General features: G+C 37.4%; 2 pseudogenes across 1 annotated transcript; one reads left to right on the top strand and one right to left on the bottom strand.

Moving 5' to 3' along the window:
- Nucleotides 1-6,934: 6,934 nt before the first annotated feature.
- Nucleotides 6,935-12,916, bottom strand: LOC143548435 (cyclin-dependent kinase C-2 C-like; annotated as a pseudogene). The gene is made up of 8 exons (XR_013137951.1): nucleotides 12,548-12,916; nucleotides 11,519-11,802; nucleotides 10,544-10,861; nucleotides 9,459-9,686; nucleotides 8,469-8,566; nucleotides 8,131-8,392; nucleotides 7,242-7,362; nucleotides 6,935-7,151 (listed from the first exon to the last, which is right to left on the bottom strand). The product of XR_013137951.1 is annotated as a cyclin-dependent kinase C-2 C-like (transcript).
- A 23,770-nt stretch (nucleotides 12,917-36,686) lies between these two features.
- Nucleotides 36,687-36,787, top strand: LOC143548437 (small nucleolar RNA R71; annotated as a pseudogene).
- The last annotated feature ends 35,302 nt before the right edge of the window (nucleotides 36,788-72,089 follow it).

Here is a 72,089-nt window from a genome sequence, read left to right on the forward strand (position 1 = left end):
ATAACCAAAGCAACGCTTCAAATGACAATCCGATAAAGACACTTGTATATAGGATGTACCAGTGGCGTATCCATCATGTCCATATCATCTCATCATTCATACCGTTACCCCAGCTACCGTAGGTTCTAATCATGACACACAATGGTACGTGTTATGATTTCCATGCGAGGACTCGGATAATTATGTTCTGTACCATAATTACTCTTAGCGTCGGATGGTCCGCATAACTTGTTTTCATCATGTGGGTTATAAAACATTTAAAATCATCATTTTGAAAGAAAACAAACGTTTTGATAACTTTAAATATAAATTCAAGAGATACTTATTAAATGTTCAAATTTGATTAAAAAAACCAGATGATTTCTATTATATCTTTTGATTAGGAAAGTTACAAATTTTGGAGATTGGAATGGATTTCTTGAAGCAGACATTTGAAATGAATTATGATGATCGAGAACAAGCTAAGAGTAGAATATGAAATTAACCGTGATAGATAAAGGAACTTGATTCATGAGATGATATACGCAAAAGTTTAACTCATAACAATTCTTAAGATCGAGAGTATAAATTTAAACGAAGATTTTGGTGAGTCGAGTTTAGTTAGTTGAGAACTTATGAGATTTAAAGAGAAGTTAATGTAAAGTTTATATCCCTTCAAATTGTGAATTTGAGATGAGATTAATTCGATTAGGATATTCTAAAATATTATAAAAATTAGTAATTAATAATTTAATAATTAAAAATAAGAAAATATACGTATTTGAATTAATCGTTAATAGATTAAATTGAGAAGCGGATATTCCCGAATCACCAAGATAGTCCTATTCCAATTAAATCTTTAAAATTAGATAAATTATAAGGTAGGTAATTGAAGATATTAAATTAGATTAAATTTGGGAATTCGTGGATTTTTTTCCTTTTTCACAAAATCGTTATAATTATTAGGAAATATGTAAATTTAATTATCGATAATGAAAATTTATGTAAATAACAAAATTTTAAATTAATTGTGATAACAAAAATAAGACGTAAAACATTTAACAAAAATAAGATAAATGCGAGGCTAGAAATGCATAAACCACCATGACTATTCTAACAACTACGAATTTATAATATTGTTCAAATCTTTCAAGGTGTATCAAAAATCAAAGTGGGGAGTTGAAATGTTTACGAACCAATGTTTAATTTCAGATAACGAACTTAATCACTAAATAAAATGAGTGATGGGTTTTAATGGAGATTAAATCTAAAAGTCAATTTTAATAAAAAAAAATAATTAATGGAAGTTTTAATTTAATAAAGAAAATTAAATTTAGAGGATAAAAATTTAGTTTAATAATAATAAATTTTACCATAATTGAATTTTAATAATAAAGATTTATAAAATGGAAAGTAAGTTGTGAAAACGAATATGAGGTTGAGGAAAGACAAGAAATAGTGAAATATTTATAGTTTAAAGTTGAGAGTAAGGATTGAAATATACTTGTTAATTTATAGTTTAAGGAAATAAATGAGAGTAGCTAATTTAAATAACATTATAACAGATATAGTTTGTATAAGATTTATTGTTCGGTGTATTTTAGTTTTGTCGAGATTGGCGGTCGTTTGGTTAACGAAATACAGCAACAACTCCTTGTCAATTCTAGTGGTCGAATGGCAATCACGGGAAACAGGTCAACGACGTTGATTTTCGATGATTGATTCTTAGGAAAGACATTCTACGAGGATTAACAATGAAAATATGTAAGATGACATGTGAGTTGTGGGAATGAGTCGATGTGAAATAATAGGGATGCGTATGTATATGTATATGTATGTATATGAATTAGTGCTAGTGAAGACTCGAGGACGAGTCGGAATTTAAAATAATATGTATAAGTTTGAAGCATTTAAGTAAATGAACAATGTTTATAAAATTTTTCCAAGAATAAAATAACCAAGCATATCAAACGAGTTGACCTCCCATGAGCTTTCCATGGCAATTTGAATGGCCCAACTAATTAAAGCAACGTAAAGTTTGTGAATTGGCCTCCCATGAGCGTTCCATGGCAATTTGTTGGCCCAATTCAAATAACGAGTAATCAACAATTGAGATGGTCAGCCCATGAGCGTGTACATGGCATTTAACTGACCCAACTAATTAACGAATTATCGAATCAATGGAGTTGTACGGACCATGAGCGTTACATGGCATTTAACCGACCCAACTAAATATCAAATCAACAAATCAAATATAAGTAGTTGGTGTATCTCAGGAACCACCCCGCATGATACGTTCCAAACCAAAAATCAAATCGAAAATGGTTTAAGAAATGGATAGTTGGAGTGCCCATGGATTTCCATGGATTTTTCACCCAACTAAGCATTTAAAATAATTTAAAAACACAATTTGGAAGTATAACCGTTTAGCCGGTTATGTTTACCACACAACCGTTTAGCCGATTACGGGTACCACTTGAAATCATGGTTATACGACATTTGTCATACCCCCACGTTTCAAGGTGAAGGAATAAAACAAAACACGGGAATTCTTAAGGAACTTCCCACAATAAAAGGCAATCTACTAAAATAAAAGATTTAGAAAATATTTTGAATGTGAGGCATAGCCTCGGAAGTTTTGTGTGTGCAATAAATAAATAAGATAAATACAATTTAAATAATTAATCTAAGCAAGCTGTAAACAATTTATTAAATAGCACATAAGGCAGTTTAGGTAAGCACGTATAGGGTTCTTAACATATGTCTAGGACCATTTCTAACGACCTATCTTATAGCCTTCAGCTCTGATACCAATTTGTCACACCCCAACCTAAGGTGGAATGTCGGGGCGTGATTCGATTGCTCACAACTCGAAGATACTATCATATATAAAATGTGACAATATCTAATTAATTATTTTTATTCAAATAATACATACATTATCCAAATATAACAAAATATTTACAAATATGAATATAAGCTCAAATAATGTTTATCTTGATTATATCCTAAGGTCTTGTCTACATGTCTAACTTCAATCTTCAATATAAAGCATCCTACATATGCGCAGAAAATGGAGTTTGTCAACATAAAGTTGAGTGAGAATATCACCAGTTTTGACACAACAATATAAATAAGCATAATGTGATAACTGCGGTAAATATAATCAAACCATAAACAAGTATGTAGACCGTTGCCAAGCGAATCGGCCGACGGTCACTAGCAAGAACACCCGCTATATGAATGAATGAATAGTAATCCCAATATACGGATGAAAGAATAGTAAAAAACAAGTAAGCAAGTAGCACATATGTTTGATTAAGTCACTCACAATTACACGTCTGCATTTGTTTGAATATATATAGTATGAAATACGGATAGGTACGCATATGTCCCCAAAACGTTTAGAAAATTGAATAAAATAGGGGAATGATAAACTCAACTGATCGATTAAGCCAAATGAGAATGATTACGACAAGAAAGTGAAAATCACACTCTTCGAGAATTACTGATAAGAATCTTAATTAAATAATATCATGAGTGAATTATAACTGATACGATACGTATAACGAATTTAGGATTTTGATATGGTTTGAGTTATATTTATGATTGGGTATGTTATGGATTGAACGATTGATCTCTACGGATTATTGTTATCATTTAATTATAAAAATCATTGTTTATCGTATAATCGAACTTACAAATAATTAGTTTGAATAAATATGAGTTGAGATATTCTATAATGATAAACGCTTAATTATATAATTATCATAAAATTTATATCTTGGAATCTTTAACGAAATCCGATGTAAAAAAAAATATAATTAATACGTCTAACACGTTTAATACATTTATTTTAGTTTTGTATAAAAAGAATAATACACACACACACACAAATATATATATATATATATATATATATATATATATATATTTATATATATATATATATATATTTATATATATATATAAACTTGTGACGAGATTAATTAACTAGAAACGACAACTCAATGATGTCGGTTTAAATAAACAATGTTTATTTGATATTTAATATTAATTACAAGATTTTATAAATCATTTAAAAGAATTTAAACATCAAAAACATAAAAATACAAAAATTTTGCTGCTGCAGACTCGAAACCGGGCCATTGGCCGTTTCACAGGTTTAACACACACACCCTAGCCAACTGTGTTAGGGTGTCAGTTGGTTAAAGTTCGTAAACGAATTAATATGTACAGAAACTAATTAACCCAAATTGATCATGAACCCTTGATTATGAAATTGAGTAACCTGTTAAACGTTTGATGAATTAATGTTAGGGCTTTTATAAATAATTTCCAAACGAACTTATACATATAAATTATTACCTAATTCAATGTGTAAACACAGATCAAACTGGAGTTAACAGAACCGATGAAGAGGATGACGAACAGGATATACGAAGACGTCGATAATCCAATTAACCATGGGGGTTCAGGTGGCGCTGGTCTTAGAGATGTGCAGACGCGAACAATTGAGTTATAATCAATCCTAGAATATATAATCGGTTTTAGGTCGAGTCGGTTTAACTAATGAATCAATACGCATCCCTTTTGATCTAGTTTCCTAATTGGTTTAGTTAGTTAGGCCGCTAATGGCAATAGAAATCACAAACATGATTCAATTCCTAATTTAGAACAACAATTGTGGCTCAATCTAGCTAAACGGGTCATGGTTACAGGTAAACGGATCTTGGATCATGGGTTATGGGTTCATGGATCAAAGGGTTATAAAATATTATACAGAAATTGTAATTTAGTCCTTATAGATTGAAGGTGGAAACATTAGAGAATTAAAGTTTATTTTTGGGTTAAAAGTGTACGTTTTCCAAAGTTAAATATATATTAAATAAACATAATAAACAAATATAAATTGTATAATCATTACTCGATAAACGCGATACTTTTCATTGTTAAAATTTCCCGAACATAAAACGGGTTGGGTAACAGGTATAAATTGGTGCATGGAAAAACTGAGTTGTTACATATATATATATATATATATATATATATATATATACTTATAAATATTTGTGATGCGTGCTTGAGTGAAAATATATTATGAACTTAACCAAACCAAAGCCGCCATGGGTAACTGTACATTAAAATCTAAAATAAGTAAAACTTATTTAAAAACTAAAGTGATAGTGTGAACAGTTAACTTGGAAGAGCAACTTAAAGTTATTATTGGAAATATATTATTAAAAATGTGCACTAAATGAATAGAACACGAGAAGGAAACAAAAATCGACGATTAACAAACAAGGTGAGTTTATTAGAAATCCCCACTATTTTTCAATATTTTTAAATGATTTATAAATGTTTTGGGGGAAAACACGTTTGTGTCAAAACCCATTTTATTTGACAAATTATGGTATTGTAATGACGTTAAATTTGACTCACGTTAACTAACGTGGTGGGGCTGGCGCGAAGATATGCAGTCTTTATCATCATTAACTGTTGGACAGACATAGAAATGTTGGTAGATCTATCGGGGTGACGCCCTATCATCACCTGTCGCGCCGGTGGGTAAAATGATAAATATTTTGAATTATTTTACACTTTGATTATAGGTTTAATAGTCTTACATTTGTTATATTCCTAGTTAGTCTATAATTATCACAATCTGTTTATAATAAAATGCCATATATTGGACACTTTCGTTAGTAAATGAAAGGGGTCCAAGGGGTCCGTCGTAGTAAACGAGGACCAAAATTGTTTATAATATAAAATTTTACCTTGGTCTAGAACATGCAAGGTATGGTATTGACTTTGGTCCAGTATGGGCAAAGTAATACGATTATTGGTTCTTTTTAAATTACTGAGAACTTACCAACCAATGTGTTGATGTGTATTTTAAACGCGTTTTCAGGTAAAGGAAAAACGGGGGCTTCGTGAAGAGGAATCTGGGGGAAAAGACGGGAGTTTCTGAATCCCGACAGTTGGACATAATACAATAAATAATATGCACTCTGATAACTTGGATTTGGTTTTTAATTAATAAATGCCCAACTTGTATATTTAATTGTGTGTATGTTTAAATATTGCGTGGCTAATCGGCGTCTGTCACCACCTGAAACGTCTTAATTAAGACTTCCGCTGCTAAGTTAAATTTTTGGGGTGTGACAGATACCACTGTGGGTTCCAATGGTGACCAGTCAAAAATGTTATTATTAAACTCGGTTCAATAATGTGTCAAATAATTAATTAATCCAACTAATCAATATGTATGCGCGACGGAATAAAACGAGCAATCAACACTTTAACGAACCCGATAGGATCTGGTTACAAAACCATATGAGCGTAGTTATAATAACAACTAAATTAAATATAAATCAAACCGACAATATTTAATTTTACCTCGGTTAATAAATAACCGGTTGAGACACCGAGGGATAACGAACATCGCTAGGTGACCAAACGAGACCCGGTGGTGGCGGTGCACGATGGCAGCCGGTAGTAGCGGTGATGGGACGGTAGCTGGATAGCGGCGGCGGCGCAAAGGCAGCGGCGGCTACGGTGGTTTCGGCGTGCGGGAGGCAGCAACAGCGGCACTTGGTGGCGGCGACTACTACTGTTCACCGGCGGGCAGGGGTGGCCGTCGGTGATGGTGGGATGGGTGAATTGATAAAGAAATTTGGTGGCTAGGGTTTAAAGTTTTGTTCACATTTTTTTAATTTATGATTAGGTTAACTAGTTATAATAAACTAGTTAAGCCAAACCGGGCCACCAAGCCCATTTCTACTTCCAAAGGCCAGTCCATAAAATATCTCATTAATATATGTAAAACCCGGTTAACTAACTTTAGCGGGTTTTATGCTCGTTACCCAAGGTATAGCTATCACGGGTCATAACTCGATCAGCCAAGTTGAAACTTTGAGCTCAAGCTCAACGAACTGGAACATCTTTTTATATAAAATTGATACAAAGAAAGAAAAATACATATGATAAACAAATCAGGGCTCGAAAGAAAGGGGTATATTTGAGATTTACACAAAATTTGAACTCACATATTTCAACTTTACATTTAACCATCTACCCAACCCTCAATCCTGTATATTTTCATGTATTTTGCCTTCAATTGAAATGTCTCTTCTACCCTTATCTTCTTGCCCTCCTCTTTGCATGGGCTGCTGCATATTTACACACGAAAATGAATCAAGATTCTATCATCATTTTATTTTTCTTAGAACAATAAAAAAAAACAAGATTCTTGTAACTACCTTTAGAAGAATGTGATCGATGAACACCCGCACGAATGTAATACTCAAGTTGCCTCACATCGGCACTACCCAATTGATCTAACATTATCGTGTGTCCGGAAATATCTCGTTCTTGATGGTCCTGTCATATATTCAGAACAATATATCATCTCACCCAAGTATACATTGATCATAACGAACAGTGAGTCAGTCAGTTTGGCTGGTTTGAGATTTATACGGTTCCGTTTTGGTAGTTTGAAACTTGGAACTGGCCCTTAAATGATGAAATTAATAATATATTTTTCGTTTTTGGAATATGCAATTATGTGTTATATACAAATACTTAACGCATGGATAGTCCCTGTGGTTCGCTCATATTACGGTTTTGATCCCTAACTTGAGAAAGTACATTTTTAGACTCTTAGTTTGACAAAACGCAAGACGTTTAGCCCGTGAAATGGATGGACGTTAACTTTTACTGTTAAATCGACTCTCTGTCTTTAATTAAAAGTTGAAATAATAGTTTTGGTCATATTACAGTTTTGGCTCCTAATTTTGAGAAAGTACATATTTAGACCATTAGGTTGAAAAAATGTAACACGTTTGGTCCCTGAATTAGATGGACATTAACTTTGCTGTTAAATGGGCTATTCGTCTTTAAATTATAGTGGACAACAGTTTTGGTCATATAATGGTTTTAATCCCTAATTATTTTTATTCTATTCAAGAATTAAATACATGGATAGTCCTTTGGTTTATTCATATTACAGTTATTGTTCCTAATTATTGTTTTTTTTCTACGAAAGTGTAAATGCATGGACAGTTCTTGTGGTTTGCTCATACTACGGTTTCGGTCCCTAATTATTGATTTTTCCTATTAGAGTAGACATAACATAAAATGATGGCTTACATATGATAAAACCTTGGGCTTGTATACATGACTAGAATTCAAATAATCTGGTTGCATGAGACGTTAATGTTTTTGCAAATGCTCTTGCCTTCTTTTCTCCCACATAAACCTACTATATGATGCCCTAGCTGGTGGAGTCACTATTTCTGAGTTGACGGTGTCTCTGGATCCAAGAAAATACGAGTTCATATCCTCCACAACCGGCTTATAATTATTCACTTTTCTCGTGTTCCTTGAACCTCCACATGCCCGACCTGGTTTTCTGAAACCACTTATCCAAAACAAAATATTATGATTATCTTTTTTATAAAGTTTTAATTAAAATAAAACATGCGGACCTCCGTGTCGCCTCACGGAACTTTGCATCGATCTCTTTGTTGGGCGGGTACGTAGGCATGCTCGAGGGATCACATTGATACGGTTTTGTATAAAAGTACTGATAATAAAAATATCACATATAATACATTAGTCAGAGTTTATTATATATATTTCTTTCAAAATTAGTTGATATTATTTGATTTCTTTCCTTTGTAATTAATAATTATTGTGTTGTATCTTTACATAAATATTAATAATACATAAGGGTTAGGGGAAATCAAGTATGAACATAAGGGGAATGGTATAAAAAGAATAACACATTTGTTTACTTTCTCTCTCCACATGCAAGGCACATGCCAAATTCCCCCATCATTTTAAAACGTGTATAACTTTTTTTTACTACGTTTTTATTGAAAAACAAATTACCATAATAACGGATGTCTTTTTATCTTTAATATGAGTACCATATTGTAATATAAAAATTAAAAAAAATTAGTGGGTTTTTTACAAATTGTGTTTTACAAAATTGTGTTATACAATAGTATTTTTCATTGTGTTTTTTTTTCATTGTGTTTTTTACATTGTGTCATACAATTGTGTTTTTATCATTGGGTGTTTTTTTCATAGTGTTTTTTTCCATTGTGTTTTTTATATTGTGTTTTTCATAGTGTTTTCCATTGTGTTTTTTCGGATTTTTCCGGCGAGGTGGTGGCGGTGGGTGACGGGTGTAGTGGCGGTGGGCGGTGAAGTGGTGGTGGATGTAGGAGATGAGTAAAGATGTAAGAGGGTTTTATGTAAGTGGGTTTTTGAAATTAATGTAAGTGGATTTTGAGATTAAAGTAAGTGGGTTTTGATATAAAAGTGTTAAGACAAAAATACCTTTCTTTCTAACCTTCTAAGGAAAATCAAACTTCTTATTTGAACCTAACATAACCCTAATACATAATATCTAGATTGTTATCATTATTCTATAAAAAAAACACACACACACAATTTATATTATTGGGTACCTCGGCTTGAAGTGCTGATCAGGCAGTGAGACGGTTCTCGGGTTCTACAGAAAGAAGTGCATTGACTAGGTCAACCACGGTTTTGGGAAGCTCTTCAAATCTTTGTCTTAAACTGCTTTCATAACAACACTGTGATTTAAACATTGGTGCTAGAGGAAGCTTTGAGTTCTTCCAGTACGCGTCCGGTGGGGACCCACATAACTTGAATATCTTGTGCATTTGTTCCACCTAAATCTAAGGGTGTAAGTTTTAAGATCGATATGAAATAATCAGGTTTTTTGGTTGTCATATCAAACACGTTTAATAAAGAATCGTGCTTGAGATGATCTATTTAAACCGTTTAATCGTTTATTAAACGGGTCGGGTCGACCTGTCAACCCACTTAAGTAAACACTGCTTGCCCTTTTACGTTTAACCTGTTTATTGCAAGCCTCCAACCTATTTATATAAACTGGCCGGGTTTGGAGTGGCACGATTTTAAGGGTGACCAAATTAGGGTTGATGTCTTTGATAGGAATAAATATATGGGTCGTGCTCGGGTTCAACAATCCAACATCCCAACATGATATGATTGACACCCTCGTGCATGGGTCGGTTTTGGGCTCAAACCGATCCAAAAACAAGTTTGGTTTTTGGGTTTTGAAACTTATTTGGTTTCATTTTTTTTTGGGTTTCCATAATTCCTCTGGCTTGGTTTTGGTTTGCCATTTAGGCTTTCACTTGTTGAACCAAAATAATGAACTTGAGCTTAAAACCTTGGATCCCAAATTTTTTGTTAATTATTTATTAGATGATTATTTCATATTTGCACCAAAAATATTTTAGCTACACCATTTACTAATTTCTTACTAATTATTTAACACTGACAATAAAATATATAAGTCATAGTTCAATAACAAAACTCGATTTTTTCCTAGTTTTTACAGTTGTATAGTTTTTTTTTTAGGTTTTCGGTACATGCAAAACCGAAACAGAACCAAAAATTCAGTTTTGAAAAAACATATAGCCATATTGTTATGTCAGTTATTACGGAATCTTGCTTTGTGCTTGTTTAAAGTAAATCAAACGTGTTTAAATATTGTCACCTCTGTCCTCCCCTTTAAAATCGGTCTGCCATTAAAAAGCTCAGCAAAAACACAGCCCACACTCCACATATCAACATATGACCCGTAACTTGTAGCCCCCAACAGAAGTTCGGGTGGACGATACCATAATGTCACCACTCGGTTCGTTAGTGGCTGCTTGTTTCTGTAATCACAGAAGTTCGCAAGGCCAAAATCCGCAATCTTTAAAACACCTTCATTATTTATCAAAATGTTGGAAGATTTAATGTCCCGATGTAAAACGCCTCGCGAATGGCAGTATTCCATTCCTTTTAATAACTGCCACATATAGCATTTAATCTGAAAAAAAGAAAAAGGTTAACGTAAACCGTTGTATATGTTTTATCTCTAACGGGGTCTTCTAGAAAAGTTATGGGTCAAATGGGTTACAAGTAAATAAAAAATGTGTTTGTGGGTCAATCCGCCCCCCTTATGACCACTACGGGAGTGATCTTGACATGACACGAAAGCACGAAATGAAACGAACCGAACCTAACATGAATTTCGCAGGTTTGGATTTATATAAAAGGTTCAGATCGGTTTTGTGTAAAACCCACGACCCCTTTAGGTAAACGGGCCATGTTTTTGGTAACTCAACGCGTTGACCTGTATTTAATTGTGGTTTAACCCGTTTATTTTTTTTAATTGTGTTATTATGTCATAAATTAATTTGGTTTGGTAATTTATCTCAAAGTTTAAAAATTAAAAATAAAATAGACAACACTTTATAACAAAAATGTAGCTATTTTATACACACTATTTCCTGTTGTAAAATTGTAATTTTAAAACATTAATATGTGAGGGGCTCATATGTCTAATATGAAGTTTTTGGGTTCATGACAGGCTGGACCTGGCAACCGTGAACATGACCCGTATAACAACTGTACGACCAACACCAAGAGCAGAACCCATTATGACCTGTAACCTAACAAGCCCCACTAATGACAAGTAACAAACCTGTGAGTCAGTAAACTTGATATTGGGACAAGATATGAGTCCAGAGAGATCATGCTCCATATACTCGAAAACCAAATAAATGGTACATGACAGCTTGATGTAATTATGCCCTCCAGTTTCATGACATTTGGGTGGTCGAGCGCTCGAAGGATTTTTATTTCTCGGGCCATAAACCTTATGCTTTCGGGATTCAAATTGTCGAATAGCACCTTTTTAAGTGCCATTATTCTACCGGTTTGAAGATCACAAGCACGGTACACATTGTTGTATGTACCTTATCCGATCTACACTTATAGAAGCAGCCCAAAACAACCATGTGAAAATGATATTTATAAATCAAAAGGTTCTAAGAAATTTGTTAAAGTTAGTTTATAAAAAGGATGATATTTGAAACTTATGAGACACATTTGCTAGTTGTAAATATAGTTTATTTGGTTGTTCATGAGCAACTAGGCTTGTTCTCAGCTTGTTTGATATTATTTAAAAGAGCTTGTGAATGTTTTTCAACTCGAACGCTTGATCGTGGATTATTTGTTACTTAATTCTTTTTACATCTATAACGATTTTTTACATGTATTTTCGGAGCATTTATTATATATAACACAATACTTATTATTTAAATATTTTTATTACATTTTTGTATATAATAATAATAATAGTTATTTTTGAACACATATACAGATGAACATATCTAGTATAGCTTGATAACTAAAGCTTAAAGTCGGGCTCATTTGGTTTATTAAACAAATTTATTTTTAGGTTTGAGTTTATTTAAGCTCAACTTGATTCAAGCTTTTAGCAAGCCGATATTAAATAGCTCATGAGCAGCTTGTCTCTACCTTATAGACCTAAATAGTAAATACCGAGCTAAATACGAGTTCGATTTACACCTCAGTTGAAAATACCGAGTTAGCCAACTCGACTTAACTCGACTCATCTTACTTCTAGTGTGTAATTTTTTATTTTTTATTTGTAGTTTTAGGTAAAAATGTAAATTTTGAATTTTCACCAAAGCCATTAAAAGCGTACCTTTTCCAACCTCTCATAGTTGTCGGATTTCAAAGGCAACCACCCATCAACGGCTTCAGCTGCGGCGGCGCTAAGCCACGCTGGCCACCCATCCGTGGCAACCTGTTCGCATTGACTTCCATTTTTCTTCAAATGCTTATTAACCGAACGCGGATTACTCGAGGATTCCACAACAATTTTCCGAATATTATTATTGTCACCTTCTATTTCCTCTTTAGTCTTCTTCTCCAATGGCTCTAAACCATTACCATTATTATTACGTCTACGACGATCCTTAAGTTTATGCAACTTTAACGACGAATCCGAAGGATATCGAATAGGGGCATTTTTATAATTTGTAACAACATTCTTGGAACTAACGCAGCCCATTAGGATTGAGCCCCCCAAAATCCGTCAATCGAATTGACTGACAGATTTCGGGGAGACCCTGGAAGCAAGGGTAGAAGAATCAGAAGGAAGATGTCACGAAATCTTCATCGAATTGAGACGATACCAAACTGTTTTGGTAACAATAAGATGAAATTGTGGTTGTGGTTTCTCCCTTTTTTGAAGGTGAATTTGAAAATGTGTGACTTGGGTAAGGAGAGAGATGCTAAAAGGGTGCGATAATTGTGGGTTGGAATTGAGCATCTTGATCTTCATATTATTGGTGTAAAGATGGTGAATTTGAGATTCAATGAGTGTATGATTGATTATGGTGTTTTGGTTGCTTCAGATTCACGGTGGTTGTTGGTAAGTTGGTTGCATGCTCTAATTAACTAACTTTTCAAAAATAATAAACCACATTTTTGTAAGAAAATCAATAATTGTTAAAAAGCTGTATGCTAAATATAGTCACAATCATATCATAGAAGTAGCCTCTAAATGAAAACGTCTGTAGTGCAGTAGTGAGCTCTGCGGCGCAAAAACCCAACGGCAACTAGACAATTAGGTATTGTGTAATTAGAGAAGAACTATAGAATAAACTTGTCACGAATCTTTTACTAATTTCAGTACTTAGTAAGATTAAATGGGATGGGACTTAGGCTAAATCCGTCTTTGTTAACAGTCTTGGAACAACATGTCATGTGGACAGAATAGGTAAGTACAGATAATCTCTTTAACTGATAATAAGAAAATGATTAGCAATTCTAGATTCTCAAAACCAATATTTAGTCCCATGGATGCAACCAGAGCTTTAAATTAAGAACTCACCAACCTTTGTGTTGACAAAATTATTTTAAACGTGTTTTCAGGTAAATGAAAACCGCAGGCTTTGTGAAGATGATGCGGGAAAAACAAGTGGGTAACACTTGAGCGTTGGACTTCTATTTTAAATAAAACGTGTACTCTGACACGTGTATTCATGACATTTTGTAATGAATAAAAGTCCAACGTGTATGTTAATATGTTGTGCTTAAATACTGATGGCTAAACGGTGTCTGTTACCGCCCAAATTAGTTGACTAAGTATTCCGCTGTTAAATTAAGATTTTTGGGGTGTGACAGAAGTTGGTATCAAAGCCATTGGTTATAGGGAACTAGAATCCGAAGAAAATTTCTAGACTATAACCCAGTATTTGAAACAAACATTTTCCCACTTCACGAAGCTGAAAAATTTTAGAAACAAATTTTATAAGAAATGCAAAAGAAAATATTGCATTCAATTTGTTTATGTATTATGTGAAATTTTATTGATAAATTTTACATGTTATTTATATTTTATTATATTAGGATTACCTAGTACGGATTACATCACAAACGCCTGATTCTCACACTATTAACGATGTACACAGCACTAACAATGAGTCGGGGGACCGCTCCCACCAACCTCTATTATGTTGGCAATCGTGTACGCACTTCTATAACCTACTCCCCTACTAGCTTTTGGCTACATGTCGTCTTTCTACACAGATCAATTTGCATTTGTTACTGTTGGCCATCCTATGGCTAGTTCAAGTAATAAGTGGATTGAGGATGACAATGTGACCCTACCTCTAGAGTCATGAGGTTGTGTAACTCAGTTGTAGGCGCCAGTACTGTTTTGGTTAAGGTATTATAACCATTGATGGAGTACTTGGACTTCCAACAATTTTCTCTTGTTGATCTAGATAGGCATCGCATGCTTTGGATATTTTAGTATGGAAAATATAGAAACTTGTGATTGGTGTTGATGCGTATTCACACCTATTATAGTAGTTATTTATTAACTTCTAAACAAGTATTCTAATTTTCCAAGTTAAAATGTCACGATGATCTTGGCCGATTTATTGGTTATTGTGTGAATGTGATTATTTCCTATAATTAGTCACACACATTAAATAACTAATAATGAATATTATTTTATCTATGTCATCCGAAAATAACATAAATGATAAAATGCCACAAAAAAACAAGACAAAATTTTGCTAGTAGATGATATGATTACCGATCTACTCTAAAGGATTAGCTCAACTAACCTCTCAACACGTTAACACTATTTTAGAACAGTGAAATATTAGCCAATGGTACCATGACTTGGATATTAAGAACACCTAATATTTGAGTGTAAATATTCCAACTGTGAAGGGAAAACTTGGTCAACTTTAGTGTGGCGGTTACACAAATTAAGTCCTTATATGGATTCTAAAAATGAATGGGTGGAATATGTGATTAGTATATAATACATGTATCTTTGTGCAAACTTGTGCTACATACATTATGGCCTATAATGGGAGAATACTAGAATGATCCTGTAAGGTAAATTGACAATTACACTTGATATCACGTAATTGTGAATTTACAGGTACGAGAGAATTCTGGGAAATCCTATTGTGACGACCTATGAGTATAATATGATAGTTAATTACTAATGGGTACCCGATAGTAATCAGTAAGTCATCCATCAATTCGTAAAAATTTGTTCCTTAAAACTTTGATTCGTTAATAAGGAATTCGTTGCGATTACACTCTGGTTTAAAATATTAAAGAATCCTTTCATTTGATTCCAGCGATCATTATATCACCTTTGGACTTAGTCAGGTGTACTTTGCGGTGATCCTTGCACCATTATTACATTTTGATGTCTTCATTATATTGATCTCTTGATGGCATACGTGCCAGTTCTTATATCTAAACAAGTTTTGCTCCATATCTTAAATCTTAATGATTATATTATATGGGTAAATATTGTTTAAATTCCTTTGCGGATTTAGGATATTACAGTTGACTCTGGTAGATGCATCAAAAGATTTTGAGAATGAAGCACATATATCGTATCTTTATTAAGTAAATCGTCTCCTTTGGAATTTAGGCATGAGTAGGATATTCCTATTTGCCAAACTCGAGTATGACACTACGCATAAATGCGTCAGTTCTTTGAGAAATCCTAATGACTGCTCCGTTTAATATTCTTATTTGACACTTCTTTATACATCCCTCGTATCATAATTGGCATCGTGTTTGTTCATGTGCAACAACCAAATATTGTGTATAGACTAAATCAGAGACAAGCAGGCATCGTATCTCTTGTCAAAAGTCTAATACATACATTCTAAGCACGCGACATGAAGTGCTTTGATGTTACACTAATCGTGTAATTTCTTAATAATCACTCAGCCGCATTTAAGACTAGATGCACTTTGCAGATTCTAAGTAGTCTGATTAATTATGTCTCCCATATTTATGACTACCCAATAAGCCTAAGATTGTCAAGTCTGCGTAACTTTCTTTTGTTTGACCCCACGTGTTTCAAATTCCCTTCTATTGGACAAGAGATAAGTTATCGCCAACCAATCATTTGCTCATAAAGATTAAATAGCGATCATGCTATTCTCACCAAATTGAATATATTATCGGCTTCAAAAATATTTTTGCTGAAATCAAGTTAAGTGGGATTTTCTCAAATCAGTAGGCCCCTCACTACTGATAATGACGATGATTATAATCACATACTTAATAATTAAAACTCTAGAAGCTGTTAGTGCGCAGATTGGTGTCCGCAGCTGTTCGAATAGAGTATGCGTAGTTTAGTCTTTACACTTAATGCAAAATGACTCATTCGCTAAGCATGTTTAGCTAATGAGGTCCATTCATTAAGGACTAGGGCTATTCGTTAATTTAGGAACCCATTCGTTACTACGGTGCAACGAATGAAGACTCATTCGTTAAAGTATACCCATTCGCTAAGGGTGTTTAGCGAATAGGCTATGGAAAGACCTCATTCGTTAGTACAGTTTGTTAATACAGTTCTAACGAATGTGGAATGCCTGTATATAGGCCTTCCATAGTGAAATGCATAGAGATCCGTGCCATATTTACGACTAAAGTAAAGTTACCATGCCGGATTCTCTCTAGACCTCCATTAACGTATTCCTTCATCATGTAATGCATTGATAATCAATAAAGTATTCCTTTAATGTATTGATTGACACGATCTTAACGTATCGGTATTGCGACTGGTTCCTAGGCTCAAATAGAGTTTTACAGAACCTAAGACCAAAATCATGAGTTCTCATAATGAAACGTCGACCCTAATTCGATGTAAAATAATGATTTTGTGAGATTAAGTCTTCAAGAAAGATGTATCCATACTCGACTTTCGTTAAAAAGGAGTTTTGATGCATTGATACCATTAAGGCTAAATAAAAAGTTACTAGGTTTACAGAACCTAGTTACTTGAATGATGCATATTTTAAAAAGCCTACGATAACAATCTTGTAAGATCACTATTATATTATGTTTCCTACTACCTGACTTTAGAATGACACGTGGTCATTTGACAAATCTTTGGTAGTAATATATATTTCAAACTCTTGCTCACCCTATACTTCTAGACTTTACCCACAAGCTGAAATTTAAATCGATCTATCAATTGCCCAGAGCAATAAATATATGATCTTTCGTCTGGAATTAATCACCTATGATTTCGTTATTTTCTTCCTTTAGTAATGATAACTAACACGTATTTAGTACTAATATCGTTACTTGGTAGCAAGATTTCATAACATAGAATTATAATTAACACTTCTCTTCATTAATTCGAACCGAACCTCCTTGGTGCTCACAACACTCGAGTTTCTCGGTAGGATTGAATAATGTGATCCTACACAGTTATCTCAAATCTATCCTAACTTCAAATTCGATCATTAGTTACGTGACATGCATCATGCGCACTCGTACTAATGCTCAGTATATCTGTATGGTACACTAACTCTATATTGCTTAAAGAATGTAACCCCTCGTCAACTTTTTATCCTTTAATGAAAAGGCTGGTCTAATGTACATGGACCCCACCCTTGTTACTATTAGGCCCCATTGAAACCCCTATTTCAGTTGCATTACGTATTTACACCAATTTTGTCATTCCCTCATATAATGTCATATTGTTGCCCTTCAGCGTCTTATTTTGTTTGTACTTCCTTGCAATTAAAAATAAGTTTAGCCTCGTAAGAGTTAGGCTCGATCACAAAATAAGTGTGATTTACTAACGTTCTATGCTAGGTCGATCTATTCCTTAGCAAGAGAAACGTTAAGTAATCTGGCACGAATGTGTTATCAATACAATGCTCAGAGTATATTGTGACTTCTACTTATTAGGAAGTTACGTAATCGAAGAATCAGACATCGGATTATTTTGTATTAGCAGATATTCATTGTGAAAATTTAAGCATTTTAATGAAAAAGTGTGCTTGGTGTGCTTAGATGAAATTATTATATTTGTATACGCACACCCAATCATATGTTAAAAGGTATTATATAATACTTTTAACACTAAAGATTAAATCTTAATTGGATGCTTGATTTGTGAAGTCTTATTAAGTTACACCCCAGTATTTATGCTATAACCAAGTGTGATGGTAGTTCACACGCAACTCCTTGTAATCAGAAGATCACATATACCATTCGCAAGTAGAGTATATGTATGAACCATGTTCTTAAACACAGTCATGCCAAACTATATATAGTCGCGCCGAATTGTATATAGTGATGTCGAATTGTGTATAGGACTTACATTCCCTAATCGATTCCGATTGCATTATTGAAAAACAGTAATGAATTGATATCTCCTTATCGATTAAAGAAAGTAGTAAGGTGCTATCCTTTGTATATTTTTCAACTCCATGGCTCTTCGAATACTGTGCAGCGTTTGCAACCACAAATTCTAAGATCTTTAAATATCTTTGTAGCTTCGTCTACAAATTTAGTGATCCCGTTGTGAATTCATTGTTGTCATTCTATTTGATTCAAGCCTATGCCATATACCCACCTTTCATGGTAAAGAAATATTAAATTCTTAGGTCCTCCTGTATAATGAAATTTAGCATTTATGTCATACTGAATGAATGTTTGTGCCTAAAGTGTAAAAGATCCCTTAGACTCTAAGAGATAATCTTAGGACAATATTCCTTACGACTCGTCATAAAAAGAAGCAAGATAAAGAGTAGGCGTTAGCATAATCTCTTTTAAAGAAGGGAAATAAACAAAACTGTAGTAGTCCGTCTAAAGACCGACTAGTATCGCTTCATGAAAGACTAGCTTAGAAGTATGGCAAATATGAATGCAGGCATCGGCAAGATAAATTCCTCTTCATGTTAGAAACAAGATTAACCACATAGAACCAGTGTTTAAACTAGAGGCAAGGTCTGGTAGTTTACTTTGATAGACTTATCAAAGTCTGGGTGTGTGCTTAGATAATGAAGTAGAGTATGTGTTGGCGCAACACAGTGGCACTCATAAAGATAACTACTTAACTTATGACCTAGAGTTAATCTAGGATCTTGATAGAAAAACTGATACTATGATAAGTAGCTAACGCTATCGTCTCAAGGAAGATTACCTGGCGATCATGGAAAGATGTTGTTAATATCGACTAAAGATTTTATTCAGATTAGAAACGTGCACCTCGTGACGGTAAAGAATCTGAAAATTTTATGAAGGTAAGCTACTAACAATCTAGAAAGTTATAGCAAAACATTAGGATGTTACCCCTACACCCAGTCGAATCTCGAGGACGAGATTCTAATAAGGTGGGAAGAATGTGACACCTGGTAAAATAAAAAGTATTATTATATTCTTTAATCGAGATTAAGACATGTTTAGACCGGGTTAAGTGAGAAATTAAGACCATAAGTTAAGATATTATTTTATCCTAAGAATGAAGATAATATATATAAAGGAATGCACATGAGAAGTCAGACCGAATAAGGAAATTTTGGTGATAAGATTGAAGAAACGAACGTTTTCGGTGAAACGTGCGAATATTCAACCCGATGTTCAAGAAAATATCTATGGGTGGATTCAATTGAATATTGTAGAGTATTGAAAACCAAGAACGAAGGCGAAAACGTGACTCAATTCTGAGTTATAACGAAGCGGGAAAATGCAAATTAGTATTTTCGAACACGGTCGTTAGAGCACCAGTACTGATAAGTTTGCAAAGGTTAATACCGTCGAAATATTTTGAGGTTTATTATGTGGATAAAGTAATTCTAAAGACACCATAAGCTTGGATGGGTTGTTTTTGGGAAAAACAACTACACTAGTTTTATTAAGTTTGGAGTAACACGAAACCGACACTAGAAAACGATCGATAATAACTTATTATTGGAAATAATAAGTTAACAAGACAAATTTAAGTTGGGAACAGAATAAATATTTTGATGAAATGTATTTGGAAATTACAACGCCACTTGAAATAACGGGATCGTGAAAGCGAGAGACCGAAACGCGATCGTAAAACTTGTTTAAAACCGCGCCTATATAAGTGGGCTACCCCCACTTTTTCATTCATTATACAACATAAAATCTGCATTTTAGAGAGAGAGAGAGAGAGGTAGAGAGAGGTTAGAGGATTCTGGCAAGGTGGCCGGAGGCCGGCGGCGGTCCGGCGGTGGTGGTTTGTGGCTGGTGGTGGTCCGGCGCGGTGGTCCGGTGGCGGCCGAAGCCCGTCTTCTACACGGAACCATTTTTCGACATCCCGAACGCGATGGTAAGCTCCGATCGTCTCTAATTTTGAGCTAAAGTTTGTTAAAGACGCATTTTAAAATCTGGACAGATTGTATAAGTTTTGCACGTCTGTAAAGATCACTCCATAACCGAAGATCTGATGTTCTGATCATCTTGATTTTTACAGAGGGTTCATAACCCATAGATAATCAATTTGAACGGTGGAGATGAGGATCGGAGAAGTTTAAGTTGGGTTTATAGGCTCGTTTTCGGACTCAGTTCGCTGGGCGAATTTTGAAAACGCAGCTTTAAAGAAAGCAGATTCCCGGAGATCCGACCGTCAGATTGAGCTGAAATTTTCGGTGAGCCTTCCTAACACATAGATCTTTGACTCCACCAATAGGATCGTTGATCAGATGTCTGGATGGTGAGTTATATGCTTCGTAAGTTACTGGTCAGATTTTAGAACGAAAATAGTTTATTAAAACGAGTTGCATGTAGGTTTTGAGGTGTTGTATGGATGATCCGAAACCGGAGAAACGTTCGTGATGCAAAAAAGAACGCGTTGGTATGTCCGGATCGCATTGCAAGTGGGTTTCGAGCAGATTTTTAGAATCGAACCTTACGCGAGGAGGTATATATATTTTATATCTTTAAGTGTTGAAAACGAGAGATTAGTATATACATCGTTATCGGAAATAACTTGGACAATGAAAAGGTTGTTAATAATTAATTAGAAAACCGCAAGTTAATATCGAGTGTTAAAAACGGTACAATCGAGACTTGGACGATTTCGTGTAAATTTATGATACGCACACACACACACACACACACACACACACACACATATATATATATATATGTAGGATATTTGGACAGAATAAATTATTCAGATAACCGATTAATAAAAGGTTATTATAATTTTACAATAAATATATATATACTTTTTATTAAATAACATCTGATTCGGTTACGATTTTCTAATACGATAGAACCTCGTAATTTAATCATTACAATTATGATAAATAATACACGTGAGGATAAACGAGTTAAGTTAGGATACGTTCCTACTTGTGTATGTGTCATGTGTTTATATATTTTGTATTAAACATAGGAAATCTAGTTATCATTGGATGACTGTTGTTAAGATCTTGCATCAACTGGTTGTGTATCATCTCTGTAAGGCCCCGAACCCGGTAGCCCTACTTTAGCGTTGGATTTACTCATAAACGCAGTTCTAAATATCAGAGTTAATTAAAACATTCGCGGAATATAAAAGCTTTCATAAAACATTTCGTAACAAAACACGTCTTGTCTTAAAACATCATTTTGTCTTTCAAAATTAACGAACATTAACTTAAACGTCTTGAGTCTTCCGATGCCAGCCTCTTACTCAGTGCCACGTGTCTCCTCAAGCGAGCTGCCTCATCCTACTCACCTGCGTGCATACTAAAAGTCAGCTACGCCGAGTGAGTTCTAGTTAATCGTACGCCATACAATACAACACATACATACATATCCGAAGATACATATCCATACTTCACTAGTTACCCTTCTGTTCTACATACATACTTGCTACCATACATACATACATATCTACAATCACTAACCTCAGTCTACCGAGAGTACGTTCATAGTCCGCCGTCTATACCTGTACTCACGATCGTGAACACGTAAAAGGTCCGCAGTCCTTACCTATGTTCACCATTCATGGTACGTACAAGGTCCGCGATCCTTCCCTATACCATCATACATCCACAACACGTACAAGGTCCACGATCCTTCCCTATGTTGCAACCTAATTCATAGCACGTACGAGGTCCGCAGTCCTCCCCCATGCTAAAGCACGTATAAGGTCCAAAGGTCCACAGTCCTTTCCTGTGCTGACGCCTATCTACATTACGTATAAGGTCCGCAGTCCTTATCTACGTTACGTATAAGGTCCGCCGTCCTTATCTACGTTGGCGTCTATCTCCTATAACACGTATAAGGCCTACCGTCTCTATCTACGTTTATATCTATCATCTACATCACGTATAAGGCTCGCAGTCCTTAACTACGCCATCACCAGCCGAGTCTATGTCCGACAGAAGCTATAGGCAATTGCCATCCTAACTTACTATGTCGAACGTAGAACTCACATACCATTCGTGTACCTGTATACACATACTTCACATATACAATAATTACATTATAGCATAAAAACATTCTAGGCGTTCTTTACATCCTTCATTTAACAACCATACCCCTTGTCGTTACGTGTAATATCCGAAGATCGTTCACGCCCCGACAAGTATTCATTTGTAATATTCATACATCTTCGATATATAATATTCGTACCTTTATTTTTAACCTGACAGTACGCGCAATATCCGAAGATCGTTCGCGTACCGACAAGCAATCATTCATATCCATCACATATATCACATATGGCATACACTTATCACTTAGGATAAATGTATTAACAACACATCGAGTATACACACAGCCTCGAAAACATAACAAGGAATGGGGCTAGATACTCACCTGAACTCTGCTTCTTCCTCTGATAGTTGTAAATCCCTTCTTTAACTGTGCTCGGCTGACTGTATAAGTTACACGTATCAATACTCGCCTGATCTAATCTGGTGGCCTAGTATTAGCTTACTTTTACTTATCGTTTTAATCTATTCTCTAATCGAACTTGACTTTAGGCGAAGTTAAACCTTAGGCGAACTTAGCTTTTGGCGAAGTTAAACCTTAGGCGAACTTAGCTTTAGGCGAAGTTGACATCAGGCGAACTTGGCTTTAGGCGAAGTTGTCATCAGGCGAACTTGGCTTTAGGCGAAGTTGTCATCAGGCGAACTTGGCTTTAGGCGAAGTTGTCATCAGGCGAACTTAGCTTGCAGACGAAGTTGTCATCAGGCGAACTTGGCTTTAGGCGAAGTTGTCATCAGGCGAACTTGGCTTTAGGCGAAGTTGTCATCAGGCGAACTTGGCTTTAGGCGAAGTTGTCATCAGGCGAACTTGGCTTGCAGGCGAAGTTCATCAGGCGAACTTAGCTTGCAGGCGAAGTTGTCGTCTGCAGCTACTGTTCGTTCTTAAATCCCTTAATCACCTTCGTTTCTTAACCAAATAACTCGATTTAGGTACCCACGGGATCGTCTGACCAGCGCCTACAAACCCCAACCATCAAATCGACCTAACATCGATGTTTAAAGGGTGCGATTTAGGCATATAGGTTACGGGTTCTTTTTATCAATCGATTAACCCATCAAATCATAACCATTTTCAGTAAGATTAGCTTTGTTGGATTCGTTTTTACCATACAAACTCAGATCTATCATTTCTCAAATCAACCCGAACCTACACGAATGATTTCTAACTATAAACGCACCTTGAACGAGTCGAACTACGAACACGGTTAAGCCTTGATGTTGTTTTGGTCCGTCACGACGTTCCAGCACCAACAAGCTCGGGTTTTCGCCTTCGGATCTTGGTTCGGGTCGTGTGTGTTTTGGGTGTGTGTGTATGGAATATGTGAGAATGAGGATTAAAGGGTGATTAATGGTATTTATATTTAGGGATCATGGGCTTAAGCCCATGGACTCTCCTTCCTTCTTTCATAACCCAAGTCCATAACCCATATCCATTACCCAACACTAGCCCGACCCATACCAACTCCTACTCTATTTATTTATTTCCCGATAACCCGAGTAAACTTTCCCTCTATTATTAAGTAATATAATTAATATCATTTTGGAAATTTCGGGATGTTACAAGTCTTCCCCCCTTAAAGAGGTTTCGTCCCCGAAACCAAACTTATTCCCTATAAAAGGAAAACTTCTTATATTTACACACTTTATCGAATCACCTTTGCCTTCTGGGTTATCCTCCTTACTCCTGACTTTGCAGCCATCGAATGGTGGTCATGTGTTTTAGCTATTTAAGGTAGCTCGTCCATGAGACCCTCGATGTACCAAGACTCATCTTATCCTTCCAAGGCTTCGATTAGTATTTTAACACTATTGTCTAAAACAACCTTTCATCATAGCATAATAATCATTCATAACCAAACTCAATATATTACACGTCAGTGATAAACATAAGTTTTAAACCTTAACACAAAACAAGTCCTTAAGCAAAAGTAACTTAATAAAACCATTGCATGAGCAATTATTCCTTCATCAAGTGTTCCTCTCTGCAGTTTCCCCAAGTCTTTATCCTTTCGCACCTCCCGCCCCTGATTCCTTGCAATCCCTAGCCATGTGGTCAGCTTTTCCGCATTTGAAGCACTTTGGACGATCAGGGCATTCTCGAGAATAATGCCCACTCTTTCCACACCGATAGCACCTGTCTGTCCCAGTCTTGCATTCTCCCCGATGCACTCGCCCACACGTCTTACATGCATCCTTGTTCCCAACCTTGGCCTTCCTCTCATCAGTTGTTGTCACCATCTCGCCAGATGCTTAAATCTCTCGAACTTATGCTCTGATACCAACTTGTAAGGCCCCGAACCCGGTAGCCCTACTTTAGCGTTGGATTTACTCATAAACGCAGTTCTAAATATCAGAGTTAATTAAAACATTCGCGGAATATAAAAGCTTTCATAAAACATTTCGTAACAAAACACGTCTTCTCTTAAAACTTCATTTTGTCTTTCAAAATTAACGAACATTAACTTAAACGTCTTGAGTCTTCCGATGCCAGCCTTTTATTCAGTGCCACGTGTCTCCTCAAGCGAGCTGCCTCATCCTACTCACCTGCGTGCATACTAAAAGTCAGCTACGCTGAGTGAGTTCTAGTTAATCGTACGCCATACAATACAACACATACATACATATCCGAAGATACATATCCATACTTCACTAGTTACCCTTCTGTTCTACATACATACTTGCTACCATACATACATACATATCTACAATCACTAACCTCAGTCTACCGAGAGTACGTTCATAGTCCGCCGTCTATACCTGTACTCACGATCGTGAACACGTGAAAGGTCCGCAGTCCTTACCTATGTTCACCATTCATGGTACGTACAAGGTCCGCGATCCTTCCCTATACCATCATACATCCACAACACGTACAAGGTCCACGATCCTTCCCTATGTTGCAACCTAATTCATAGCACGTACGAGGTCCGCAGTCCTCCCCCATGCTAAAGCACGTATAAGGTCCAAAGGTCCACAGTCCTTTCCTGTGCTGACGCCTATCTACATTACGTATAAGGTCCGCAGTCCTTATCTACGTTACGTATAAGGTCCGCCGTCCTTATCTACGTTGGCGTCTATCTCCTATAACACGTATAAGGCCTACCGTCTCTATCTACGTTTATATCTATCATCTACATCACGTATAAGGCTCGCAGTCCTTAACTACGCCATCACCAGCCGAGTCTATGTCCGACAGAAGCTAGAGGGATTTGCCATCCTAACTTACTATGTCGAACGTAGAACTCACATACCATTCGTGTACCTGTATACACATACTTCACATATACAATAATTACATTATAGCATAAAAACATTCTAGGCGTTCTTTACATCCTTCATTTAAAAACCATACCCCTTGTCGTTACGTGTAATATCCGAAGATCGTTCACGCCCCGACAAGTATTCATTTGTAATATTCATACATCTTCGATATATAATATTCGTACCTTTATTTTTAACCTGACAGTACGCGCAATATCCAAAGATCGTTCGCGTACCGACAAGCAATCATTCATATCCATCACATATATCACATATAGCATACACTTATCACTTAGGATAAATGTATTAACAACACATCGAGTATGCACACAGCCCCGAAAACATAACAAGGAATGGGGCTAGAAACTCACCTGAACTCTGCTTCTTCCTCTAATAGTTGTAAATCCCTTCTTTAACTGTGCTCGGCTGACTGTATAAGTTACACGTATCAATACTCGCCTGATCTAATCTGGTGGCCTAGTATTAGCTTACTTTTACTTATCGTTTTAATCTATTCTCTAATCGAACTTGACTTTAGGCGAAGTTAAACCTTAGGCGAACTTAGCTTTAGGCGAAGTTAAACCTTAGGCGAACTTGGCTTTAGGCGAAGTTGTCATCAGGCGAACTTGGCTTTAGGCGAAGTTGTCATCAGGCGAACTTGGCTTTAGGCGAAGTTGTCATCAGGCGAACTTGGCTTGCAGGCGAAGTTCATCAGGCGAACTTAGCTTGCAGGCGAAGTTGTCGTCTGCAGCTACTGTTCGTTCTTAAATCCCTTAATCACCTTCGTTTCTTAACCAAATAACTCGATTTAGGTACCCACGGGATCGTCTGACCAGCGCCTACAAACCCCAACCATCAAATCGACCTAACGTCGATGTTTAAAGGGTGCGATTTGGGCATATAGGTTACGGGTTCTTTTTATCAATCGATTAACCCATCAAATCATAACCATTTTCAGTAAGATTAGCTTTGTTGGATTCGTTTTTACCATACAAAACTCAGATCTATCAATTCTCAAATCAACCCGAACCTATACGAACGATTTCTAACTATAAACGTACCTTGAACGAGTCGAACTACGAACACGGTTAAGCCTTGATGTTGTTTTGGTCCGTCACGACGTTCCAGCACCAACAAGCTCGGGTTTTCGCCTTCGGATCTTGGTTCGGGTCGTGTGTGTTTTGGGTGTGTGTGTATGGAATATGTGAGAATGAGGATTAAAGGGTGATTAATGGTATTTATATTTAGGGATCATGGGCTTAAGCCCATGGACTCTCCTTCCTTCTTTCATAACCCAAGTCCATAACCCATATCCATTACCCAACACTAGCCCGACCCATACCAACTCCTACTCTATTTATTTATTTCCCGATAACCCGAGTAAACTTTCCCTCTATTATTAAGTAATATAATTAATATCATTTTGGAAATTTCGGGATGTTACAATCTCGTAAGTGTTAATTGTGCTGAGACAAAGGTGAGTTTCTCATAAATCCCCACTGTTTTAACACATTTAAATGATTTTATAAATGTTTTGGGGGAAAACACTTTTGGGTCAAAACGCATTTTATCTTGATAACTATGGTATTGGAATGACTTTAAATTTGACCAATATGGTCGGGCTGTCGTGAGTAAAAATCGGGAACAATTCCACAGCCTTATAATCATTAACTGCTAAACATGCATAGAAATATTGATAGATCTATCGGGGTGACGCCTTATCATCACCGGTCGCACCGGTGGGGTAAGTGATAAATATTTTGATTGTTGTACGCTTTGATTATAGATTTAAGGGAGTCATACATATGTTATATTCCTAGCTAGTCTATAACTATCACACTTGTTAAATAAAATGTTGAATTTTATGCACTTTCGCTTTCATAGCGAAAGGGGGGCCAAATGGTCTCTCGTGGTAGAGCGAGGGCCGGTGTGTTAAATTTTATGCACTTTCGTTTTTATAGCGAAAGGGGGGCCAAATGGTCTCTCGTGGTAAAGCGAGGACCGGTGTGAAAATTTGAATAACTTTAGTGTATAAAACGAAAGTAGACCTTGTCTAGTAAAGGCAAGGTAATGAAATGACTTTGGTCCGTATGGAGGAAGCGGTATTTATGGGAATAATTAAACAGAGAAAACTTTTGTTTTAATGAAATAAATGTGAAGTGAAATACAAAAGTTAATGATGATATTCCCATTGATTAAAACGAAGAAATAATTGATGTAAAAGCCGAAAGCTGTTACATCATGGTTTTTAAATTGAGAACTCACCAACCTTTGTGTTGACAAAATTATTTTAAACGTGTTTTCAGGTAAATGAAAACCGGAGGCTTCATGAAGATGATGCGGGAAAAACAAGTGGGTAATACTTGAGCGTTGGACTTCTATTTTAAATAAAACGTGTACTCTGACACGTGTATTCATGACATTTTGTAATGAATAAAAGTCCAACGTGTATGTTAATATGTTGTGCTTAAATACTGATGGCTAAACGGTGTCTGTCACCACCCAAATTAGTTGACTAAGTCTTCCGCTGTTAGATTAAGATTTTTGGGGTGTGACATTATGCGCTATTCACTCAATACATTCAACATATGACATTCAAACTCTATACAAACAAAACTAAGACCCTAGCAATAGACATTATGCACTTACAAACTCCCCCTTGGATGTTGCTAGGTCTTGATCTTCAATCTGCACTCTTTCATAACAAATACTTTCTCCCTGTACTCCTGCCTCATATTTTCCCATGAGCATTTTGTTGAGGGCTTCTGGTTGGTAGGAATCGACACACCAACTCCTTTGTACTGATACTTCTTCAAAGAAGCTATCCTGACATTCTCTTTGATTTCATGTTCACGCTTCTTTTCTTTTAACTCTTCCTCTTCACCCATCTTGAACCACTTGCTCTTTCACACTTAACCAGAATGAATCTTGTATTTATGACATATTCTTACCACCTAATGATACTGTATAGCAGACGCATGATGCTTCTCATGTGAAACTTGTATCTTGCATTTGTATAACGTCTCTATGTCATTCTCCGAGCAATTAATCAACCACATTAGGTCCATAACATCAATCACGTTCCAAACTCCATCTCTATTAAGTACAATCTAAGCCTCTCCTCGATTCTCATCATAGTACCACCATCTAAAGTAAACGTGATAGTCTTGTTCCATTGGGTACATCGGAATGATCTTCAATGTTTGTGGCTGCTTATATCTCCACGATTTCACATAATCATCCGTCTCAGGATCCTTTTTCACATGAGACATGTGAAGAAATGGTGTCTGTGGAGTCCAACTTCGGAATCTGCTCTTTGCTTGCTTTTTTATAAAATCCCAAATTTCTTTTACCGGCCCCTACTTCGGGCAATACAAAAGTTCTTTCTCCACCATGCCCATTACATCAATCCAAGGTAATGATTTCAGCTCACAAAGACTTTCAAAATACTGAACTCCATAAGTTCTTCTAACTGCAATTTTCCTTATCTTTGAAAGATAAGAAATGCTCACCGCCTTACCAAGCTTAACTTCTTTCTCCTTTTTATAATACTTGACCGGTTTCAAGTATATACGTTTAGGCTCTATTTTTCTCCTTACAAACCATTCCTCCTACTCTTGACTATTTACTTCTTCCTCTGTAGACTTGTCTTTGTTAGCAGGAATAGGATTCCCTTGGCTATCAAGTTCTTGACTCAACATTTCATTTTCCTCGTTAAAATCTTCATCAAACTCAAGAAATACTTGATCAGCATTCACATATGTCAATGGTTCTTTGTCAAGTTCCTCTTCCAAAATAGGTTCATTCACCAAAACATCACTTTCAACTGAGCCCAAATCTTTCTCAAAATCAAAAACGAACTCTTCTTCTGTCACATCCAACATTCTTGCAAGATATGCTCTTGTTATCTCTATTTCACCTTCTTCCAATTCTTCACCAATAGACGAGAATCTTACTGGAGGTTTAAAAGCAATAGGCTCAATATCTAACACCTCAAGCTCATCAACATTGCCACCAGCCTGAGTTCTTTCTTGAACAGGTTCGTTTGTAGCAAGTGGTTCTTTAACATATTCAATAACAGCACTTGAACTAGAACCAACTAACACACCAAGTCCTCCACCCGCACTCGGATCATCATTGTCATCATCATCAAAATCATCACGAGCCGGAGAGTCACCATAATCTAACTGTTCTTCATCATCATCTTGTTCTTCATCAACAGGCTCAACACTTGGTTTAGCAACATCTGGAACAACTTCAGGTTTAACAACCTGTTCACCCACATTCACAGGTACAACTACCGGTTCTACCACTGGTTCAACAACTACTTGTTCCACTATTTCAGATTCAATCACTACAGACGATGAACCACCAACTTCTAGAATCTCAACTTGAATAATTGGTTCATCCACCTTTCCCTTCCCCTTAGCATCAATTCGGTCTTGATCATACTGCATTTTAAACTCAATCTCTTCAGCAAGGGCTTCACCACCATAAGCTTTGTTAAAAAGTTTGTCATCAGACTTTTCCACCTCTCCCCTAAAATTAATTCCAAATTTTTCTTCCAAAACTGCAAAATAGATGTAATAGATCTGCTTGCTGTTTACGCCTTAAATAACCATCTTCTTTTATTCTCCCCTGATCTGTATTTTCTTTACGTAATCTCTCATTCTCTACAACCAGACTATCAATCTTGATTGACGTGAGGTCGAAGACTCACTCAAAAATAAACTAAATACTACTAAATAGATAGCGGTAAGTGGGTATCGAACACGAGGAGTTTGTGGAAAATGTGTTAATAAGTAGCTTAACAATTAAACTAACATAAATGTAAATGACACAAAGTAATTTCCAAGTTGGTTTTGATTTGATTTTGTGAACTAAAATAAACTAAACGAAAGTTGTAAACGATTGATTAAAAAAGTATTCCTCTTGGAGTTCGGGTTATTACGCAACACTCTTGTTAAAGTTCAATGGATAAATCACAATATCTTGATTTTGTGTAAATGTAATTGTTTGTGATTAATCAAGAACTAAGTACTCGGGTTCCTAGAACGCGAGGTTATTATTTGGTAATCAATCAATATGTTTAACCCTAATTCATTCCACTAAATCTCAATTGTCAACGACACCAAGAACGCATAGATTGACATTAGGTTTAAACGATATGGACAATTTACAAACAATCACATAAACATCATGATTATACTAACATAAACAATTAGACAACCAATCCAAGTTCAAGAACAATTAACGTAAAGTGCATTGTAAATACCCTTACATCCAAGAGAAATACCAAAGAAATTAGCCACACATGGTTTGGTTGGTCATCATTGCTTCAATTGTCTTGTTCATAAGAATCAAACACACAAACTATTGATTGTAATCACCAAAAACAATGTCTTGGACTCCAGAAATCGCCCTAGAGTCGTCCCAATTGAAAGATATCTCAAAAGACAACCAAAAACGGCCTAAAAAGTGGCCCAAACTCAGAAGTTACGAGTCGGACCGTGGTCCACGTTCCATACCGTGGGCCACGGTGCATAGAATGACCACGGTATGGTGAAAACTGTCATTTTGGAGCTGGGTTGACCATGGTCCATGGTGTTGACCGTGGGCCACGGTGGAGCTTTTGCTCATTTTCTTGTTTTCTTCGTATCTTTCTCGTTTCAACTCCGTTTTCTTCGCCGTTTTCGCCCACGTTCTCGTAATTTCATCCTCTACCTCCTCCTTCCTGCAAACATACGAGTAACCCTAGTAAATTAATTCCATGAAATTATGTTGGTTAAGCCAATGCATTTATATCTTTTAACTCGCTTAACTGCTTCCCTACGAGTCACTCATCACATTCCCACACTTAACCGTTGCTTGCCCCCAAGAAACACTTAAAAAACCACAATTGCTTTCAAAATACAACCACCAAACATACCAACACACCCGGTTCAATCAAGGTCCCAAATTATACCCTATTCCCTCATTATTAGAAGTTTGCAATGGTATTACTTAATATTATATTTAAAACATAGAATTCTGGTCAACCTTAACATGCTTTCTGTTGTTACCCACACATAACACACCATCACTCATTGACCCTCTTATCGGTGATCGTTCCATATATTCCAATAATACTCAATTCTCCTTGCACACGCTTGTACTACCGTCAAATCTCAACCTATATAAATGCTTTGACACAAATGCAAATCAAGAGGACTTAAAACAGGTTATAATGGGGCAAGGTGTAAGGGTATAGAAGGGAATATTGAAAGTAGCTCAGGCGATCCGATCCGGCTTATTACATATGAACTAACTATATACATTACTAACTTGCATCTCAACACTCACTACACCATACTTCGAACATTGACTCTCAAATTTTTCTCTTTTTTTGCTTTTTTTTTTTCTCTTTTTTTCTTTTTTTTTCTCTTTTTCTCCTTTTTTCTTTTTTTTCTTTATCTTTTTCGAATAAGCATAATACTTAATACTTCCTATTGATTAGTACTATAACAATTACAAATACAAAGAAATACCTACTAAGCCGGATCGTCTCGAAAAATAACATCGGGGTTGATCGAATCAAAAAGAATAGGTCCAATACTGTTTTCTACGGGAACCAACCCCCCGCCCCTCTCATTGCCCACGCTCATATGTGTAATGTATGAGGCCCAACACCCAAAACCCACACTCACGCTCATCCAGACGAGGCTTAAACTTAATTGCCTCTATCACTTTTGCACTTATGCCAAGCTAAAATTTCAAAATGCATTGATAGTACAAGTTCTAACGGAGAATAACCAATCCATCACCGCTCTTCAATTTCCCAATACTCAAGTGAATATGGATATGTTATGCGGGTTATTATACCGAAAGCATGCTAACCTTGACTAAAATACTACCCAACCTCATTTTTAAAACAACTAAGCAAACTTGAATTTAAGGGAATTATGACCATGAAAAGGAACCAAAACTTTACCCCGCCATCTTACCACTTTTCGGTTTTCTTCAATTTTTTTTCAAAATTTTTGAAAACGAAAAATTCCCCCATCCCCACACTTGGGATACGTTGTCCCCAATTTATGGGTTTGAGAAAATAAAACAAAGACATTACTAATTAAAACTCCACTTCCATTAATGAAAAACCTGTGTTGTCCCCAACATAGTGTCGAAGAGAAATCCTTAAGAATTTCCCCACACTTGGTTTTTGCTAAGATGGTAACTTAAAATACCACTAATAACAAATAAACTAGAAATTATAAAGCAAAATAAAAATATACAAAATGTACAATTACCACCTTTTTGAAACTTTTATGGCATTCAAGGTGCGTGATTGCCCCACTCCCGTTTAGTCTTCTCATTATAAGCACACTCTTTTTCAAGCAACTGTTGCCAGTCTTCCCGCAAACCAGGGTCGGGCCCGAACATCCTCATCCTCTACCATGGATCATTTAGGTTAGGTGGATGTCTCACTTTTTTCTTCCTTGGTCGGCCACCGTTTTCTGCCACCTTCTCACTCTGTTGATGCTCAATTTCTTTCTTCTCATCTGACCTGTCAATCACAAAACACTCCATTTTCGTGTGATCCTTGCTTAAGGATACACACTTGCTAGAAAAATCTGCCTTCAGGCTTTCCTTGTCAACAAGAGGGTCAGTAGTATTTTTGATGTGTTGTAAAACACACGTATTTTCCGCACGTTTTATCTACGTATTATATTATATTTTATATGTTTTAACTTGTTTTAGATAGGTTTTACATAATCTTATTCATATTGTAGGTTATGGGTGAAAGATTGAAGAAAACCAGACTTTTAGAGCAGTTTACGAGCTTTTTACGCATACGTTTTCAAGTAAAACTCAAAGCCCGGCCCGTCTACAACATGAAAAAGCCCAAGCCTCATATTATAACATAATATAAAAAAGAAAAAAAAACCCTAGGAGCAGCTGGAAGTCCGATTGGACCAGGAGCAAGGAAGAAAAGAAAGAAAAAAGTTTGGTGGAGCTAGGGTTTGATCGTGTAGCGGCTAGGGAAGGAAGAAGACACAAGAACCAAGTCTCGGGAAGGTTTTTCATCAGTTGTAGCAGCCAAGAACAGCCCGGAATTCATTCATATCCTTACATCTTTTTATTATTCATATACCTTGAATTACTTGTTCAATTACTTAGTAGTTTTGCAATTACTTGGGATATTGACTTGTTATTGATTAGTATTGATAATTGAATGCTTGAATTGATGTTTGAGATGAATTTATTGATGTGTTTATTAATTGTTCATGGCTGTCCAAAGATGATTATTGGCTAATCTTGTTAGTTCTACCAAGGAATGATGATTATTGTTAGTGTTTGATAGGTTTTATGGATTGTTTGATTATAGACTTGAATTGCTATTGTAAAGTTTGATTTAGACATGAAATAGGTTGTGTTTAGTGGCTGGAAATTTTTGTGATTCATTGCATATACCCCGTATGTTGATTGATTAGTTTTGTATCGATTGATCGGTGCATTGTTTGATTCTAGACTTTGTGTTTAGGGTTTGTTTGCGGTAGGAACAACCGTAGGGTTTTGTTGCGGGATTAATTGGATTAAGTACAGCGGTTAGACACCTTCCTTGAGACCGAGAGGTGAAAGGAAGTTAGGGTTATCTCATTTCCTTTGCATGCTAGAATAAGGATTGCGCGAGAGCGAGTTCGTTTCTTGTCAGGTTTAGGTGTTTTGAGCGACTAGTTGATCTATTTTGGTTTAAGTTGAATTGTTCCTATATCCTTGGTTGTGTAGTATTCATTACCATTAGGGTCGAGTGTTGGTGAGACTGGGAGGTGATCCTTCATTAGAACAAATTAGCAATTGTTTCCCGGTTTGGTCGTTTTAGCCGATTTTGAGTGTTTAGGGTTTGTTGTGTGAGACCGAGAGGTAATCCAGTGAGCCCGAGCGATCCTTAGTCATGTCATCTTTAGGGACCGGTGTCTAGATATCATTCAATCCATTAGCTTGTTAGGCCTACAATTTGATTCAGACCTAGGTAGACGTTTTTCTCCATCCTAAGTTAACATAGTTGGTTTTCCGTTAAGTTTTCTATTTTTGGTACGTTTTGTTAGTTAGTCCAGTTAGTCTAGTTAAGTAAGTAAAAATCAAAAATCAATTAAATATTATCTAAGGTAGGTCTTGTCTAGGGATAGTGATCTTTAGCGTTCTGACGTGTCCACGTGTTCGATACTCGGACTTCCTAGGTCTATACTACTTGCGATCGGTACACTTGCCGGTTGTGTGTGGTTTTAGGATTTTCGTTTTAATATTAAAGCTTAGTTGTGAGGGTCATATTTATAGAGTTTTTAGACACACATTAATTTTCAAATAATAATAACCATTTATCACGATTCCCACATTTAATTCCCAGTGTCCCCCTAGCACAATCAATTACTGCAAGTGAAGTGGCGAGGAAGGGTCTACCCAATATGACTTTGGGTTGCATATTACTTATATTTTTAGCAAAATCAAGTACTAAAAAGTCAACTGGGTAACAGAAATCCTCCACATGTACCATCACATTATATATCATGCCTCGGGAAAGTGTATGGGTTTGATCCGCTAAAACCATGACAGTGTTTACTTTTTGTAGCGGACCAAACTCATACTGATCATATAAACTACCGGGCATGATACTAACATAAGCTCCAAGATTTAGTAGTGCCCGATCAGTTTTAAATTCTCTAATTTGGATTGATAAAAGGGGCACTCCTGGGTCTTGAAGTTTACCCGGGATAATATTATTATCAACCCCCTCATCCTTTGTTTTGGTTAATTTGTCATTTAAACATTTATCACAAGAACAATTTTCACAAAAATATTTTTCATTCGGTTGTAATTCAGAGTTATTTTGGAAAATTGTTTCATAATTACCCACATTTTCAATCTCATCAATAATATCTTCCACCACCCCCTCAACAAACTGTGGTGTTGGATCAACTTGAACACTAGAAATTCCAAAATTAGGTAAAAGACTTACCGCATTGATATGCAGGTTGTTCCCCTTTTTTAAGCTCGAGCTGTTCTTCTTCAAATTCTCAACATCGGTTGCAAGTTGACCCATTTGAATGGTCAACGATTGAATGGCTTTGTCACGGACTTCATCCTTTTGCATGCGCACTTCATCAAGTTGATTTCTCCTTTGCGTGTCTTGTTGCATCATCCTAAGCATATCCATGACTTCATTCCCACTTGAAGAACTTTGACCTGAAGACCCACTTTGACCACTTCTCATTTGTTGAAATTGACTTTGAAAGCCTTGATTGTTGTATTGTTGGCGTGGAACATAATATCCTTGATTCCCTTGGAAATTCGGATTGGATTGAGTAGCCGGATTCCCATAACGAAAATTGGGATGATTTTTCAACCCGGGGTGGTAAGTGTTTGAATTCATGTTATAATTTTAACCACCTCCCCCTTGACCTTGAAATGCATTCTCCTCCTCCACTTGTACTTGTCCCACTTTGCACACATCCAATGCATGACCCAATTCATTACAATTCGTACAAACATCAATTCTTTGATTAGTAGTTTGTACTCCTACATCTTCTACAGCATGGACTTGCGGTCTTCCAATTCCCGGCCTTACTCTCCTTGCGGTTTGAGCCTTTCTCTTTGATGTGACCGACATTTTCTCCAAGAATGCCCAATCATCATGTTCAAAAATTGGTACCGAATGTACCGTTTGTGATTGACATTAAATCCCGCTCATCTTCCGTATTCAACCTCTCATGAAAAGCATTCAACAATTCCCAAAGAGCAATACCATGATGAGGACAATTCTTAAGTCTCATATTAAACCACTCAAATGCTTCATGAAATATCTCACCCGATTGTTGTTGGAAGCTTCTCAAACTTCGTCTTGCATTATTAGTCTTTTGGACTGTGTAAAACTCTTCCAAAAATCTTTGTTGCATCTCGGCCCAAGTATAAATTGATGCGGAAGGCAATGTGTAGAACCATCTCTTCGCCTTATCTTCTGACGAAAATTGAAATAAGACCAATTTAACCTCATCCGGTGAGAAACCTTGACCCCTGATCGTGTTGCAAATCGAATCATATGCCTCCAAATGAAAATAAGGTTCTTCCATTGCAAAACACTTATACTTTGGTAAACTTTGGAGCACATTGGTTCTAACCTCAAACGTTTTTCCGTTTTGATTTTGAGGAATAACCACCTGAGATGGGTTATTGGTGATGACCGGTCGAAAATGAGCTTCAATTCCCCTAACCATCTCTCTTGCATGCCTTCTTGGTATCCCCAATGTCACTCTTGGTTGACCCATTTGCCTATACATGGGCCTTTGTTACACATGTTGTTGAAATTGCGGTTGGGGACTTGGTTGTTGATATTGGGGTTGTTGAGGAATTTGCTGCAACGGTTGGGGTTGTTGAAATTGTTCTTTATTAAACCCACCCCATTGTTGCAAATTCTGTTGCGGTTGTTGTTCGGGTACATACCCAAATTTCCTTTGAATCTTCAATTGATTCCCATAAACTCCACTCGAATATCCTTTTTCATACTCTTCGTACCCTTCATTATTATCACCATAACGTGGCCCACCAAACTAATGCGGGCCCGACCTAAGACCCGGTGAGACATGAATTATGGGTGGGTCTTGTGGTAATGTATATGGCTGATTATAAAGTGGATTTTGTTGAGATTGGAAAGATGGTTGTTGTGGTGAATTTGATGATTGTCCTTGAATAGGCATAAAGTTGGTTAAGGGTGGAAGGTTAGGTGGTTGTTAAAAGCTAAACACGGTTGAGGTGGTTACACTTGTGGAATTTGAAGTGACAATGGGTTCAGTGGATGATGGATATTCTGGATTTATGGGTGACGGCATCAGTGGTAAAGATTGACCCGACGCCATGGTTGTTGTATCAGTTGTTCGACTTTGCCTGCTCGGAGACCCAACAATCTTATTCTCTTGTTGAAGAACTCGATTCTGACGGAAGGTTCGTTCGATTTCCGGATCAAAAGCTAATGGAGATGAAGACCGAGAGCTTCGCGTATGCATATACCAGAAAGTACCTGCACACTAACACAACCCGCGTAAAAATGACAATAAACAATTAAGCAAAAACTACAAAAGTAACACACGTTGCGCACTACTAAATAGATAACGGTAAGTGGGTATCGAACACGAGGAGTTTGTAGAAAATGTGTTAATAAGTAGCTAAACAATTAAACTAATATAAATGTAAATGACTCAAAGTAATTTCCAAGTTGGTTTTGATTTGATTTTGTGAACTAAAATAAACTAAACGAAAGTTGTAAACGATTGATTAAACAAGTATTCCTCTTGGAGTTCGGGTTATTACGCAACATTCTTGTTAAAGTTCAATGGATAAATCACAATATCTTGATTTTGTGTAAATGTAATTGTTTGTGATTAATCAAGAACTAAGTACTCGGGTTCCTAGAACGCGAGGTTATTACTTGGTAATCAATCAATATGTTTCCACTAAATCTCAATTGTTAACGACATCAAGAACGCATAGATTGACATTAGGTTTAAACGATATGGACAATTTACAAACAATCACATAAACATATGATTATACTAACATAAACAATTAGACAATCAATCCAAGTTCAAGAATAATTAACATAAAGTGCATTGTAAATACCCTTACATCCAAGAGAAATACCAAAGAAATTAGCCACACATGGTTTGGTTGATCATCATTGCTTCAATTGTCTTGTTCATAAGAATCAAACACACAAACTAATGATTGTAATCACCAAAAACAATGTCTTGGACTCCAGAAATCGCCCTAGAGTCGTCCCAATTGAAAGATATATCAAAAGACAAACAAAAACAGCCTAAAAGGTGGCCCAAACTCGGAAGTTACGAGTCGGACCGTGGTCCACGGTCCAGACCGTGGGCCACGGTGCCTAGAATGACCACGGTACGGTGAAAACTGTCATTTTGGAGCTGGGTTGACCGTGGTCCACGTTGGAGCTTTTGCTCATTTTCTTGTTTTCTTCGTATCTTTCTCGTTTCAACTCCGTTTTCTTCGCCATTTTCGCCCACGTTCTCGTAATTTCATCCTCTACCTCCTCCTAATTGCAAACATATGAGTAACCCTAGTAAACTAATTCCATGAAATTATGTTGGTTAAGCCAATGCATTTATATCTTTTAACTCGCTTAACGGCTTCTCTACGAGTCACTCGTCATTGATCCCTTGTTATGTAACAATATTCTTCAACAAAGCTTGTTCTATGAAAGTGGGAAAATCACCAAAGCAGCTTGTGTCTAACGATGGTAAACTGAAATCAGTAGCCTTTTCAATTCTTTTTGGTGAAACATGTGGCTCTTGTTCTTGTGGAGATGGTTCTACAACAGGTGTCATCAATACATTGTCATCTCTTCCAAGATCGACAGCTGGTTCCTCAACCATAAACTCTTGATTCATTAGAGTAACAACAATCTCAGGTTGTTCAACATCTGTCTCATCTATAAGTTTCAACTTTAGAGATGTAGCCCTCTTCGACTTCTTATTGATACGCACAACCTTCTGTTTAACAGGTTTCTCAACCACCACCTTAGGAACATATGATTCATCCTGTTCATCTGTTGTTTTTCTCTTCTTTGAACTCCCATCCTTTTTCTCAAAATGGGCATGCGGGTTTGCTAAAGCCATGCGTCTACCCTCTGAATCAGAATCTATCTCTTCAAGATCTTTCTCAGATGTAGCTGAATAAACCTCTTCCTGAGTAATTGGAGTTACAACTTCCTTCTTGACAACCTTTCTCTTCTTCTTCTTAGGTGTAACTGGTTTGTCATCTGATTCAGACTCGATTTTAATAAACCTTTTACCTATCGGCTTATAATCAATCATCAGTTTTTTCTCTGTTTCCCGATCTAAATCACTCCCATCGTTCCTCCACTTACTCTCTGTTGGTGCAACATAATCTGGATTGTTTAAATGCCCAAATAAACCCCTGAACTTTGGTATATCCTCCTCTCTGACATTCTTGTACGAAGCTAACTTGGCCAAGTTGTTGCTAGTCATATGATCAAGAAATATCTTCGAACCTTCTTTCTTGACCTGGGGAAATACTTCCTCAACCAACTTCTGAACGAACCGAGGATACTACCACCATTGTTCGTCCCCAAAGTTCATCTTCATGTTGTCCAAAATCATACGGGAGAAATTGTACTTCAGATTCAAACATAAAGCTGCCATCGTGCTCATCTGATAATCTAGAATATCATCGTAACCGTCTTTGCGATGACCTAGGCAATGTACCACCACATGTACAAGATACTTGAACGGTTGAGATAATGCAGTCTTCTTCAAAGCTAATCTGTTTAATGAATCTCGGTATCCCATACGAAGCATACACCCCTTGACTTGTTGTTCATCAAGGTCAACCGGATCCGTCGGTTCGTCTCCAAAATCTAATACCCTCCTGATCAACGCTTCATCAACTATGATCTTCTACCCTTGCACAGTGGTATGAATATCCTTCCCACTCACTTTAGCATTCTTCCAAAACTCTGACACAATACTTTCATATGGATCAGCAACATGAGTCATAGCTTTTAAATTCTGGATCGCTTTAGAAATGGCATAATAACAGCAAATTTCTTGGCTTCGGGATCATCTTCATTCAAGTACGCACAAATGTTATGCTTACTATCTGTAATCTTCACCTTTTTCCACATCTGAAACAAGACAGATAAACATGTTAGAATCAGTTTCAACTTTTATCAATGGATATGTGTTTTTCATCAACATCAGCGGATATGTCCTAAATGTATATGTCCTCGACGCATATGTCAAATCAGCACATAAGTTCTCATCAATGGATAAGTAATCCGCGTATATGTTGAACCAACGCATAAGTATAACCAACGGATATGTCATGTGTCAGCGTATGTGTCAAATATCACGTATAAGATATATGTGCGTATATGTTTGTTTGACTTTGGTTAACGGATAACATATACTCTGCATATGTATTGACATATGCGGCGTATATGTTATAATTTGACCAAAATCAGTCAAGCAAAATTCTAAATCCCAGATGATTAAAACCAACTAATTCATGTTCGTTATACTCCGATTAGATCAAATCAACTATTAATTTACAGATTTATAACGTTTTGATTTGTCAATTGAACATTTACGTAAACGGATATGGATGGTTTTCAGATCTGACCAGATTAACACTTTTTAGATTAATTAAGGGTGTGTTTGGGATTGCGTATTTAGTCTAAAAGGACTTTTGGTTAAATGGACCTTTATAAGTTATGACTTTTGAAAAGGAGTTTTAAAAAAAAGTGTTTGGATTTGTTTGTGTGGGTACATATGCAATTTTTACCCAAAAGTCACCAAAAGTCACAAATTCATGACTTCTCAAAATAAGTTTTTTTACACTAAATGAAAAGTTAAAACCTAAAGTCCTTTTCACTTATCCAAACACCTTTTTCAATTTCCTCCTTTTTGCAAAAGTTAAATAGTTAAAAGGAGGGGAAAATAAGTAATCCCAAACAGCCCCTTACAGTTATCAATGAACTCGTTTATTCATAATCAAACTCATATTATGATCTATCATGCTCAGAACTGTGTATTTTGTTCAAAAGATGCATATACGTTCCAAAAGCATTGTTCATCAATATATATGACAACCAGTTCCAATTACCCACCTTAAATCTCTGGATTGGTGTGTGAATCACCAATACAAAGCAAACAAGTACAAAATGATAGCTAGAAATCGTGAATATCAAACACAAGGTTGAGAGAATTCAACAGTCCAGGCGCATAAGTAATGAACTTATGCGCCGGATAAGTTCAAATATAAAGCACTTCAGGTGCGGCGCATAAGTCAGAAACTTATGTGGTGCATAACTTATGTGCCTCATAAGTTCTAAATCTTATGCGTTGCATAAGCATATTCTGATGATTTTTGACATTTAAAGTAATTCACACCAATGTGATGTCCCAAGTACAACTTAATGTCCTTGTACATCAACGTAATAACTTAAATAATCCCTTTTTGGAAAATGCACTATATATTAAATCCAAATTAATGACCTTGAATATATAGTTCAACGTTTTGTCTTCTTTTAATTTGATTTGAGAAACATAACATGATTTATTGTTCATTGAAAACCCTAGAGATAGTTTACCCGCACATCAAGAATCGAAAACTAAATCAGAAACAAAATCTTTTTGATTTTTCAAATAAGGATAAAAACAAGTAAAACTAATGAATTTCAAACTATTTAACAAACTAAGAATCACATATTTTTGTGAGTTTGAGCAGAGAATCATATTGACTAAAATGCTCTTCCATCACATTTTTATTTTCAGCTGTTGGGTTTTAACAAGATTATCAAAGTGATAAAACCTTACTTTTACCAAAAATGCAGCGGATATAAGTTTTAAATCTTGTTAATTTAGTATTTACAAAACCGATTTTACACGTGCAAAACCCAAGCCCGGATCCATATACGAAATACATACTATCAAACACATGCATGTCACTATAAGTTCATGCATGTAAATACTACCTTTCAAGAGAATCAAATCCGGGTGAAGGAGAGGATGGTAGGAAGGCAAGAACTTCAAAGATTAGTCCCTCAAGCTTGCATACCCCAAACAAACGACAATACACCTTTAGCTAGGATTTTTCACACTTGAAATCACCTCCTTCCTTTGGCCGAAATCCCCTAGAGAGGAAGAGAGGAGAGTGTTTTTGTTACTTGTGTTATTGCCTTATGAGAGAAAGAGAGAGAGTTGGGTTATCTCCAAGGCACCGCCCAAAGTAACCACTAATAAGAGTTGCATGTACCCACTAACAAGAAAATAATAATAAAAGACAAGGGTGAGAGAGGGGGGGGGGGGGAGGGGGGCTCTTCTTTCCTTTCTTATTATTATTATTTGCAAGGTTTCCATAAATACCTTGTATTGTGTTATATAACTTCCATAGTGTTACCTAACTTATATTGTGTTATAAACAATGCTTTGTGTTATACACACATATATTATGTCATACACAGTTATATTGTGTTATACACAATGCTATGTTATACACACATATATATTATGTCATACACAACAATAACACATTATAGGTAACATGCTTAACATATTGTTACTTAACCATCTTAAATAACACTATGAAATGCTCTCTCTCAAAGTACAAATCATCCATATGATTTTTTCTTTTCACAAGTATATGTTATTTAGAAACCATAACATAAGTGTCAATATTTATTTACTTATGATCATATCATATATAAACAAATATAATTGGTGTTTGTCTAGCTTGTTATTGGTTATGACCCGACTTGGATCATGACGTACTAGCCACATCAAATATAATATGTGTCTTGGGCAGACCGAGTCCAACAACCTCCCACTTGCACAAGATACATAGAAGATTGATGCAAGTAGCAAATACCGCCTAACTACGGTTTACTACCCGTAATACGCATGACGAATTGCCATTCAATAACATCATCCCATTCAATTCCCTTACTGGAAATGATTTAGATACATCTATCATTTATCCTTTTGCCTCAGATGTCATGTCAAATCCAGAGACACAGAGTGATCATTCTCTGTTGATTTAACTTTGTAGACCTTAGACATCTTACTCTCAACGAATAAGAGGGACAAATCCCCTTTTGACTACATATGTCTCTCACAATCATCTTGTACCATACTTGATCTTAGCCTTATGTACCCACATGTTTCGGAGCAGCAAAGAACTAAGTCAAAGTGTAATATTTGGTGAATATCAAGACCCAATATGTATCTCTGGTCGGGGATACTATGATATTCGCCTTTACTCAAATTTACTTATGATCAACCACAAAGATTCCATGTAGTAATATTTGAGAGCGGGTCAGTCCAATATTTATATCCCATAAATATCCATGAACCTTGGCAGCAACCTTTTGCTCTATATTCATACCTTATGAATATCCACCAATCCAAGTTCATAATAGGCTTACCTTCATACTTTTTCCCACAAATATGAGCGACTACAGACATTTAGAATAAGTAACTTATTCATGGATTTAAACATGCTAAAATGGAACATAACTTAAAATGTCATAATCATAAACCATAATCATATGAATGAGTTAAAATAACTATTGTTCCGATATCCAAATACAAAATTCGATCATATCCAATCACTAGAATATCGAAGTCCTAAGGCACAAGTGTGACCTTCATGCTTTGGCCTTTCAAGGAACTTCGTGAGTGGATCTGCAATGTTTTGATCGGTGTGAACTTTGCGAATACATATCTTTCCTTTCTCAACTTCATCCCTTATGTAGTAGAATCTCCGCTCAATGTGCCTCGTCTTTTGATGTGCACGAGTTTCCTTGATTTGAGCAATCGCACCCTCGTTGTCACAAAAGATTTCTAGAGGGTCCTGAATGGTACGGACCACCCCTAGATCGGTAATGAATTTCCTTATCCATTCAGCTTCTTGAGCTGCCAATGAGGCGGTGATGTATTCCGATTCCGTGATGGACAATGCTACCACGTCTTGTTTTGATCTCTTCCAAGAGACTGCCCACCATTCATAACGAAAACATATCCCGATTGTGATCGAGAATCATCTCTATCAGTTTGGAAACTTGCATCCGTGTAACCTTTTACAACGAGTTCCTCCCCACCCGAACCATATATTAGAAACATGTCCTTAGTCCTTCTAAGGTATTTCAATATACTTTTGACCGCCATCCAATGGTTACTTCTCAGATTTTGTTGGTTGGTGACGTGTGTGAATATATATATAAATTTGGATAAAAGTTCCACGCAAATCGGGTTTTAAAAATAGGTTTTCACCTACAACTAAACCACACACGAAAGGCAAGTGTACCTATCGTTTGTAATAAAGTGTTGGCAAGAACCGAGTGTCAATCCATGGATACGGTAATTTTCTAGTACTAAATCTTGTAAATGACTAACCGAACAAAGAAATCATAATTTGAGTTTTTAACTAACTAAACTAGCATACAATGAAAACAAAGCAAGAAAAAATACTAGAAACAATCAATCCAACAAGACTCCACACTTCAAATGAAGGTAATGGAGGTGTATTTATGCATTCTGGACATCGTGCACTGGCATGCACCGTCGTGCACCGATTTGGAAAGTCAACTCCTTGCTTTAATCTGACCAAAAAGTCAGATTTCTCTGTTTGGGTGCGGGCTTGCACGGTCGTGCACTGGCAAGTGCACTGGCAAGCATGGTCGTGCACGGTCATGCACTGGCAAGCATGGTCGTGCAAGTTTGGCAGAATGCTGTATTTTGTCCCCGAAATGCCCTCTTTCATGTTTTCTTTGTCGGGCGGGCGCCCGGACCTGCAAATTCACAAATAACTCTAATAAGTACCAAAAACAATGAACTTGCATGGAGTTCGGTATAAATATGTGGATAATTCAATGCAATAAGATGTACACTTTGTATTACATCGAACATCCCCACACTTGAACTTTGCTTGTCCTCAAGCAAATGAAACAAACTCTAAAATAGCAATAATAACCCGCAAGCAATAATCATTCAAATCTTTAATAGATCAAGCAAGCATTGTATATATGTCCAAACAAGCCTGATAAGAATTAAGACATAGTCTTGAGAACATCACAATTTGTCATAACATTCCCACCTTGCAAATCTCACAATGTTCACTCATACACTCGGCTATATTTAGTGATCATGCGTGTAATAGTGCATGTTGAGAACACTCGATGCCAAGACGATGACTAAGCAAGGCATAGGCTTGTTTAAGGGTTAAATCATACCGACACATACATGGCATAAAACACGAGTACTTGGGGTTGTAATTTGGCTTGGGTTAGGGTGGGAAAAGTGGCTAAACGGCTAGAAAATCCTGAACGAAGCTAGCTATAAAAAAAAAATCTAACTAACTAAACCAAATGGTTTAAACGAGCCGAGAGCTAACGAACCAAAAATTGCTCTTTGAAATCAAGTTTCACCTATATATGATGAACTAACTTCTTATTCTTCTCTTCATTTCCTGTAAGGATTTTTCTTTTTTTTTTCCTTTTTTTTTTCTTTTTTTTACCAACTAAATTTATACAAATAGGTATATTACAATTTCACTTTGGGAGATAGGATTCTGCTTCTAAAGTTCCCAAGTGATAAAATACATACAAAAATGAAATGCAAAATAAACTAACTAACTTAGCCGAACCGGATTTCTAACAAAAAATGGGTGGAAAATAAAGGCTATATGGCTAAGTGGTGATAAAAATAGGGTGAAATAGAAAAATCACAGGAAAAGGCTAAACATGGGCTACTAAGGGAATAATGTGGGTAAGGAAAATATAAGTGAAAAATGGCTAGACATGGGGTTTATCCTAAATTCCTCAATGGTTTATGCCATGTATATATATATGGTTTTGAAATGCAATCCCAAAAACAAGTTCTACCTTACAATAATCACCCGGCTCATTCAATTGCCCACAAAAGCATGAGAAAAAATAACTGATGAGGCCAACTCACGGAAACGGGCGGAATGGATAACTTTTGCAAGGTAAGAATGTGAATCTTGTTTGTCATGCTTAAAGGTATGCCTTTTTAAAGATTTTCGGCTTGAATGTTTTAAAGATTTGTGCATAGACAAAACAATTAAAGTTGAATTAAAATTGCTTAGTGGTTATTATTTGCTACAAAAATTAGGAGTTCTGCAAAAAATTTAAGTTTGGACAAACAAAGTTCACAAAATTTCCTCCCCACACTTAAATTGTACAACAAAAAACTATAAAAGTAAAATGCATAAGAGAGATAACAGAAAACTCCCCTGATTGTGTCCAGAAATCTGCCAAATGTGTGCCTCCAAAAATCCGACAACGTGTGAAAGCATCCAAAACCAAAGAAACCATAATATGCCACTGACATACTGACAAACACATTATAAACCCATCATATATAATAAAATCATCCAACAAACATAATCCCCAAACCAACACAATCCAAACCATCAAAATATAGTTTGCAACAAAACAAAATACTAAAAGAAACACACAAATGGGTTGCACCAACGAGGGAAAACGGTGCAACCCTACATACTACCATAGACGAACACACTTGAAAGTCCTAAACATGCTACATTTTGCAATAGTCGATAGCTAGACTCAACCCCTCAATTTAATTATCCTTGGGGCAGAAAATGTAATCCTTTTATAAACGGGTGGTTCTATGATATTGAAAATTATTATACGACCCGTTTAGATAAAAAGAGTTTTAGAAAAAATCAATAAACGGGTCATGCCACCAACACTTAAATTTACCCGGACCAAACCTGATACAATTTATGTAGTGTAGAAGGCGATCATCTCGGCATTTTGTTATACTTTTGATTTGTTCATATGACCATTGACATGCCTTGAACTTTGGTTGGTCCGGCTTTCTCCATGCCCTCTCCAATGGTGTTTTTGATTTGGGTGGCGATCCACCATCATGCTCATCCGTGGGCGGACATTCTTTGGTGCAAGGAAGTGAATCGGATGTCACCATAGTCATTGGTTTGTTGGTGAACACATTCACTTGTAACTTTTCTTCTTGGTGCGACTCTTTCATGACTTCCACGGTTGGTTTTCCAAATAATAAGGCTTCCAATTCATTAAGAACACCAACCGGATCGAACTCTTCTTTATTCACTTCCATGAGTGGTATACCTAACAACTCATCCCCAAACTCGTCTTCCCACGATGGAATAATATGAACCGGAGGTGGGACTTTTGTGGTACTTTGTGGGCTTGAGAATGGCACTTTGTGTATTATGGTCCCCGGTTCTTGAGTTTGCTCAAACACAACAATGGATAAGGGTTTTGGTGCTTTAATTTCATCCTCATCATCCCAATATATGTTGTGATTCGTGTAGCAAGGAAAACTCTCCCATCGATAGTTAGCACAAAGTTCATTGATCACAATACTTTGGGCCTCTATTCTACGGAGTTGTTCCTCAGATTCACGAGTATCGAGCATCGGTAGTGGTATCCCAACATCTTGTATCCTCTTATCGAGCATCGCGTCCCAACATTTCATTCTTTGTTCCCAATACTCTAGAAATCCCAGGCTAAGCTCGAGTTGGGAAGGTGGTGTGTTGGGACCCTCAAATGGTTGTGAATAAGGGTAAGGTTCTTCATTTAAATATGTGGGGCATCCACTTGAATAATAACAATCATGTATGTGATGGGGTTCTCCACATATTTCGCACCAAACCTCCATGTGATAATTCCCGTTATCATAATGGTATCCTTCACAATAATCTCCATCGTAGTGCTGCTCCAAAGGAATTATTGCAAGGAACACTCAAATAAAAGAATCACGGGCACCACATATACATGAAATAAAAATGAACTAAATAATGAATAAACCAAAAAAAATATAAAAATAGCACACATACACAAAGTGGCTACCAAAAAAAAAAAAAGACTAAACAAGTAAAAGACACTAAAAATTGAAATAAAAATAATATGAATAAAAATGAAATAAAGTAAAATAAAGTAGATCGAAAATATAAAAAAGGCTAAATCAAAGACTCTGATCGTTCTCAAAAAATCACCGTATCCCCGGCAACGGCGCCAGAAATTTGACGTGTGTGAATATATATATAAATTTGGATAAAAGTTACACACAAATCGGGTTTTAAAAATAGGTTCCATCGGTTATAATCGAAAAAAAAAGTAAGAATAGGTTTTTCAAAAAAAAAAAAAGTATTTTTCTTCATTTTTTTTCTTTTTTTCAAGTATTTTGAACTTCAATTTTTCTTGATTCCCATACATATAATCAACTTCTTCTTCTTCCATTTTGTCGAGCTCGTTCAGTTTATCACTAAAAATAGGTGACGGAATTCTGCCTAAATAGTAGACACAGGTAACTAATAATAAAATACTAAAGATACCAGCCATCTTTTTTTTTAATTCAGACTTTTTAAATTCTGACACAGGGTATTTATTAGATCGAATGTAGTTCACCTACAACTAAACCACACATGAAAGACAAGTGTACCTATCGTTTGTAATAGTGTCGGCAAGAACCGAGTGTCAATCCATGGATACGGTAATTTTGTAGTACTAAATCTTGTAAATGACTAATCGAACAAAGAAATCTTAATTTGAGTTTTTAACTAACTAAACTAGCATACAATGAAAACAAAGCAAGTAAAAATACAAGAAACAATCAATCTAACAAGACTACCTAGACACGCATCCACTCTACTAATGTGATAAAATAACAATGATATGGTAAACATCATGAATCTAAACATAAATACTAGATTACAATCAAGCAACCTAATACTAACAAATAATTATCATGATGGGATTCCAATCAAGAATTAAACATAGACTAACTTGTTTGTCAAAACAAAAAAGTCTCATAATCAAAGGAAAGCTAGCATGAACAACATTCTAACCGCCTAAGATTACACTAAATTAGCTAAACTCATGAATTAAACATCAACTTATGAAACTTTAACTAGCAAGTCATCACCAAATCAAGAATCATAACAACACTCATCAATTTTCCAATATCAAGTGTAGGGTTTCATACTCATCAATAATATTATAACCAAACTAATCTTTACTAGTCATTCCTTGATGTGTTGTAAAACACATGTATTTTCCGCACGTTTTATCTACGTTTTACATTATATTTTATATGTTTTAACTCGTTTTAGATAGGTTTTACGTAAGTTTAATAACCTTGTAGGTTTTGGGTGAAAGAAAGAAGAAAACCGGGACTTTTCGAGCTTTCTACGAGCCTTTTACGCATACAAGTTCAAGACAAAGCTCAAGGCCCGACTCGTATGCATCATGGAGGCCCAAGACCATATTATATTATAACATAAAAAAAAATTAATTAAAAAACCCTAAGCTGCTACAGTAGCCGCGATCGGACCAGGCAGCAAGGAGGGAAGAAGGAAAAAAGTTTTTTCGGCTTAGGTTTTGATCGTGTGATGGGTAGGGAAGGAAGAAGACACAATAATCAAGCCTCGGGATCATTCACCATCACTTTTTATAGCCAAGGAGTAGCCTGGAAACATCCATATCCTTACATCTTTTTCATTGTTCATATACTTTGATTTACTTGTTCAATTGATTAGTTGTTTTGCAATTACTTGAGAGATTGACTTGTTATTGATTAGTATTGATTATTGAATGTTTGAATTGATGTTTGATATGAGTTTATTAATGGTTTTATTAAATGTTCATGGCTGTCCAATTAATATGCTAGGCTAATCTTGTTAGTTCTACCTAGGAATGATGATTATTGTTAGTGTTTGATAGGTTTTATGGATTGTTTGATTGATGGACTTGAATTGCTATTGTAAAGTTTGATTTAGACATGAAATAGGTTGTGTTTAGTGGCTGGAAATTATATCAATTTATTGCATAAACCCCGTGTGTTGATTGATTAGTTCCGTATTGATTGATCGGTGCATTGTTTGATTCTAGACTTTGTGTTTAGGGTTTGTTTGCGGTAGGAACAACCGTAGGGTTTTGTTGCGGGATTGATTGGATTAAGTACAGCGGTTAAACACCTTCCTTGAGACTGAGAGGTGATAGGAAGTTAGGGTTGTCTCATTGCCTTTGCATGCTAGAATAAGGATTGCGCGAGAGCGAGTTCGTTTCTTGTCAGGTTTAGGAGTTTTGAGTGACTAGTTGATCTATTTTGGTTTAAGTTGAATTGTTCCTCTATCCTTGGTTGTGTAGTAATCATTGCCATTAGGGTCGAGTGTTGGTGAGACCGAGAGGTGATCCTTCATTAGAACACGTTAGCAATTGTTTCCCGGTTAGGTCGTTTTAGCCGATTTTGAGTAGTTAGGGTTTGTTGTGTGAGACCGAGAGGTAATCCAGTGAGCCCGAGCGATCCTTAGTCGTGTCATCTTTAGGGGCCGGTGTCTAGATATCATTTAATCCATTAGCTTGTTAGGCCTACAATTTGATTCAGACCTAGGTAGACGTTTTTCTCCATCCTAAGTTAACACAGTTAGTTTCCCGTTAAGTTTTCTATTTTTGGTAAGTTTTGTTAGTTAGTGTAGTTAGTCTATTTAAGTAAGTAAAAATAAAAAATCAATTAAATATTATTCTAAGGTAGGTCTTGTCTAGGGATAGTGATCTTTAGCGTTCTGACGTGTCCACGTGTTCGACACTCGGACTTCCTAGGTCTATACTACTTGCGATCGGTACACTTGCCGGTTGTGTGTGGTTTTAGGATTTTCGTTTTAATATTATAGCTTAGTTGTGAGGGTCATTATTATAGGGTTATTAGACACACATCAAGTTTTTGGCGCCGTTGCCGGGGACACGGTTTTAGGCGTTTTGAGAGCAATCCGAGTTAGGACTTACATTTTGTGCTTCTTGTAATTATTTTTGTTTTATTTTGCTTTTTTGTTAGAATATTTTAGATAATATTATTCCTAATTATAGTTCTATACGACAAACTCGATCTCCAGGACCACCCGACACGGAAGCATTTCCCGAGCCAGAGAGAGAGTTTCGTGAGAGACGTCGTCCCGTTTCACCTTCATCCACTTCTTCAACCGTTGACCCCGACGATAGGGATAGGATCATGGGCGACATTCCACCACCGAGGAGGACAGTTGCGGACCGGGCCCGACCGGCCAATGCTGGCGCGAGATCCAGCATCGCACCACCCACCATTGGAGTTGCCTATAACTGGCAGATCCCGTCGAACATTCTAAATACCATTGCTCATTCTGCTCAGTTTCACGGGTTGCTTCATGAGAACCCGCACTCTCATCTCACTCGCATCGTGTGTATTTGCGACACTTTCCATCCTGCGGGCATTTCCGAAGACGCCGTTAAGCTCCGCATCTTTCCGTTTTCACTCGCTGATCAACGAGTCTATGGCTTGAATCCCTCCCACAGGGCTCTATAGCTACTTAGGCTGCCATGCAGACCCAATTTCTTGAAAAATACGATCCTCCGGCTAAGGTCGCTCGTTTGCGTAACCAGATACATTCTTTCCAAATGGAGGACACAGAGAGTTTTTACGAGACCTGGGAGCGGTTCAAGAATCTATTAGCGTTGTGCCCCAACCACGGCTTGCAAGATTGGGCGGTCGTCGAAAAGTTCTACAATGGAGTGACGTATGCGACGCAGAGTATGCTCGACATGGCGGCGTGAGGAAATCTGTTGACAACAAAGGACCCCGATGAGTGTATCGCTTTATTCAATGGGTTAGCTATGAGTAGGTACCAGAGACCACCCGCTAGAGGAGGTAAGACCGTCGATTCCATCTCACGAGGCATGCATTCGGTGGACACCACCACCGCACTGACGGCACAGGTCGAGGCGTTGGCGAAGATGGTAAAGGACATGCATACGAAGAACAAGTTGTGTGAGATCTGCAGAGGCGGGCATGATACTGTTCAGTGCCCAGTCAGTTCCCAAGAAGAGGCCGTAGACTTCGTAGGAAATCCAAACCGAAATCCAAATTTTTTCAATTCGTATAATTCGGGATGGAGGGGAAATCAAAACTCCAACTGGAGGAGCGGCAACCAGTCCGGTTTTCAGCAACACCAGAGTTTATTTCAGGATGCCGGTGAGGGAGCGAGCAGTGGGGAGAAGAAGCCCACTTTGGAAGAGATGATGGCGCAACAAACACAGATACTGTCACAGCTTATGTCACGAGAGGATTCCCGACACAAGGAGACGCTGGAGAAGTTTCGCGAGCACGAGCAATTCATGAGGAATCAGGGAGTGTCAATTCAGAGTCTCGAGCGGCAGATGGGAGAGATAGCGAGTAGGTTGAACGAGGCCGAAGGGTTCACTACCAAGTAACACCGAGCAGAACCCAAAGGGATTCGCTAAAGCTGTGACAACGAGGAGCAGTGAAGGGGCACGAGAGGAGCCCGGGATTCAGCAAAGAGGAGTTTTCGAGAAACCTGCAGTAGTTCTAGAGGAGTAGGTGGATGAGGAGATTCAGATGGAGTCTCCACCGGCCCAGGTGCATCGGAGAAGCAGCCCAGGGAGTTCAGCACAGGCCGAGAGACAGTAGCTACCGAGCGAGCCGCCGAGAGTCTACAAGCCCAGAGTACCATACCCCGGAAGACTCCGCCGAGACAGAGATGAGGAGCAGAGTTCCAAATTTCTTGATCTTTTGAAACAGCTTCACCTTAACATTCCATTCCTTGAGGCACTTACTCAGATGCCTAAACACGCGAAGTTCCTCAAGGATATCCTTTCGAATAAGGAGAAGCTTACTGAGGTTGCTTCCATCCCATTGAGTGCCAGCTGTTCTGCTGTCTTACAACGGAAATTACCGGAAAAATGGCCGATCCAGGGAGTTTCACGATTCCCTGCGTCTTGAGTGATGATAAGGTTATTCATGCGCTGGGTGATCTCGGTGCTAGCATTAATCTCATGCCGTATTCTGTGTATCACAAGATGGGTCTAGGCGAACCGAGGCCTACCAGGATGAGCATCCAGCTTGCTGATCGTTCTGTGAAATACCCTCGAGGGGTGCTGGTTCGTGTAGATAAGTTCATCTTCCCGGTGGACTTTGTCATTCTGGACATGAACGACGATGATAGCGTACCACTGATTTTAGGCCGACCATTCCTTGCCACTACACAGGCGTTGATCGACGTCTGCGAGGGTAAGTTTATTTTGAGAGTTGGGGATGAGAACGTCACCTTTGACGTTAGACAGTCACTGAAACACCCCAAATCTACTGATGACTCCCTGTACTTTATTGACACCATCATAGAGCATGTCGGGAGTTTTTCAGCGAGATCTGTGGAGGATCTGCCTCCGACACTCAGATTTTCGATAGGGACATTCCGGAGATTGAGATGGTTGCCATGACCGATCAGTCAACGGAAGATGACGCCGAGTCACATCACCCTGAGTCTGAAGTGTCTACTGGGATTGTACGTGACGATCCGATGGACCGACCTTCTGTCGAGAGCCCCCCCCTTCCTTAGAGCTTAAGGATTTACCTGCCCATCTGGAGTACGCATTTTTGGACGAGGAGAGGAAGTTGCCAGTTATTGTCGCATCTGCTTTGATGGAGGTCGAGAGAGAGAGACTATTGAGGGTGCTTCAGGAGCACAAGGAGGCCATTGCATGGAAGATTATCGACATCAAGGGTATCAACCCTTCGTTTTCCACGCATAAAATCCTCATGGAGGATAATTATAGGACTATCGTTCAGCCGAAGCGGTGACATAATCCGAAGATGCAGGAGGTCGTGAAGAAGGAGATCATCAAACTCCTTGATGCGGGGATCATTTTCCCCATTTCTGACAGTTCGTGGGTTAGTCCAGTCCAAGTGGTTCCCAAAAAGGGTGGCATGACTGTCGTCACCAATGAGAGGAACGAGCTCATTCCCGCTAGGACTGTGACCGGTTGGAGAGTCTGCATCGATTACCGCAGACTGAATGATGCCACGAGGAAAGACCACTTTCCTTTACCTTTCATTGATCAGATGTTGGAGCATTTGGCAGGTCAGCAGTACTACTGCTTCTTAGATGGTTTCTCCGGGTACTTTCAGATTCCTATTGCTCCCGATGACTAGGAGAAAACCACGTTCACCTGCCCATACGGTACGTTTGCCTATCGACGTATGCCGTTCGGACTGTGTAACGCTCTAGCCACATTTCAGAGGTGCATGGTGGCTATATTTCATGACATGATTGAGGACTCCATGGAGGTGTTCATGGATGATTTTTCTATGTTTGGGAGTTCTTTCGATCAGTGTCTCTCTAACCTTGAGAGGATGTTGGCCCGATGCGTTGACACCAACCTAGTTCTTAACTGGGAGAAGTGTCACTTCATGGTACGCGAGGGCATCGTTTTGGGGCATCGTATTTCGAGTGCGGGGATAGAGGTCGACCGAGCGAAGGTCGATACCATCTCTAATCTTCCGCCGCCCATTTCCGTGAGGTCCATCCGGAGTTTTCTGGGTCATGATGGGTTCTATCGCCGGTTCATTAAAGATTTTTCTAAGATTGCGAGACCCATGACCAAACTCTGGGAGAAGGATGCCCCGTTTGTGTTTTCTGAGCAGTGTGTCGAGGCGTTTGATCTTTTAAAAGACAAACTTGTTAACGCCCCGATCATGATTGCTCTCGACTGGTCACTTCCTTTTGAGTTGATGTGTGATGCGAGCGACTTCGCTGTCGGAGCGGTTCTTGGACAGCGGAAGGATAAACACTTCCATCTGATTTACTATGCTAGCCAGACCCTGAATGGTGCACAGGAGAGTTACACCACCACCGAGAAAGATCTTTTAGCTGTGGTGTTTGCATTCGACAAATTCAGGTCCTATCTTGTTCTGTCCAAGACGATTGTGTACACGGATCATTCTGCCATTCGTTATCTTTTTAGCAAACATGATGCTAAACCACGCCTTATCCGATGGATCCTGTTGCTTCAAGAGTTTGATATTGAAATCCGTGATAAAAAGGAGGCCGAGAATGTGGCGGCCGATCATCTTTCGCGTCTTGAAGGAGCTGAGTTAGGAGAGCCGGGGGTTAGGATTAATGACCAATTTCTGACAGAGAGTCTTATGTTTGTTTCGGCTCAGGATGAGGGTTTCCCATGGTTCGCCGACTTCGCGAACTATCTTGGTGATGGGTACTACCTGAAGATGTCTTACCAGCAAAAGAAGAAATTCTTTACGGATGTTAAGTTTTAACTGTGGGACGACCCGTATCTCTTTCGTATTGGTGCTGACCAGTTGATCAGGAGGTGTGTTAACCTTAAGGAGGGATGGCAGATTCTGAGCCATTGCCATGTTGGACCGACAGGAGGTCACCACGGTGCGAGTTTGACGGAAAAGAAGGTGTTTGATTGTGGATTTTATTGGCCTTCGATTTTTAAGGATGCGCACGCGTTTGTGAAGAGTTGTGAGCATTGCCAGCGTATCGCAACATCTCATCGCGAAATGAAATGCCCCAGAATGCTATTCAGGTTTGTGAGGTTTTCGATGTGTGGGGCATTGATTTCATGGGACCGTTTCCATCTTCGCGTGGGAATAAGTATATACTCATGGCGGTTGATTATGTCTCGAAGTGGGTTGAGGCCAAGGCCTTACCCACTAATGATGCCCGAGTTGTCTCCGTTTTCTCAAGAGCCTTTTTGCTCGTTTTGGTGTCCCGAAGGCGTTGATCAGTGATAGAGGAACTCACTTCTACAATGCGTAGATGGAGAAGGCGTTGCGTCGCTATGGGGTCACCCATCGGCTTGCAACCGCCTACCACCCACAGACTAGTGGGCAGGTAGAAGTGAGTAACCGGGGGATCAAACGTATTCTTGAGAAAACGGTTGGTTCGAATTGTCGGGATTGGTCCAACAAGTTGGATGACGCGTTGTGGGCCTTCCGTACAGCCTACAAGACTCCGACCTGTTCCACACTGTTTCGGATGATTTATGGGAAGGCCTGCCACCTGCCTGTTGAGTTAGAGCACCGTGCTTCTTGGGCCCTACGGAGGGTCAACTTCGATCTGTCTGCCACAGAGAGCACTCGTTTCCACCAGTTGCACGAGCTAGAGGAGCTGAGAGATCACGCTTACGCGCAGTCATTTAGGTATAAGGAGCGGACGAAGGAACTGCACGATAGGAAGTTGAAGGGTAACAAGCAGTTCAAGTGTGGGGATTTGGTTTTATTGTATAATTCCCGGTTGAGGTTATTCCCAGGAAAGTTGAGATCCCGATGTTCGGGACCGTTCACGGTCACTGAGTCTTCCCGTACGGCACTGTTGAGATAGAGGATAATGGTGGGAAGTTTAATGTGAACGATCATAGACTGAAGCACTACATTGGCGAGCCGGTGACTAACCAGACGGTCGAGGTATTCTACCTTGACGCGCTCTCCGAGACTTAGACGCGATGGATGCACACTCGGGAGACTGCCCGAGTTGTAGAGTTTGTATTTATTTGTGTGATGCTATCTGTTTTCTTTGTTTTTTTTTCTATTTCAGGTTGTTCCAAGATGAAACCGCTCGTACTCAATCTCCATTCGAGTCGGTCGATTTAAGGAGTATCCTATATGAAAACCAAAAACACAAAAATATGTTTATTTCTTTATGTTTTTGTTTTTCGTATTGTACGCCGCTACATGCGAGCGAGTTTGAGTTTTGCAGGTTATATTATGCGCATAGTAGCTATGGTGGCGTCTTGGAACAGGTTCTCCCGAGGTTGCGGCTGTGAATGAAATGCTATACGGTCGTTTGGACACTACTCAGTTGTTGAAGATTCTGCACACAAACCAGGGGAGTAACCCGTTCTTTGTTTTATTCTTGTATACTTTATTTTTATTTTTCTGTTTTATTTTATTTATTTTCCTTATACTCATCGAGGACGATTTCGTTCTAAGTGTGGGGATGGGGTTTATTTTACTTAGTTGTAGGAAAATTTTTGAAAAAAATAATAATAATAATAATAAAATAAATAAATAAATAACAATAAAAAAAGTTAAAAATTTGAAAATTTTAAAAAAAAAATAGTCCCTTGAAATTTTTTTTCTCTACGTTAAACAGGAGATGATATTATTACCGAGTAGTGATTATTTTATAACTTCTTGGTGTTTTCAAAAAATATATATATAATAAATAAGAACAGTACCCATTAGACCCGCACGTAATGTATGGTAACCGAACGGTTTAGACTCAGTAATCATGTGTCGGTAGGCTCAGCCTTTGAGAATGAAAGGGCGGTTTGGTTGTTGACCTAATTGAACCTCTTAAATGGCCTGACTTTAGTGGGAAACATCTTAGGGGTTTTGTTTGTTTAACTAAGCTCATGACAGGACTGGAATGAAAAGCCGGGTCATACTCAAGCCTCGAGTCACATGATAGTCTATATATTAGTTGTTTTATCTTTTGTATTTGTTTCTTTTCATGCAAAGCCATGTAAAAAAAAATAGAAAAAAAAAATGCAAAAAGCCAAAGGCAAAGAAAAAAAAATAATAAAAGAAAGAATGCATTTGAAATTGCGTGCACTTGAAAAAGAGCTAGAGTTTATAGTTTGTATATGAGTCGAAATGTTTAATCATGTGGCAATAGGTTTAAGTCAAGTTGGGGTGGCTCGGCCCGGTAAAACCATAATGGAATTGGTGAAGTGGCAGCAGGGCTTTTAGGTGTGGCTTCCACTTCGTCATACAAATTAATAGAATTGTCACGCCTTATTTGCCTCGGTAAGTATTAGGGGCATGGGTTTAAAGTGGACAGCAATACCGGCAATCGACCTGATCTAGCTTATTAGGAGAAAGTTGGAAGAGATAATTGGGTAACGGGTCACTTGTTCTAATACTATAATAATAATAATAATAATAAATATATAAAACCAAGAGTTGTCGGTTAAAACTCGGATATGATCCTGTGTAGTATTCTTTTTCAGGGACGAAAAAGTCTTAAGTGTGGGGATATTTGATGTGTTGTAAAACACACGTATTTTCCGCACGTTTTATCTACGTTTTACATTATATTTTATATGTTTTAACTCGTTTTAGATAGGTTTTACGTAAGTTTAATAACCTTGTAGCTTTTGGGTGAAAGAAAGAAGAAAACCGGGACTTTTCGAGCATTCTACGAGCCTTTTACGCATACAAGTTCAAGACAAAGCTCAAGGCCCGACCAGTGTGCATCATGGAGGCCCAAGACCATATTATATTATAACATAAAAAAGTTAATTAAAAAACCCTAAGCTGCTACAGTAGCCGCGATCGGACCAAGCAGCAAGGAGGGAATAAGGAAAAAAGTTTTTTCGGCTTAGGTTTTGATCTTGTGATGGCTAGGGAAGGAAGAAGACACAAGAATCAAGCCTCGGGATCATTCACCATCAATTTTTACAGCCAAGGAGCAACCCGGAAACATCCATATCCTTACATCTTTTTCATTGTTCATATACTTTGATTTACTTGTTTAATTGATTAGTAGTTTTGCAATTACTTGAGAGATTGACTTGTTATTGATTAGTATTGATTATTGAATGTTTGAATTGATGTTTGGTATGAATTTATTAATGGTTTTATTAAATGTTCATGGCTGTCCAATTAATATTCTAGGCTAATCTTGTTAGTTCTACCTAGGAATGATGATTATTGTTAGTGTTTGATAGGTTTTATGGATTGTTTGATTGAAGGATTTGAATTGCTATTGTAAAGTTTGATTTAGACATGAAATAGGTTGTGATTAGTGGCTGGAAATTATATCAATTTATTGCGTAAACCCCGTGTGTTGATTGATTAGTTTCGTATTGATTGATCGGTGCATTGTTTGATTCTAGACTTTGTGTTTAGGGTTTGTTTGCGGTAGGAACAACCGTAGGGTTTTGTTGTGGGATTGATTGGATTAAGTACAGCGGTTAAACACCTTCCTTGAGACCGAGATGTGATAGGAAGTTATGGTTGTCTCATTGCCTTTGCATGCTAGAATAAGGATTGCGCGAGAGCGAGTTCGTTTCTTGTCTGGTTTAGGAGTTTTGAGTGACTAGTTGATCTATTTTGGTTTAAGTTGAATTGTTCCTCTATCCTTGGTTGTGTAGTATTCATTGCCATTAGGTTCGAGTGTTGGTGAGACCGAGAGGTGATCCTTCATTAGAACACATTAGCAATTGTTTCCCTGTTAGGTCGTTTTAGCCGATTTTGAGTAGTTAGGGTTTGTTGTGTGGACCGAGAGGTAATCCAGTGAGCCCGAGCGATCCTTAGTCGTGTCATCTTTAGGGACCGGTGTCTTGATATCATTCAATCCGTTAGCTTGTTAGGCCTACAATTTGATTCAGACCTAGGTAGACGTTTTTCTCCATCCGAAGTCAACTCAGTTAGTTTTCCGTTAAGTTTTCTATTTTTGGTAAGTTTTGTTAGTTCGTCTAGTTAGTCCAGTTAAGTAATTAAAAATCAAAAATCAATATAATATTATTCTAAGGTAGGTCTTGTCTAGGGTTAGTAATCGTTAGTGTCTTACGTGTCTACGTGTTCGATACTCGGACTTCCTAGGTCTATACTACTTGCGATCGGTACACTTGCCGGTTGTGTGTGGTTTTAGGATTTTCGTTTTAATATTAAAGCTTAGTTGTGAGGGTCATTATTATAGGGTTATTAGACACACATCATTCCTAACTTAGCAATGTACACAAAGAAAACATGAACATTCAAAGTTTACAAACAAACATCTAGAACATAGTTTTCCAACATGAATGCCTAAACATTTGTAAGACTAACAAGGTATGCAATTCTAACAAGCATGAACACCATCAATATCAACTCATAACTTCAACATTTCCTTGAAAGAAAAGCAAATTACCATAACCATATATTGATAAAAATCACAATAAAAGCTTCAACAATGTCTAGATAGTAAAGGTCTTAGCCCATAAGGCTTAATACAAATACAATCAATCTAAAAATAAGCTTACAAAACATGCTCTTAAACATAGAAATGCAAACCAAAATCAAGCAAGGATTGAAGGATGGAATGATGAATCTTATGTTGGTGGAAGCCTCCAAGAATCCCCTAAAAATGCTGCACTTGGTTGAGAGAAAATTCCCAAGACTCCACACTTCAAATGAGGGTAATGTAGGTGTATTTATGCATTCTGGACGTCGTGCACTGGCAAGTACACTGGCATGCATGGTCGTGCACCGATTTGGAAAGTCAACTCCTTGCTTTAATCTGACCAAAAAGTCAGATTTCTCTGTTTGGGCATGGGCTTGCACGGTCGTGCACTGGCAAGCACGGTCGTGCAGGTCTGGCAGAATGTAGTGTTTTGTCCCCGAAACGCCTGCTTTTCATGTTTCCTTTATCGGGCAGGCGCCCGGACCTGCAAATTCACAAATAACTCTAATAATTACCAAAAACAATGAACTTGCATGGAGTTCAGCATAAATAAGATGATAATTCAATGCAATAAGATGTACACTTTATGTTACATCAGTTGGTATCTACTTGTCATGCTTAAAGCGCATGACACATCCAGTCTAGTGCATGTCATTGCATACTTGATGGATCCAATAGCCGATGCATATGGGATTCCATTCATTTTATCTTGCTCTTCCTTTGAGCTTGGACATTGAGATGAACTCAATATCGTTCCTCTTTGAATGGGTACCAAACCTCTCTTAAGGTTCTACATCTTGAACCTTTTCAAGATTTTGTCAATGTATGCACTTTGGTTTAAACCTATCAACCGCCTTGATCTATCCCTATAGACGTTTATTCCCAAAATGTAGGCGGCTTCACCAAGATCTTTGATGGAGAAACAACTTCCAAGCCATGCTTTTACACCTTCCATGGTTGGAATGTCATTTCCAAATAGTAGTATGTCATCGACATACAATACTAAAAAAGTGATGATGCTCCCACTAGCTTTCTTATACACACAAGCTTCATCACCATTCTTGATGAATCCAAATTTCTAAACTTCTTCATCACAACGGTGATTCCAAATAATATCCTAATAGACTATAGCATTGCTACGGGAGAGAAAATTTCATCATAGTCAACCCCTTGAGTTTGAGTGAAACCTTTTGCTACAAGTCTTGCTTTATAACTATCCAAATTTCCATGCATATCGGTTTTCTTTTTGAAAACCCACTTACTTTCAACCGGTTTGGAATTAAGAGGTGGTACAACCAAATCCCATACTTGGTTGTCATGCATGGATTGCATCACGATATGTGGTGGGTTCATCCGAATCTACCACATAGCATCCATCCATGAAAAATCCATATCTTTCGGATGGATAACTAATTCTACCGGATTTGCGAACGTTTTATGTGTTTTGATCAACCATTTGATCATTCTCAACATCCTCTTGTTGATTGCTAGTATCAACCAAACGTGTATCGGCTTGTGGTTCTCGATCCTCCTCGAGTTCCACCGTTCTACCAGTACCTTCCATAAGGAACTTAGTTTCCAAGAACTCGGCCTTTCGAGCAACAAATACCTTTTACTCGGTTGGGTTATAGAAATAATATCCCATAGAATCTTTGGGATATCCTACAAAGATACACTTAGTGGATCGACTTTCAAGTTTGTTTTGGGTGTTGTTCTTGACATTAGCCTCACAACCCCATACCTTTAAATATGATAACGATGGAGCCCTTCCATTCCATATTTTGAAAGGTGTCTTGTCCACTATATTGGTTGGGGCCATATTGAGAATACTGGCCGCGGAGAGTAAAGCGAAACCCCAAAATGATAGAGGCAATGTGCTTGTAGCCATCATAGATCGAACCATATCCAATAGAGTTCAATTCCTCCTTTTGGACACACCATTGTGTTGTGGTGTTCTGGGTGGAGTAAGTTTTGAGATAATCCCACAACTTCTAAGATGATCTTGGAAAGCATCACTCAGGTATTCACCTCCTCTATCCAAACGAAGTACTTTGATGGTTTTATCGAGTTGATTTTGTACTTCATTTTGGAAGATTTTGAACATTTCAAAAGCTTCATCTTTGTGTCTCAACAATTACACATACCCATAACGACTATAGTCGTCAATAAAGGTAAAGAAGTATCTTTCACCATTCCTTGTCATTGCCTTAAAAGGACCACATGCATCCGAATGTATGATTCCTAATAACTCTTTTGCCCTTTCGTTTGTTCCACTAAAGGGGTCCTCGGTCATCTTTCCTAACATACAAGACTCGCATTTATAAAATGAATCATTTTCACTCGATTCCAAAAGACCATTCCTTTGAAGTGTATGCATGCGATCTTTGTTTATATGACCAAGGCGACAATGCCAAAGATAAGTCTTACTCAAATCCATTTTGAGTTTCTTGGTGCTCGATTGGTACAACATGCTATCATAAGATGTGTTATCATGAACTAATTCATAAATGCCATTAGACGGCATTGTTTTAAAATAAAAGACATCATTCATGAAAACATAAATACAATCATCCATAAACTTAAAATCATAACCATATTGTCTTAAAAGTAAAATGGAGATAATATTCCTAGTCAAACTAGGAGCATACAAAACATCATTCAAAATAACTTTCAAAGCATTTGGAAGCTTCAAAGTGTAGTCTCCTCGGGCTTCGACAACAACCTTTGCTCCGTTGCCCATGAGAAGACTAATATCTCCTTTCTTGAATCCATTATTTCCTTTAAACCCCTGCAACAAATTGCAAATATGAGTTCCACATCCGGTATCCAATACCCATGTTTTAAAGGAAATAATATTAAGATCAACATGAATCATGAATGTTGTACCCGAGGATTGCCCCGCATCCCTCTTAGCTTTCAACTCTTTTAGATAGGTTGGACAATTCCTCATCCAATGCCCTATCTCCCCATATCCAAAGCACGGATCCTCCGCGCAAACCTTTGGCTCTTTCTCTTTCGGTTTGGGTGGTTCCGCTTTTGCCTTTCCCTTGAACTTGCCCTTGACTTGTCTCCTTCCATTGGCAACCTTTGCCTTGGGTTCCATGTGATGCCTCTTCCTATTTCCTTCTTCATTGATCATGAGAACGGCTAAAACCTTCTTACCCATTCCCGTCTCGGCCGTCTTAAGCATTGCGTGAAGCTCACCAATGCTCTTGTCCCACCCATTCATTTTATATTTCATGACAAAAGTCTCAAACCTCTTAGTTAGACCATTTAGGATCAAATATGTGGCTAAATCTTTTGAGATGGGAAAATTTAGCCGTTCGAAACGATCAATGTGGCTTTTCATCTTAAGCACATAAGATGAGATTGATTGGGTTTCTTCCATATGACATGCATGAAGCGCTCAAACCGTTTCGAAGCGTTCCACCCTAGCTTGTGTAAGGAACATTTCCTTAAGTTGGGTGATCATGTCGTATGCCCCATGAAGTTCAAAATCCTTTTGAATCTCGAGAATCATAGTTCCCAACATGAGGCAAGAAACTTGCCCCAAATCCTCGTTGTGTTTTACCCAATCATTATGGTCATCGGCATCGTCAATCCTAGGTTCATCGGGAATAGGATCCTCTAATACGTAGTATTTCTTTTCTTGCTTGAGAACTATTTTTAAGTCTCGATACCAATCCATAAAGTTGTTATAATTTAGACAATAGTTATCGAGAATAGATCTTAGTGATAGGTTATTAACGGGTGGGATAATAACGTTAGGTGGATTGTTGATTGTGGCCATCTACAAATATAACGAAGCTCAATATTAGTATTTTCGATACCCTTTATGTCTCCAAGACAATTAATGATTAAAATCTAGAACCCAATGTTACATTCAAATAGTAGTTAGGTGACCTTTATCTACTATTTAAATTAACAAGGTAGTCAACGTTTGACGATTGCAACCCTTTGCAACTTCTAGTTTTATGGGATCGGTTAAACATCTTATGTTTAGTTGGCATGTTTAATCCCATAAACACCATTGTACGCCATGCTTCGGTGACCCTATTCACATGGTTTCCAATTTAAGTCGTCCTACTTATACACACATGTGAGTTTACACATACAAGTGGTTAGGTGACATTTATCCCAGAAATATGGTAAATCCACCTCAAACTCACTAGTTTCCTCCAACATGGTTAGGTGACCTTTATCCCATATCGAGTTCCCAAGTGATTCGAGTGATGTATAAAAGGATGGTGTTCGACTTATTTTATAAAAGGGATTTTAGTTTTCTAAAATCTAGATTGGAAAACCTTTTATGTACCTTCCATTTGCATGCATTCAAATGTATGGTACTTAGTTGAAAAACCCATTTTCAAAGTTCTTATTAATAAAACCCATTTTATTATGAAATCATTAGCCTTTAATAAACCCAATTTTTATTGCCTAACGATTTCTAAGGAACCAATTTTATGCTAGTTGTTGATTTTAAGTTGTTAACAATCCAAATTGTAATAGCACAAACAAAAGTAAATCAACCAAACAAGCATAAAATACACAACCATAAGTTCATAACCATAGCCTCCTAATGTTGACTACACTTGTTGACCGAAATAAGTGTGCCAAAACGTCTCTCCTAAGGGACCCAAAAAGGAGATGTGCTTGTATCGGTGAACTCCCACTTGATCCCGTATCCATATGCTCCAAGTGTTCACTCCGTGTTATGGTCTCCATGATTTGGTTTGGGCTTCCTTCCTTGCATCTTCTTTTACAAAATATATCCTAATACATTTTTTCTAGTAAAAGAAATGTATCTAATCTACTTATTTATTACAAACCGTATGAAATAAATAAATAGATTACACAACCCAAAAAGATATTACAACCATATCGAATGAATAAATATACAACACAAACATTCAACCAAACAAAAGGCCATGGCTAGGTTATTAACATCTATTACATATCCATATATGCAATAACACAATGACCCAAAATGGGTTCTCCTTTCCCTAAAACTTTCGGCCATATCAAAACCAAACCGAAAGTTTCGGGTTTTTGTCCAAACAAAATAAACAATCTTCCAAATGACTTAGTTTTTCAAGATTACCATATGCATGTAAAGTATAACCTTGGAAAACCAAGGGGTAACCAAAACCCCCAAAAATTTTCGGCCAAATGGTAAAACCCACCATAAACCCGAAAATTTTTGGGTCTAATGAAGCATGCATTCGTATAAGCGGCTCTTGATGCCGTTGTTGGGTTTTAACAAGATTATCAAAGTGATAAAACCTTACTTTTACCAAAAACGCAGCGGATATAACTTTTAAATCTTGTTAATTTAATATGTATAAAACCGATTTTACACATGCGAAACCCAAGCCCGGATCCATATACGAAATACATACTATCAAACAGATGCATGTCACTATAAGTTCATGCATGTAAATACTACCTTTCAAGAGAATCAAATCCGGGTGAAGGAGAGGATGGTAGGAAGGCAAGAACTTCAAAGAGTAGTCCCTCAAGCTTGCATACCCCAAGCAAACGATAATATACCTTTAGCTAGGATTTTTCACACTTGAAATCACCTCCTTCCTTTCTCCTTCCTTTGGCCGAAATCCCCTAGAGAGAAAGAGAGGAGAGTGTTTTTGTTACTTGTGTTATTGCCTTATGAGAGAAAGAGAGAGAGTTGGGTTATCTCCAAGGCACCACCCAAAGTAACCACTAAAAAGAGTTTCATGTACCCACTAACAAGAAAATAATAATAAAATAAGACAAGGGTGAGAGAGGAGGGGGGGGGGGGGGGAGGTGGGCTCTTCTTTCCTTTCTTATTATTATTATTTGCAAGGTGTCCATAAATACCTTGTATTGTGTTATATAACTTCCATTGTGTTACATAACTTATATTGTGTTATACACACATATATTATGTCATATACAGTTATATTGTGTTATACACAATGCTATGTTATACACACACATATATTGTGTCATACACAACAATAACACATTATAGGTAACATGCTTAACATATTGTTACTTAACCATCTTAAATAACACTATGGAATGCTCTCTCTCAAAGTATAAATCATCCATATGATTTTTTCTTTTCACAAGTATATTGTATTTAGAAACCCCTTTCCAAATAACATGAGTGTCAATATTTATTTACTTATGATCATATCATATATAAACAAATATAATTGGTGTTTGTCTAGCTTGTTATTGGGTATGACCAGACTTGGATCATGACGTACTAGCCACATCAATTATAATATGTGTCTTGGGCAGACCGAGTCCAACATCAGCGTTTATTATTACTGGTGTTAAGTCAGTCATTGGTATTGTTGTCCACTTAAACCATTCAAACAAATGATTCAGTAATTTCTGTGATATGTTTAATTGATTCAATTAAGCACAAGATATCAGGATTTAATAGTTGTAATCTTGATTCAGGCGTAGTTTGATTTTTACACGGTCACCCCAACTTGACTTAAACCTTAGAATCAGAGAATTAAAAATCTTTTTATTTTTAAGCGTACCAGCAAATAATCTCCACTACAAGATATACCACCGTTATCAAGCAATACCCTAAGGTCCTTTCTCATGGATGAGTATGCACGTTTCATCTGTCGGCTTGCATACACTGTGTCCCTTGTGGTCCGTTTCTTAATGGTAATAAGACGTGAGCAAGGGGACAATGTATGTCTAACAGTGGAGTTTGATCCACTCAGTAATGAGTTAGTACATAAGTACTTACGCGATCAAGTTTAATGACTTATAAAGCAGCTTAGACTGCGGGTTCGCTTTTTAAAGCATTTTTAAATATTTATCGAAATGAATACCCAGATGATAATCCACATAAATACCCGATGGATCCAGGAACCTTAAAGCATCCCATCAATACAGGATTTAAGGCCAAAAGACCATACATCATTGAAGCATTAACCACTTACTAATAGCTATGTTTTAACAAATTTATAACCAATCATTCTGATTAAAAGGCTTGAGTATGACCAGCTATTAAATTTCTGCCATCATTATCAAGACATTTGCTAGAAACTAACACCCCATCAATTTGGCATTTTTAAGTTTATATCACTTACTTTTCCCTAATTGTTTGTTTTGAAGGCCTACCAATGCACTAATATAGTTAGGCACACAGTCTTTTATGCCTACTTTTTACTGGATTTGGGAACAGATAATCAATGTACTATCATCTTCTCTTTTTTCTTCAAAAACTTATTTTCTGAGGAGCAACATTTTTACTGTTTTTGACAATTTTTTATTTTATAATGTTTTTGGCTTTTTCAAATTTTTCAATGTTTTTGGTTTTTCAAAACTTTTCTCTCCTTAAAATCAAAAACCATATGAAAAATATTTATAGAAAAACAAAGTTGACTTTGATGTTTAGGTTCACATGGTATTCGACCCATCCAATATCTTGGTAACCCTCTTATCATCACTGCCCAAAATTCTTATACCGTTAAGTTTTAATAAGTATTGAAAACGTGACTTATCAAAAGCTTTAGTGAAAAGATATGCTTTTTGTTCATCGGTGTGAATTTTGTCTACGGTGGTTAACTTCTTTTCATAGCAATCATGAATGAAGTGATACCATATTTCAATATGTTTAGTTTTACAGTAGTTTACCGGATTCTGTGTAATTGAAATAGCTGAAAGATAGGGGTAGTAAGAAAATTCAAACTGTAGTCCCGCATCTGTTGTTGGATCCATAGAACCTGAGAACAACAATTTGAGGCAGTTACGTACTCAGCTTCATAGGTAGATAGCAATACTATTGTCTGTTTCTTGCATTGACAGGTGACAAGACCCTTGCCAAAGAACTGACACCCCGCTGTTGTAGATTTGGCATTTAGTTTACAGCTTCTATAATCCGAATCTGAGTATTCCCTCAGCACAAACTCATCGTGTTTTGGATACCAAAGACTGACCCCTGGATATCCCTTGAGATATCATAAGATTCTTTTGACGATCATGAGATGTGAAACCTTCGGACTCGACTGATATCGGGCGCACAAACATGTAGCATACATGATGTCTGGCCGTGACGCAGTGTGGTACATAAATGAGCCAATCATAGATCGGTATAACGTTTGATCAACCTTCTCCCCGTTGGGATCAGGACCTATACTATGGTTCAGTGGTAGAGGAGTACTGATTGCCGTTGCATCAGCCATGTTGAACTTTGACAAGACATCGTTGACATACTTTTTGTGGTGGATAAAGATACCATCTGGTAATTGTTCCACTTAAAGTCCAAGAAAAAACTTCATCTCTCCCATTGCACTCATTTCAAACGTCAGCTTCATCACCTCCTCGAACTGCTTGCACAGATCATCGTTTTTTGACCCAAAAATGATATCATCGACATAAATTTGTACGACCAGAAGATGTCCGTCTACCAGTTTTGTGAAAAGTGTACAATCGACCGTTCCTCTGATAAACCCATTGTCCAAAAGATGTTGGGACAATGTCTCATACTAGGCTCTCGGGGCCTGATGGAGACCGTATAGGGCTTTATCAAGGAGGTACAATTTGTCCTTGTGGATCGGATCGACCAACCCCGGTGGTTGTCCCACGTAGACTTCTTCACTTATCTTTCCATTCAGAAATGCAGACATGACATCTAGCTGATAAACTTTGAAACCTTTCCATGAAGCAAAAGCTAGAAAGATCCGAATTGCTTCTAGCCTTGCTACAGGCGCATAAACTTCATTATAGTCGATACCCTCTCTCTGGTTGAATCCTAAACAACCAATCTTGCTTTTTTTCTGACAATAACCCATTCTCGTCCCGCTTGCATTTAAACACCCATTTCGTGTTTATCTGTTTCTTGTTCTCAAGCAAGTCGACGAGTTTCCAGACCCCGAGCTTCTCTAATTACATTAACTCCTTTTGCATTGCATTGACCCTACTCTCTTCGATCAGGGCTTCTTTATATGTGCCTGCGAGATAAAACATTTAAATGAGAACCGATTTTGTAATGGAGATACACTAGTATAGAAACACTGTAGGCTTTGATAAATTTGACGTCTAGTATGAACCCCAACGTTCAAATCTCCAATGATGTTATCCTCTGGATGATGTGATAATGTTCTTGGCACAACTTCAGTAGAAACTGACACTTCGGTTTGAAGATTGGTGACATTCTCTTCTTCAGCTATAGTGGATGAAGAAATAGCCTCAATAATCTCCTCGTCTATTTCACCGCCATCGTCAAACACGGGTGTTGTCTCTGGAACATCATCAGGTAGGATAGGATCTGGGAAATCTTGTGGAACTGCCATAACAGGAACTTCTGGTGTTGACACAGGATCTTCAGATAACTGTTGATATACCAACGTAACAATATCAATAGATAACGATTCCTCGGGGAAAACTCTCCCAAAGACTCTCGTAACCGAACAGCCGAGAGTCTGCTGGTCTTTGAACTGTAGGAGTGTAACATTGATAATCAACGTTCTGGACTTGTACAATCTACACGTCGTAACGGACTAGCATACCCCACAAAAAATCCCTCAATTGATTTAGGACTAAACTTGCCACTAGGTTTAAGAATTGTGCATGTTGATCTAAATGGTTCAAGCCACTTAAGATTTGTTTTACATCGATTAAGTAACTCAAAACACGATTTACCGTACTTCTTCACGGTAAGTACCCGGTTGAGAGTATAACAAGCTAATGCCACTGCTTCAGTCCAGAAATTCACATGTAATTTTGAATCAGAAAGTATGGTACGAGCTGTTTCAATCAAAGTGCGATTCTTTCGTTCAGCGACCCCGTTCTATTCTGGAGCATAAGGTGCGCTAAACTCATGAAGAATCCCTCGGTCATTACAATACTCCAGCATCTTGTTATTCTTGAACTCAGTTCCATTATCACTTCTTATTCTTCGAATTGGTAAGTTATACAAAGTCTCGAGTTTCTTGAATAAGATCATCAGGGAATCATAAGTTTCATCCTTTAGACTCCAAAAATATCACCCACGAAAATCTGGAATAATCGTCAGTAACCACAAGACAGTAGAGTTCGCCCGTGATACTTTTGACATTCACCGGACCAAAAAGATCCATATGTAGACGTTCGAAAGTTAAGTTGATGGAATTGACAAGTTTCTTCAGACGTGGTTTCTTCGTTTCTTTTCCCTTCTTGTAGTCCAAACATTCTTCAGTTTATTGAAAACTCCTTAAGTTCACTCCATCTACCAAGTTATTATGAACCAAATGGTTCATCTTCCTCACGTTCATGTGACCCATCATGCGATGCCATAACACAGACTCCCGTTCTGACGCCTTGGATATAAAACATTGAGCAGTCGACGAAGACGTTGATACGATACTCATGTTGAGAACACAGAGATCGTTCTCACGAGGAGCACGCATTCCAGTCAGCAGGAATTTTGAAACCAGGTTTCAAAATTAGGCACTCCTTGTCTATGAAATGAGTTGAGAAACTCTTATCACAAATTTGTGATATGCTAAGAAGATTGTTCTCCAACTCCGAAATGTAGTTAACTTTATCAAATATGACTTTCCCGTTACTCAACGTGCCTTCACCAACTATTTGACCTCCTTGAGTTCCCGCGAAACAGACATACCCTCCTCAAATAGATTGACATCTTCAAGTAAGTGAAGGGTACCTGTCATGTGCCTTGAGGCTCCACTATCCATAATCCAACGTGAGCCGTGGGATCTTGGAAGCCCTTGCACAATCAGCAAACGGTTTAATGGAACAAGGAAACCTAAGCCTTCTTGGTCTTGGGTTGTTTGAATTTCTTGTACAACAACTTAACATCTTCAACATCTGATTCACAAGATAATAACTCATCACTAGTTACATGTGAATCAGATACATCTTTCTTTTCTTCTACAAAACTTTGTTGCTTTACTTTTTACAAAGTTTTAGCTACCCAAATCTGACCAACAAATTGTTTCTTGTTGTAAAAAGTGGATTGTGTAGTCTTAGAACTATCAGTTTTAACATCCTCAATTTTTACCGATTCAACACGTTTTAAAATTCTCACAGGCTCGGAATTTAAAACAACAACTGGTTTATCAACATGTTCAAGGCCTGGTTTCTTGTTAACAACCTTTTGAGGCTGAGCGTGACCATGTTTGTATCTATTGGGATAAGCATAGAATACGTGCCCAACTTCATTGCAGTTAAAACAACGTCTCCGATCAACAAACTTATTGATCTGAGATGACGTTTCAGTGTTTTCACGCTCGGCCTTTAGGCGATAAAACTCTTGGTTTGATTGATTTCTAAAAACAACCTCTTTCTCAGACTCAGAATGTCAGTAGTTCATAGTCTAGTGTCTGTAATCGAGTCTGTAATGTTATTTATGTTTTTGTTTAAGCGAAGTTGTTAACAAGTTCGCCTAGGCGAACTTGTTGAACAAGCGAAGTTATGGACAACTTCCCCTGAACATATCAGGCGAAGTTGTCGTGTATTTATAATACAACTTACGGCTTGGTTTAGGGTTGGTTGTTGAAGTTAGTCGTTTGAGTCGATCGAGTTGACGAGAGTCTGTATCAGTGATTCATATCACGTGAGTTCGGTTATTAATATATAACGTGTTTCGGTTTGTTCGTGTGTGTTTGTTTGATTTGCTTTCTACGCTCGTAACGATCTACGCAGGGATTCCGCACCTGAGTAGACCGGGATATCTCGTGTGATCCGTCCGGGGAACCTACAATTGGTATCAGAGCATTTGCTCGATTGTGTGGTTCGGGATATTCACGCGGGTGTAGAAATCGTCCCGTTTCGACTATTCGCGGGACGTGTTTTCTGTGTTTTTGATCATTCTTACCTCCTACCATCGTG

This window comes from Bidens hawaiensis, unplaced genomic scaffold (genome assembly GCF_021521415.1).
Source record: "Bidens hawaiensis isolate Kalapana, Puna unplaced genomic scaffold, B.hawaiensis_p1.1 tig00015123_1, whole genome shotgun sequence".
NCBI lineage: Eukaryota > Viridiplantae > Streptophyta > Magnoliopsida > Asterales > Asteraceae > Bidens > Bidens hawaiensis.